The 70,454-nt window shown below is 53.6% G+C and overlaps 1 protein-coding gene across 3 annotated transcripts; it reads right to left on the bottom strand.

Moving 5' to 3' along the window:
- Positions 1-24,273: 24,273 nt before the first annotated feature.
- DCTD (dCMP deaminase) lies at positions 24,274-47,155 on the bottom strand. 3 transcript variants are annotated; one of them, XM_004614718.3, is made up of 6 exons: positions 47,028-47,155; positions 45,345-45,459; positions 43,846-43,981; positions 29,930-30,046; positions 26,940-27,036; positions 24,274-24,788 (listed from the first exon to the last, which is right to left on the bottom strand). In XM_004614718.3, exons 2-6 carry the CDS (start codon positions 45,450-45,452, stop codon positions 24,710-24,712), a joined length of 537 nt encoding a protein of 178 aa, XP_004614775.1. In that variant the 5' UTR covers positions 45,453-45,459; positions 47,028-47,155; the 3' UTR covers positions 24,274-24,709. The 3 variants fall into 3 exon arrangements, with proteins under 3 accessions (XP_004614775.1, XP_054998072.1, XP_054998065.1); XM_055142097.1 differs by having other exon boundaries at positions 47,064-47,086; XM_055142090.1 differs by having other exon boundaries at positions 46,960-47,077.
- Positions 47,156-70,454: the final 23,299 nt, after the last annotated feature.

Raw genomic sequence — 70,454 nt, 5'->3', positions numbered from 1 at the left:
ATTCCTGAGTGCAGAGCCAGGAGTAACCCCTGTGCATCGCCAGGTGTGACCCAAAAAGCAAAAAAAAAAAAAAAAAAGAATTTCCCAGGAGTGAGCCAGGGGCACCGGTGGAATTAACATGCAGGCAGAGAATGCCAACGCCTCTCATCACCCGGGGCTAACCCCTGCGTATAAGCACCCCAAATGGACCCCAGCCTCCCAAGGGCTGCGAGAGAATTCTGGGGCCAGGAAGGTGGTTCAGTGGTCAGGGCCACATGGCTTAACCCTGGGGAAACACATGCCACACTCCCCTCCCTGCTGCACCACCAGGGTGGCCCTGGAAGAAACCTCCGGCAGCGGCATCAGGTCGAGTGCTGCACTATCGGGTAAGCCAGGCTCACAGGAACTCCCCCGGATCTCTGCGCCTGGATCCCTAGCTTTCATGCCAGCTTTCATCTCTTCTTCCATCCTGACCTTCTCCCACACCAGCCTGTTCCTCCCGCCAGCTCCAGTCAGCTGGGGGAGGAGCTTGGGAAAGGGGGGGGCAGCTGTGTCTAAAAACCAGCTGGGTTCCCCCAGGTGGCATTACCTATGTCACACTGCGCATGCGCCCATCCCCACCCCCCCCCCACACACACACACTCTCCCCGCCCCTGCCTGAAGCCCCGCCCAGGCCCGGGATGCTGCAAGACCCAAGTTGCTAAGGAGAGGTGTCAGAGAAGCATGTCTTTCTAGTTCCATGCAAGTGACTCGAGAGGGCGCGCAGAGCCCTCCAGGACATAGCCCGGGCTCCTGCCTGTCCACCCAGGACTATTCTGGGGGTCACTACTTTAGCACCCCATGCCTAGAGGCTGGTCGTGGTCTTCACTCTCATGGGGGTTGTAAAGCCCCCAGCATGGCATGAGGCTTAGCTGCTCCCTCTGCCAGCTGCAAGCCCCCCACCCGCCCCCGCCCCTCCAGGCCTGGCGCCCAGTGGGGCATTTCTAGAGGACTAGCAGAGAGGCCACGGGTGGGCATCTCTGCACTGTGGCCACCGTGGTGTCCCCAAAGCTGCCCCTGCCCTGGGCAGATGGTCCAGCCCCCGAGGAAAGCAGTGGGGAACTGTCACAGAGACCCACGTCCCCCCTCCCCCCACCCCGAGTGAGCGAAGCCAGGGCCCCTGCGGAGGGTCCCACCTTCTACAGAACCTCCTTCAACCTGCCGCCCACCGGGGGCGGCTGGGCTGGGGTCTCTCCAAGGCACCTCGTGACTGATACCTTGGAGACTTTCTTAGCTGCCTTAAAACTCTGGGGGGGAAATGCTGTTTCTGGAGTCACGGACGTCAGAGAATCTGCAGGAATTTAGCAGACAAGTCCAGTGTCCACCTGGTAACCGGCCGCTGGGCTGTGAGCCCCAGAGCAGGGGGGGTGTGCCCCCCCGCCCCCACCTGCTGACATGCGGCTGCCAGCCCGCTAGGGACATAGCACAGGATAGTCCTAACCTTGCCCTGTAGGCAGCTGGCCCCCATCTCACATAGGAGTGACCCCTGAGCAAAGACCACGAATAGCTCCTGAGCACTGTAGGGTGTGTGAACAACCAACCCCCTCAACAAGAATAGCTCCTGAGCACTGTAGAGTGTGAACCAACCACCACCCCCCCAATAAGAACAGCTCCTGAGAACTCTAGGGTGTGAACCAACTGACCACCCCAACAAGAATACTCCTGAGCACTGTAAGATGTGAACCAACCAACTTCCCCAATAATAGCTCCTGAGCACTGTAGAGTGTGAACCAACAACCCTCCACAATAGCTCCTGAGCACTGTAGGGTGTGAACCAACCACCCCCCAAAAAGAATAGCTCCTGAGAACTCTAGGGTGTGAACTCCACCAAAATCCTCATTTCAGCTACAACATTCCTAAGCCTGAATTGCTCACACACACCAAAAACAGGAGGTGTGACCCAATCTCGGAGGAGGGGTCTCGCCTTCCTTATATGTGTATAATACACACACACACACACACACACACACACACACACACACAAGCACACATATATAAGCACACCAGGCTCAACCTGCAGCAGCACGTTAGCAATCTCTCATACAGGGGCTTAATGACTCCAAGGTGAGACACAACAACCTTCACACACTTTCCTCCAAGGAAAACTTTTCGAATCATTTCTAGCAGATTATTCACAACAAGCAATACAAAATAAATTATTTAAGATCTACCTTTGAGGCAGGCTTGGGTGGTGGTGGGAAAATTCAAGATAATGGCGGTGGGAAGGTGCCACGCTGGCGGGACTGGTGTTGGAATTCTGAATGGAAAACATCGTGGTATAAAAATAAAATTTTTAAAAATAAAATAAAACGGCCCCAAAAAGTTTACTATCTTCTCATCTTACCACCTCCTGAATAAATCTTTTCCCCCCCTCAAAAAAAAAAAAACCAAGAAAGAATAGCTCCTGCACACGTGGAGTGTGAACCAACAACCCCCTCCAAAAAAAAAAAAAAGTACTCATTTCAGCTACAACATTCCTAAGCTTGAATTGTGCACACATACACACGCCCCCCAAAAAGGAGGTGTGAGGGACCATAGCAACAGCACCATGTAAGATAAGACGCTTCTGCCTTGCACACGGCCCACTCGGGTTCAATCCCCATCATCATCACATGCCCCCCCCCCAGCCCTACAAGCAATAAGCCATGAGCACCACAGGGTGTGAGCCCAAAAAATAGAAAAAGAGGGGTGAAGGGTGAGGCAGGTAGTGGGCTCATTCAGAACGACAGTTTCTCCCCAAATACAAAGACCAAGCGGGGAGCGAGTACCCGGGAGGGGGCAGCGGGCATCTCTCCCCGTAGTCCTATATCGGGCGGGGAGCTGCCCTCCTGCCTTGGCCTTGCTGCCATGTCCAAGACTCTGACTCCTGCGGGAATAAACCAGCCCCCCACAACGCCAGGAGGCCCGGTGGGCAGGGCCTGGCCGCTCCTGCAGCTGTGGGGAAGCGGCCGGGTCCCATCGGGACGGACTTTGGCGCCCCCTGCTGGTGCGCACTGCCGCCGCCCGGCCCGCGCTAGAGGTCCCGGAGCGCCTTCTAATTGGGCTCTCGAAAGTGGGCGCATCTTTGCCCAGTTGCGGGTGCCACTCACCATCCCACCGCCCCGAATTGCTCCCCCCCCCTAGAATTCCCTGTTCCTCTCGAGCCTGGCAGATCAAATAAGTCCTTCCTCCCAGGAATTATTGGCCGCTATTAATTGCTATCGCTCCAGCCCGTAGGGCAATTTGCCTTGCACGCAGTCGACCCGGGGTTCGATTCCCAGCATCCCATATGGTCCCCTGAGCACCGCCAGGGGTAATTCCTGAGTGCAGAGCCAGGAGTAACCCCTGTGCATCGCCGGGTGTGACCCAAAAAGAAGAAAAAAAATCCCGGAGATAGTATTAATTTTTCCTCCCTTCCCTTCTCCCTGTCTGAACAGCTCGAGAATTCCTCAGGAGGGCAGGCATTTCTGATTCGCAGCGGCATGTGACTGTCCAGAGCAACAGGATGAAATGGGGGCCCTGAGTCCTGGGGGTGCCCTATTCCACCCCCCTTGCTGGGGCTCCCACTACAGGGACAGTGTAGAGATGGAGGGGCACTTCTTTTTTTTATTTTATTTTGTTATTGAATGACTGTGGGCTGGAGTGAGAGCACACCGGGTAGGGCATTTGCCTCGCACGCGGCCGACCCGGGTTCGATTCCTCCATCCCTCTCAGAGAGCCCAGCAAGCTACTGAGAGTATCTCACTTGCACGGCAGAGCCTGGAAAGCTACCTGTGGCGTATTTGATATGCCAAAAACAGTAACAAGTTTCACAATGGAGACGTTACTGGTGCCCGCTTGAGCAAATCAATGAGCAACAGGATGACAGTGACAGTGATTGAATGACTGTGAGATGCAGTTACAAAGTTGTTCAGGACTGGGTTTCAGGCATACAGTGTTCCAACACCTGTCCCTTCACACGTGTGCATTTCCCACCACCAATGTCCCCCGTTTCCCTCTCGCTATCCCCCACCACCACCTGCCTCTAGGGCAGGCACTTTTCTTCCGCTCTCCCTCTCCTTGGGGACTATGGTTTGCAATACAGCTACTGAAAGGGTATCACGCATATCCCTTTACCTCCTTTCAGCACTCAGCTCTTGTCCAGAGTGATCGCTTCCAACCATCATCGTCATCGCAGTCCCTTTATCCTCACTGTCCTCTCCTTGCCACCACTTCTGGCAGGCCTCCAACCATGAGCCACGCCTCCGGGCCCTTGTTCCTACTGTCCTTGGGTATCAGTCTCATACTGTTGGTTTTATCCCACAAACGAGTGCAGTCATTCTGTCCGTCCCTCTCCACGGGGCTCTTCCTAAGAGCAAGCAGCCTCGCCGACAGTCATTGAGCCTGAGCCCAGCCCAGACATTTTTTTTTCCCCACAGAAATGAGAAAGGACCAAAGGGTTCCCGGGACATATCACCTTCCATGGCGGAAATGTCCCGGTGGAAGATGCACACGGTGGAAAGGGGGGTCACGTGCAGGATGCAGGGGGCTCTGGGGGCATGGAGGGCCAGGGAGCAGCGACACCTGTCAAGTCTGCTCTGCTCTGTGCCCACTTTGATCTTTAGGGCCGGAGAGATAGAATACTGGGGAGGGCGCTCGCCTTGCACAAGGCCGAACCGGGTTCAATCCCTGGCACCCCATATGGTTCCCTGAGCACTGCTGGAAATGATCCCTGAGCACAGAGCCAGGGCCTGCCAGGCGTGGCCCCAAAACACAAAACTCTCCAATCACTCTGGCAGAGCTTACCATAGAGGGAATGAGGACAGACCCTCTCCCTCTCCCCTCTCCCCTCCCTCTCTCCTCTCTCCCTCCTCTCTCTGATCTCCTCTCTTCTCTCTCTCTCTCTCCTCTCTCCCTCTCTCTCTCTCCCCTCCCACCCCACACCAATTGTGCCCTTGGCCTAGCCTCAAGGGTGAGCACCCCTGGCCTGGCTGAGACCAAGCAACATGGTTTTGCGGTTCCCCTTTAAAGCAGGGGAAGCGGGCAACTCTGAAACGGGTCATGAGACTCTGGAAGACTCTGGGGCTCCCCAGGTCAGTGTTATGCCCTCGACTTTGTGGCAGCGTGGGCTGAGAGCAATGCTGGGGTCCCGCCACACACAACAGAGCAGAAACCACCCCGACCCGCCCTCGCATCAAAGCCCACGCGGGAGAGAGAGGAGCGGCGGCGGCGGCCGGCACCTGCACCCACCACCCACCCACCTACCTGCGGGCCAGTCAGGGGCACAGGTGGGCTCCACTGGGCGGGCAGAGCGGGCAGGAGGGCAGGCAAGGTCGCGGCAGCTCCCCGGGAGCCAAGGGGTCCGACCCATCCCATCCTCCAAAGGCGCCGCCTGTTCCGTGAGGGCTCGGCGCTGAGTCCGCATGTGCGCCCAGAGCGTATAGACGCGCGCGCGAACGCACGCGGGACACGCACGTTGACACACAGAGCACCTGTGTACAGGGAGCGGGAGGCAGCGCCCCTGCAGGCCAATGACTGATGCTCTCAATGAGCCCGCGCAGGTCACCCCACCCGACATCTCCGCGTTGACCACGCAGTGCGCACCTGGCGGCCCTCATCCCCTCCGAACAGACGGCCTGAAGGCGCGTGCCAAGGCCGCCTCGGGGGCACCCACCCATTCCCTCCGTCCCCTCCAGAACCCGCACCCCACCCTGTGCTGGGACGCCGCAGGCTGGGCCCCGAGGCCTGGGGCCCTCGTTAGGAGCCGGGTTCAGCTCGGTCTTGTAAACCAAAGGCGAGCAGGCCCGGCCTCTGCACGCGCAGGGCCCCGGCGCTGCTGCTGCCAATTAGTGGGAGTTAATCAACTCTGCCAGTTCCCTGGAGACGCGGGGAGCTGGACGCAGCTCTGGGGAAAGCGCTGCTGGAGGCACGCACCCGCCTGGCTGGGGGAGAGACCCCCCCCCATCTTGCTCTCTGTACCCCAGTCTCCATCTTCCAGCAGGAAACTGCCCAGGACTGCCTCCCGCCCCCAGCCCTAAATCCTGGGTCACAGGGAGTGCGTACATGCCTGTGGATGCATGCCTGCGTGTGTGCATGCCTGTGTGTACATGCCTGCATGTGTGAGTGCATGCCTGAATGCCTGTGTATGCATGCCTGTGTACACATGCCTGCATGCCTGTGTCCATATATGAGTCCCTGCATGCGTGTGTGCACATGTTCATGCCTGCATGCATGTTTGTGTGCGTGCCTGCCTACGGGTGTGCACGCCTGTGTGCATGTCTGCATGTTTGTGTGCGTGTGCTTGCATGCATGTGTTGTGCCTGCATGTGTGTGTGCACGTGCATGCATGTGTGCATGCAGATATGTATGAGACCAGAGACATGGTACAGGGGTGAAGGTGCTCCCCTTGCATGGGGCCAACCGGGGTTCAACCCCAGCACTGCATCCAGTTCCCAGAGCACACCCAGGCGTGCACCCTGACAGGCATGACTAGCCCCTCCGCACTGCCAGGTGTGGCCCCAAACCCCACCCGAAGTGAAAGTTACAAAGAAAAGGGCTAAATACACAGGACGGGGGGCGGGCACTTGCCTTGCTGGTGGCTGCCACAGCATGAGCCTAGTTCAAATCCCGCCACCACATGTGGCCCCCTGAACACTGCCAGGGGGCCCAACACCCTCCCAAGAACAGGTTTATAATAAAAATGTAGAAGTGGGTCTGGAGCAATAGTGCAGGGAGTCTGGGGGTTGCCTTCCATGTGTCTGGCCCAGGTCCAATCCCCGACGCCCCATAGGGTCCCCAAATCCCGCCACAAATGTCCCTGAGTGCAGAGCCAGGATAGCCCTGAGCACTGACAGATGTGGCCCCCAAAAACAAAACATCAAAAGTAGAAGCACCCAGAGGCAGGGGGGTCGTCTGGGGGTCGGGGTCACCCGGGGGTCGGGACACAGACCTTGTTTGTGCAGGGATCTGAGTTCGAGCCCTGGCACCTCCTGCCTCCTCCCGGGGAAAGCCCTGGAGGCCCCAAGAGCAAGGCCCCACCAGGATTGGCCCCTGGGCCCCCTGAACACTGCTCAGGAGAACTCCCCCCCACCAAAAAAAAAGCAGGGGCTGGAGAGATACCAAAGCAAGCAGGGAGGTGCTTGCCTTGCACACAGCTGACCTAGGTTCGATGCCTGACATTCTTACATGGTCCCCCGAGCCCGGCAGGAGTGAACCCTGAGCATCACCGGATGTGGCCCCAAAACTGAAAAAGGAAAAAAGCAAAATGAAGCCTAGATGGGTCCTCCAAGAACCCTGGGAATGGCTAGGAGCATCGAGAGCAGCTCCATCAGGAACGGCGACCCAGAACAGGCTTGGTGCTCCCGTGGCCCCCCCAACCACCCCCCTCGGTGTGGAGGCGTCTCCCTGGGTGTTCCCTAGTGCCAGCAGCTAACGTAGCACCTCTGCTTCAGCAACAGGCTCGAGCAGCCCCTGGGGGAGGGGGTGCGCCCCCCACACACTGCTTATCCCAAGAGGAAGGGGGGCGCCCATAGCTTCACTCCAGGAGGCCGGGACACGGCAGGAATCAGCCACAGTCTTTAGGTGCAGCATCCACGGGGGGCCCTGGCATCTCTGCAAGTGTCCCCTCCACGGGCTGTCCTAGCATGGCACAGACAAGCCTTTCCTGGGGCCACGAGACTCACAATGGAATCTCCCAGGGGTCCTTCTCCCCAACATATCCATCAGTGCCAGGCGAGCGCTTATTATTAACCATAATAATAATTTAGCACTCCTGTGACTGCCTTTGCGAGGCACTGGCTACCTGGATTCTCATGATCTATCTTATTTTAATATTTATGGAACTAACCAAACTTGGTCACTGGGGTGCTGGAGCGATAGCACAGCGGGTAGGGCGTTTGCCTTGCACGCGGCCGACCTGGGTTCAATTCCCAGCATCCCATATGGTCCCCTGAGAACCGCCAGGGGTAATTCCTGAGTGTAGAGCCAGAAGTAACCCCTGTGCTACCCCGGGTGTGACCCAAAAAGGAAAAAAAAAAAAACTGGTCATGGTAAGGCCCTTGCTGCAATGACCGGGCGCATGCTTCCGTAAGATGCGCATGCGTGCGGCTTCACTAGCGTCGCCCGCAACAGGCTTGGGGCTGGACCCGGGACGCTGGACCCACAGCTCCCAGGGCACACCCCCTGTGTCGGCCCCCCGGAAACAGGGCCCCATCACCCGCTGCGTTCAAAGCATGAGCCACCTGGCCCAGCTCTTCACCCCCAAGAAAGTCAGCGGGCAGGGGACCACGAAGGTCAAGTTCACAGAGGGCCCATGCAGCATGCCGGGAACTAGCCCGGGTGGTCAGCTGGGGGCCCTGGTGGGCAAAACAGGGCCAGGGAAACAGCACAGCAGGAAGAGCGCTTGCTTTACACATGCTCAGGGTCAACCCCCAGCATCCCAGAGGGTCCCCCAATTCCCACCAGGTGTGATCCCTGAGCACGCTCCCCACCTAAAAAAAAAAAATGTGATCATGAGCAGGGAGTGAGCCCAGGGTGGGGGAGACACATGTGGACCCAGGTCAATCCCGCACCTGGAACACTGCCCTTTCCTCCCATTTTCTTTTCCTTCGTTTTGTTCTGTGCTTTGGATTGTCTCTGCCTGGCTCCTGGCTCCGTGCTCAAGGATCACTCCTGGCCTCGCTGGGGGACGGGGTAGCTGGGGTGGAAGCCCGGTCAGCCATGTGCAAGGAGAGCGCCCTGGCCCCAGTGCTCCAGCTCCAGCTCCACCAGCCCCAGGGCGTAACGTGGCAGGAAGGAGCTCCCCTCCAGATGTGCGCGAGCGGAAGGGGAGCAAACACCTTCCCGCCAACGCTGCTCCTCCCAGCCTGCAAAGCAGTGCACAGAGATCTAGGAAGACACGGCCGCTGGCCTCAACCGGCCATGGCGGAGAAAACCCACCTTTCCCAACAGAGGGTCCGAGCCCTGCACTGCCCACGCCCATCTCAGCATCCAGGGCAGGCTGTGGGCAGCCCCTCACCCCTAAAGGTCACAGTCCCTGGCCTTGAAAAACAGGTGTGTCTCCAAGTTCCTCTGCCCTCCCCAGTTTCTCTCTCTCCCCTAATCACTCTGGAATCCGGGTTAGAGAACCGATTAAGCCGGAAAGAGGCCGCTTTCCAAGTGAGAAGGGCCTGTCAGGCGCCAGGAGACCCGTAGCCCCGCCTTCCCTAGAGAGCCCGTTCCTTTTGAAGGGGTAGAGAAGTTCCACTGAAGGAACCACATTGATAGGGAACTGAGAGCACAGTGGGGAGGGCGCTTGCCTTGCATGTGGCCACCCCGGGTTCGAGGGGCCCCCTGGAGTCTGCCAGGCATGAGCCCTGAGTCCAGGGCCACGCATAAGCCCTGAGCATCACTGAGTGTGGCCCAAAATCCAAATAACCTATAAATGTTTTTAAAACTATACCACAGCACTTGGGCGATAGCCAAGCAGGTAGGGGTTTCCCTTGCTCTCGACTGGCCCGAGTTCGATTCCTCCGTCCCTCTCAGAGAGCCCAGCAAGCTACCAAGAGTATCTTACCCACACGGCAGAGCCTGGCAAGCGCCCCATGGGGTATTCGATATGCAAGTCTCACAATGAGAGACGTTACTGGTGCCCACTCGAACAAATCAATGAGCAACGGGATGACAGTGACAGTGACAGTGACCACAGGACTGGAGCCATAGCACAGCAGGCCGGGGTTTGACTTGCACACGGCTGACCCGGGTCCGATTCCTCCGTCCCTCTCGAAGAGCCCAGAAAGCTACCGAGAGTATCCCACCCACACAGCAGAGCCTGTTAAGCTCCCCGTGGCATATTCAATATGCCAAAAACAGTCACAGCAAGTCTCACAGTGGAGACGTTACTGGTGCCCGCTCGAGCAAATCGATGAGCAATGGGATGACAGTGACAGTGACAGTGACCACTAAAGAAGATGAGAGGCTCTTTTTTTTTTTCATTTAGAAAAGAAAGAATAACCCCCCACCCCCAAGCGTGCACACACACACACACACACACACAGACACACACACACACACACACACACACACACACACTTCTCTAGGGACACAGATAAGGCTGCCTCGGGCTGAGGCTGTTCTGGGAATCTTAGGCAACGAGAAGAATCTGGTCCCGCTGAGCCTCGAAAACCCAACTTGGCAGGTCTGCAACTTCCTAACAAGGACGTGTTGCTCGTCCTTCTGATGATGAGCGAACATGCTGTTATGCAGAATGTTCTGGAATTACCTTGACCGGACCTGTAAATTACTCTGACACCCTTCTCCTCTCCTCCTCAGCGGGAATCTAGTTTTAATTAATTTCCAGTAACAAGTCAATTGGCCTCTGTTTGTTTCCCCTCCGAAATGTGTTCGTCACCAGAGTCACATTCGTCAGAAGTGACAGTTCAAAAAGAAAATCAATATCCGCGCAACCAAGAGACAGTGAACTTCGAGAAGACCACTCGGGTCAGGCAGCGTGTGACACCACCAGGACCCTGCTCCCTTCCCGTCTCTTCCCCACCAACCCTCTCCTGCAAGCTCGAACCTAGTCAGGGCCAATGACCCACAGGATCCAGTTATTTCCAGGGCTCAAAGGGAAAAAAACAAAGAAGAAAGGGAGGGAGGGAGGAGGGAGTGAACAGTCAGCAGGGAAAACACAAGCAACGAGCAAGGGAGCAAATGGGCATGTGAGGCTCAGCAGTTAGGAACCTTCGAAAGTTTCTTTGTTTTTGTTTTTGGTTTTTTGTGGGGTTTTTTTGGCTTTTTGGGTCACACCTGGCGATACTCAGGGCTGATTCCTGGCTTCAGGAATCACTCCTGGCGGTGCTCGGGGGACCATATGGGATGCTGGGAATCGAACCTGGGTCGGCCGCGTACAAGGTGAATGCCCTACCTGCTGTACTATCACTCCAACCCCCATCTTTGTTCTTGCCAAGGATGAAGGGTCCTGGAAAACTAAGAATCAAAGAAGCCAGGTGGGTCAACAAAATGTGGCAGATTTGTCCCACGCAATTGTATTGAGCCATTAAAAACATTTTAAAAGGATACCTGGGGCTGGAGCGATAGGACAAAAGGTTGGGTGTTTGCCTTGCACACGGCCAACCTAGGTTTGATTCCCATCATCCCATGGGGTCCCCCAAGCACTGCCAGGAGTAATTTCCGAGTGCAGAGCCAGGAGTAACCCCTGAGCATCGCTGGGTGTGACCCAAAAAGAAAATAAATAAATAAATAAATAAATAAATAAATAAATAAATAAATAAATAAATAAAAAAGGATACCAAGCAGACAGACCTTGGAGAAGTTATGAGACTGGAGTCTGGTGGAGAAGGACTAAAGCATATGCACTCACGAGCATGTGGAAGCCAATCAAAGCCAACCTGGTTTTAAAGAGAGTAGAATAGTGGCACGGGGAGTGGAGGGAATTGGAGATATGACTTCAGGATATAAGTGTGTATGTGTCTGTGTGTGTGTGTGTGTGCACATGCGCGCGCGCGTGCGCATGTGTGCAAGAGCAGGGAGAGAGTGTTGGACCACACCTGGCAATGCTCAGGGGCTACTTCTGGCTCCGTGTTTGGAGTTCACCCCCTGTGATGCTCAGGGGAGCTTGTGGTGCTGGATATTGAACCCAGCTGCAAGGGAAGTGCCTGACCCCCTGAGCTCTCCTCTCTCCAGCCTGGGAATCAACACGGGCTGAATCCGAATCCTTTCCTCCCCTAGGAAGGCATGGTCATGGGTCAGGACAGCGACGGCAGCTGGCGAGGAATTCCTATCTCGAGATTTGCTGGCATCCAGTCAACAGGGTGGTAGGAGAGAGAGAGAGAGAGAGAGAGAGAGAGAGAGAGAGAGAGAGAGAGAGAGAGAGAGAGAGAGAGAGAAGCGCACTGCAGGTAGGGCACTTTGCACACGCCAGACCCAAGCTCCATCCCTTGCACCCCATACTGTCCCTCGAGCCCCGCTGGAAGTGATCCCTGAGCACAGATCCCGGAGTAAACCCTGAGCACCTGGAGAGTATGATGCTGAGTGGAATGAGTCAGAAGGAGAGGGACAGACATAGAACGACTGCACTCATTTGTGAGATATAAAATAACATAGTATGAGGCTAACACCCAAGGGCAGTAGACACAAGGGCCAGGAGGACTGGCTCCCAGTTGGCAACCTGCCTCAGGAGCTGGGGGAGAAGGCAGCTGGGATAGAGAAGGGACCATCATGACAGTGGTGGTGGGAGGGATCGCTTGGGGTGGGAGAGGTGTGCTGAAAGTAGACAAAGGACCAAACACGACGACCTCTCAGTACCCATATTGCAAACCCCAATGCCCAAAAGGAGAGAGAGAGAGAGAGAGTGAGAAGGAAGGTGTCTACCATAGAGGCAGGGGGTAGGGTGGGGTGGGGGTAGCGGGAGGGAAACTGGGGATATTGATGGTGGGTAATGTGCACTGGTGGAGGGATGGATGTTAACACTGTACGACAAACTCAACCATGAAAGCTTTGTAACTGTATCTCACAGTAATTCAATAAAAAAATTAAATTAAAAAAAAATAAAAGCCAGCCCCTCCGTGCACAGCACTGCACTCTCATTCAGCCCTGGCTCAAACGCTGGCCCCTGCACACCAGGAGGACAAAGAGGGGTCCCCGCATCCCTCCCCGCCTGCTGCCCCACACTCTGGGCCCTTCCTCTCTGACAGCACCAACCCCCCGCTTTCACCGAGAAGGACCTTCTGCAGACCCCGTCACCGGGGCAAGCTTTCCGCTGCGGTGATGAGGGCAGGTTTTAAAGTCACTAGGATGCTGACGCCGTGCAGAGCCTTAGGACTTCTCCGGTGCCCTGGGGCCAGGTCCCTCGCCGGGCCCTCGGGAAGTGCCTGTCACGGCCCTGGCAGGCTGCAGTGACAAGGAAGCAGAGGGCCCAGGGTGGGGGACAGCAGGGAACACTGACCTCTCCTCAACGTCCTCCCTCCCGCAAGGAGACACAGCAAATCAGCATCCCGCACACATTTCACACCGGCAGAAACGACGGCGGCCCCCAAGTTCCCAAGGGAGGGAAGTGTTAGGGCCCTGGCACCCCACAGGTGTTGCTTTGGGGAGGACGCAGGACCGAGTCCTCTGTGGAGATGGGGTGAAGGGGAAGCTGCTCGGGGCTCAGCCCCCAGCTGCCTGATGCCACCTTCGTCACACATCTGGCCGCTGGGGAGACAAAGAGGAGGCTTTGTCGATACCTCCTTGTCTCAGGGGAAGTCCTGCATATGGGTTCGGGTATAATTTTGGGGGGGTGGCTAGGCCACACCCAGCGATGCTCAGGGGCTACTCCTGGCTCTGCACTCAGGAATCATTCCTGTTGGTGCTCAGGGGACCTTAGGGGATGCTGGGAATCGAACCCGGGTTGGCTGCATGCAAGGAAGAGCCCTGCCCGCTTGGCCATCTCTCCGAGCCTCAGATCTAATTGAGAACTCTTAGTGGGAGGCGGGAAAAGCCCAGGGATGAAGGTGCTTGCCTCGCACGTGACTGACCCTGGTTCAGGCCCCAGCATGCCCGGGGTCACCTAAAGCATCCCAGGGTGCAGCCCGGGAGCCTCTGAGCACAGCTGGAAGAGTCCCCCGGTCCCTGAAAGCACCACTAGGGAGACCCCCAATTTAAATAAATTTTTCAACAAATCTGAGCAAGGGAGCCTTTGTGTGTGTCAATACAATACACCCACAATCTCAGGCAGGGCCTCCATGTGCACACAGAGAGACGCAGAGAGGCTGGGCACCAGCGCGGGCCGTGCCAGGAGAACACAGACCTCCCGCCTCAGCCACCAGCACTGCGGAGTGACTACGGAGTCAGAAGAGCCCCAAAAGAATAAGGGCATATACATGTGCATGTGTGCGTATGTGTGCATATGTGTGTGGATGCGTGTATGTGTATGTGTGCGTGTGTGTATATATGCATGTGTGTATGTATATGTGTGTAAGTGTGCATGTATGTGCATATGTATGTGTGTATGTGTGTGCATGTATATGTGTGTATGTGTTTATTTGTGTGTGCAAGTGTATGCGTTTGTGTGTGTGCATGTGTGTATATGTATGTATGTACGTGTGTATGTATGTATATGTATGCTTGTATGTGTGTATATATACATGTGTGTATGTATGTATATGTATGTGTGCGTATGTGTGCATTTGTGTATATGTGTGTGTATTTGTGTGCACATGTGTGTGCGTATGTGTGTATGTGTGTGTATTTGTGTGTGTGTTGGGGGAGATTGTCCTGGGAAAGAAAGACCTATCACCCAGCACACGGGAAGGGCGGGAAATGACAGATCAGAGCCTCAACACTCCGGCACCCTCAGGAGGCAGGACCATGAGGAAGAGCATCTGTGTGTAGGGGCACAGCATGGTGGCCGACCCAGGTACCCTCCCTGGCACCCCCCATGACCCCTCGAGCCCCCTAGGAGGGACCCCTGAGCACAGGGCCCAGAGTAAGCCCTGAGCGCTTCCAGGTGTGGAAGGAAGTTGTAACTGGAAGAGCCATTTTGGTAAGAGGTGGAGAAAGAAAGTTCTAGACTGGCCGCGTGAGCCCTGGCCCCAGTGTGGGAGAGGGCAGAGGCCAGCTGCTGCCCAGGAGTGTGTGCCTGAGCCTCAGATGCTGCTTTTACGGCCTCGGGGTTGGGCGGGCAGCTGACCTGGGCGTTGGCCTTCCTTGGAGCCGTGTCCGCCCGCATCAGTGGCGGTGCTCTAAACGCCTCCTGCCCCCGCTGGCACACACCGTCCGAAGCAGAGCAGGGCAGAGGCTCCTGGCAGGCGGGAGTCTCCTGCTCCCCGCGGGATGGGCCCCTTGCTGAGATCTGCAGATGGGCCAGCGTCCAGGGTCCTGAGCAGAAGCTGTGATGCTCCCAGTTTTCTGATGTCTATTTGGGGACTGGTGGGGGGGTCGGTATTTGGAGACCACCATCAGCAGTGTTCAGGGCTCACTCCTGGCTCAGTGCTCTGGAGTCACTGCTGGCGGTGCTGGGGATCAAATCCCAACTGGCCGTGTGCATGGCCAGCGCTGTCCCCAGCCCTTGTCCCCAGACACTGATGCTCGGAAGGAACGTTTACAACTTACAAGGTGCTCTTGGGGGCGGCCTGCAGCAGACACAGCCTGGGCGGGCTTTGGGCAGACCGTGGCAGCCCACAGTGGGGATGCTGGTGTGGGCAGGAGGGCAGGGGGTGACCCTGGGATGCAGGGGAGCCCCTGGGGGGGGCGTGCAAAGGCCGGTGACAGAACGCACGCTGTGCGCTGCTCTTTGAAGGTGAAGAGCAAGGCTGCGAAACTGCCACGAATCAAAGCAAAGGTGACTAAGGAGTTCAGGGGCTGCTGAACCTGGAAGAAAGGAAGGGAAGTGTCATAGAAATATGGAGTCTCTGTCCCCCGGCCGCGAGATTGACCCCCACACACGGAGGCACAGGAGTTTTGCAAAGTTCATTCACTATAGAGCTAAGGAGGTGGTCACGGGCCAAGGGATTTGAGCAGGGCGTGGCAGGGAGCATGATCCAGCTGTCCCGGTGTCATCATCAGTCAATGATCTCAGTCCAGGGGCTGGAGCGATAGCACAGCAGGTAGGGTGTTTGCCTTGCACACGGCCGACCCGGGTTCGATTCCCAGCATCCCATATGGTCTCCTGAGCACCGCCAGGAGTAATACCTGAGTGCATAAGCCAGGAGTAACCCCTGTGTATCGCCAGGTGTGACCCAAAACACAACAACAACCAAAAACAGATCTCGGTCCCGAAGGAGAAGCAAGATACAAAAACTGCCGTTGGCTCTTTATATGGGAGGGCTGGAGGAGGAAGCACAGGCCTCGCCCTCTCAGCTGCCTCGGGCTGGCCAGCGAAATATTCAGATTCCAAGGACTGAGTCTGACTTCCTCCTCAACACCACCGTCCCCAGCCCGCCCTCCCCCGTTGAAATCCAAGGACTCAAGTTCGATTTCTCCCCCACCCAACTCCAGCTCAAGTTCAAGGGCTCAGAGTGAAGGTCAGCTCCGGAAGTGGCGCCTCGGTCCGCCGCCGCTGGCTCACCATGGTCACGCATGCATGTGTGTCCGTCTCTCCCCTGGCCACGCTCCCGTCTGGGACGGTGGTGCTTCACTTACCAAGGAACTTCCCATGGAGGTTGGGGGTGGGTGGTGCCACAGAGGCTGGGGGTGGGTGGTGGGGTGTGGCAGGAGGGATACTGGGAACATTGGAGGTGGAGAACGAGCACTGGTGGAGGGATGGGTACTCGATGACTGTATGACTGAAACATAATCACGAAAGTTTGTAAATCTATAACTACCTCACGGTGATTCATGAAAGAAAGAAAGAAAGAAAGAAAGAAAGAAAGAAAGAAAGAAAGAAAGAAAGAAAGAAAGAAAAGAAAGAAAGAAAGAAAGAAGGAAGGAAGGAAGGAAGGAAGGAAGGAAGGAAGGAAGGAAGGAAGGAAGGAAGGAAGGAAGGAAGGAAGGAAGGAAGGAAGGAAGGAGAGAGGGAGGGAGGAAGGAGAGAGGGAGGAAAGAAGGAAGGGAGGGAGGGAGGAAGGAAGGAAGGGAGGAAGGAAGGAAGGAAGGAAGGAAGGAAGGAAGGAAGGAAGGAAGGAAGGAAGGAAGGAAGGAAGGAAGGAAGGAAGGAAGGAAGGAAGGAAGGAAGGAAGGAAGGAAATGCCTGCCATAGAGGTAGGCTGGGGGTCATTGATGGTGGAAAATGTGCACTGGGAAGAGATGGGTGTTGGAACGTTTTATGAATGAAACTCAATCATAAACAACTTTGTAACCGTGTATCTCATAGGGACTCAATAATAATAATAATAAGTGATGAGTGATGATGAGAGGGTGAGAGTGAGAGAGAGAGAGAGAGAGAGAGAGAGAGAGAGAGAGAGAGAGAGCACCCCCAGACCTGACCCTTGAGCACAGAGCCAGGAGTAAACCCTGAGCACACTGAATGTGACCCAAAACCAAACCAGAAAGAAAACTGGGGAAGTGTGACAGGCCACAGGGCTACAAGCTTCTGGCTGATTTCGACCTTTAAAATTGCTTCTCAGTCACAAAAAAAGGGCTCTCAAAGAACAGGGTGTACAGGCGAGTCCACAGGGGGCCCCATCCCTGCCCTGCTCTGGGGTCCCTGCTACACGCCCTCCCGGTCAGCTGCGTCCCAGAGAGCCCGCCTTCTATCGAGTCCTTCGCTGCTGTTTTTACACTTATTCTTGCTTCACTGACTTTATTATCGGCCGCATTTTTCTGCAGCTTTATTTTTCGGAAGTCCGCGCAGCCATAAATACTATTCAACTCCACAAATGCATACAAATGGCTTCCATTAGGATTCTAATCTGCTCTCCAAATGAAGGGAAAGCTTAATATAAATCTTTTTAAATTACCAGAACATAAATTCCGACAGGGCCTACTCCACCTCCACGGCTCGCGGGAGGTCACGCCGTGCTGTGCCGGCTCATAAATGAATTGAGGTCTCCCGGCCCCGTAAACGGACGGGCAGCCCAGAAAGATCCTATCTGTCAAGATTGCAGATTGGTTTCCCTCGGACTTGGTAAAAGTCACAGCTTCACAATACCTTCATTATGCAGGGGAGAATGGCTGCGTCCCCAACTGGAAAGAAAAAGGCGTTTTGTTCTGTAGGGTCCAGATTTACAGAAAGTAATTTTCTTCCATGCAGGAGATAGGCCAAACCTGCTGGAAAAAAAAAAAAAAAAGTCATTTCACGTGGGTTTTTTTTTTTTTTCATTATCACTTTGTTTTTTTTGCCTCTCACGGACGGAGATTCTCCCGTCTGCACGAGTGACAGTGACATTTAGTGGCTAAGCCAGGTCGTCACTGGTGGGTGGTGGCCCTTTCCAGGACAACTAGCGCTAACTCCAGCCTCTCCACCACCCACCGGTTTTCTAGAAACATCTCGGCACTGGCTGCATCTAGGGAGGAAGCAGGCAAGCCTCTCCATCTGCTGAGGAACCTGGGGAACTTCCTTGTCTTGCTTTGAGCGTTGTTTCTGGGCCACACCCACCAGTGCTCACAGGCTACTCCAGGCTCAGTGCTCGGCAGAGTTCCGGTGCTGAGCATGAAACCCCAGGATCCCCACATGCAAAACCTGCACTGTAGCCCTCGGAGCTGTCTCTCTGGCCCGAAACCTCTGTGTCGGGGCGCGATCTTGCATAACACTGGAGTCACCCCAGTTTCCTTCTTGGGCTGAGCTGAGAACTCCGGGCGGGGCCTCTGGCCTGGCTGTCTCTCTCTGGAGGACAAGTGAAGGGCGGAGTGTGGGCTGAGGTGGAGGTTTGGCGGTTTTTGGTTTTTTTTTTTCTTTCCTTTCCCTTTTCCTTGTGTCCTAACCTGCGGTAGGTGGAGCAAAACTCCTGCATATTAAATTGCCTTTTAGCAACCAGAACCGGGGAGGGGGCGCGATCTGCAGAGAAAAGGCCCCTCATGTAAATGCATGATGGTTGACATCCACCCCCTCCCTGAGGAAGGGCGAGATTAGCCCAGGGGCCTGGGGGGTGGTCACCTTCCCCTGTCCGTCCTCTTTCTGTCCTTGGGGGGGGAGCTGGGCTGTGGGCCCTCCCCTGGCCCTCCCAGGCGTGTCCACTTGGCCTCTGGCTCTGAAGGTGGGCGGGGGACACTGAGAGCTTCTCTTGAGGGGTCAGGCCAAGGGGAAGCAGAACCTCTCTCATCTCTAAGCCCACCCTGAGCTCCAGCCCACCCAGACTCGCGACCGGGAGCTGCGGACGTCTGCTGCTCGGCGCACTTGCTCTCCGCACGCTGAACCTGCACGCCAGCCTGCAAAGCGGCAAGGAGGCAGTGACCGACCAGAGGGAGGCTGCGGGGGCAGAGAGATGATGCCTCGGGCATCCGCTCCCCTCACACGGTGGGTCTGAGCCCCAGCAGCAACACAGGATTCCAGGAGCACTGCCAAGGACGAGTCGCCGAGCACAGAGCTGGGAGTCCCCCCTGAGTACTGCTGGTGTGGCTCAAAAGCAAGCCAAAATAAGGCAATGAAAGTTAAGGGGCGTGGGGGGTCCCCGGGGCGGAGGCTGGGTTCAGCCCATATCCAGGGCTTTCCTGCCACTGGAGGAAGCCCAGGGGGACCAGTGGGAGAAGGGGGTGGCGAGGGGCATGAGGAGACCCCCCTCCAGGTGAGCCCTGGGGTAGGATAACATTGGTTTGTCCTTTCTCCCTCACCGCAGGGAGCCTAGGTTACTGAGTTCCACCCATCACAGTGCTCCCGAGGCACTCCCATTCCTCTGTGTTTACCTGTAACCTCGCCTCTGTGCTCCGCTTCCCCTGTTAGTCACTATATCCCCAAATCAGACCCTGTGATTTGTAAGGTCAGATTCTTTTTTTTTTTTTTGCTTTTTGGGTCACACCTGGCAATGCACAGGGGTTACTATTGGCTCATGCACTCAGGAATTACTCCTGGTGGTGCTCGGGGGACCATATGGGATGCTGGGAATCGAACCGGGGTCAGCCACGTGCAAGGCAAACACCCTACCCGCTGTGCTATCACTCCAGCCCCTTTTAAGGTCAGATTCTTCAAGGACTCTGAATTTTGTATATGAAAGTGAAATATTGCTTTTCTCTTGACCTTATGTCCTTTGCATAGTTTACTTTAGAGCAATATCCTTTTTGTATAGACAGGAAGACAGTTAATGTAGCATTAATATATAGCTATATGTTATATATAGCTATATAATATATATAACATATAACATATAGCTATATATATACATACATAAGTATATATATGAAGCGATAGCACAGCGGGTAGGGCATTTGCCTTGCATGCGGCCAACCCAGGTTCGATTCCTCCAACCCTCCCAGAGAGCCCACCAAGCTACCGAGAGTATCCCGCTCAAGAGAATCCCACCCACACGGGAGAGCCTGGCAAGCTCCCCATGGCATATTCAATATGCCGAAAACAGTAACAAGTCTAACAATGGAGACGTTACTGGTGCCTGCTCAAACAAACTGATGAGCAACGGGATGACATACATACATACATCACTATCACTATCATCCCGTTGCTCATCGGTTTGTTCGAGCAGGCACCAGTAACGTCTCCATTGTGAGACTTGTTGTTAACTGCTTTTGGTATATCAAATACGCCACGGGTAGCTTGCCAGGCTCTGCCGTGTGGGTGGGATACACTCAGTAGCTTGTGGGCTCTGCAAGAGGGATGAAGGAATCGAACTCGGATCAGCCGTGTGCAAGGCAAACACCCTACCTGCTGTGCTATCGCTCCAGGCCATATTATGCATATATAGGTATATTGTATACATATTACATATTAATATAGCTTTTGTAACTTGGGAGTTAACTGACTCCGAATAATATTTACTCCTGGCCATCTGTTATATTTACTTGACTTAAACCTCAGTTGCCCTTAGTTCCTAGCACTCCACAAGGAGGGTCCCAATGAAGGGACTCGGATGGACCCAAGGCAAGCTGTGAGCTACCCTGGCATCGAAAAGGGACAGGCCGAACGCCATAAAACTCATAATAAGCTAAGAACACGGCCACGGACAAACTCTGTCATGACCCAAAAAGAAGTGACTGGATAAGGACCCTGCTGGGGTAAGGAAGGGCTGATTTGGCCTGAGCACCTGGGATACACATGCCCCAGGAGAGCCACCCTATATGTTTAGTACATCTCTTAGTGTGTCCATACAAAATGACTAGAAATATTGCACTGTAGCACTGTCATCCCGTTGTTCATCGATTTGCTCGACTGCTCATCTAACTAGTAACGTCTCCATTGTGAGACTTGTTGTTACTGGTTTTTTGGCATATCAAATCCACCACGGGGAGCTTGCCAGGCTCTGCCCAGTGGGATACTCTCAGTAGCTTGCCGGGCTTTCCAAGAGGGATGGAGGAATCGAATCCAGGTCGGCCACGTGCAAGGCAAATGTCCTACCCGCTGTGCTAAATCTATGCAGTGACTAGAAATATTAGTACGAAGTAACTTTAAGACGACTGTTTAAATGGATCTGGACTAAGGAAAGGAGACACACACCCCTGGATGGTATTCTGCCCTGGGCGGATCTCCTTGCAGCATGAGATTTCTCCCAGACGCAGCTTCCCCCAGGGAAGGCTGTCCAAGGCTGTCCATCCGCACCTGTGTGTACTGGCTACCCCGTGGTTGATGACTAAGGCTGTGAGCCGTGCATGAGGAGACGGGAATGAAGGGTAGGAGGAAACTGGAGTAGGTGCAGGGAGAATAAACGGTGGGATCAAGATTGGAATAAATGGGGGGCTGGAGCGATAGCATAGCGGGTAGGGCGTTTGCCTTGCACGCAGCCAACCCGGGTTCGAATCCCAGCATCCCATATGGTCCCCTGAGCACCGCCAGGAGTAATTCCTGAGTGCAGAGCCAGGAGTAACCCCTGTGCATCGCCAGGTGTGACCCAAAAAGCAAAAAAAAAAAAAAAAAAGGAATAAATGGCGACTGATCACCAAGGAGAGAGAGAGAGGAGGAGAGAGAGAGAGAGAGAGAGAGAGAGAGAGAGAGAGGTGCATGTCAGAGGCAGGTGGCAGGGAGGGAAACTGGGCCACAGGGGATAGGAAATGCACACTGGTGGAAGGATGGGGGTTGGGACACTATACGCCCGAAACCCAATCATGAACAACTCTGTAACTGTGCATCCCACTGTGATTCAATTTAAAAAATGAAAAATTAATCAACTACAAAAATAACCCTATCGAACAACGTAGCGGTGGGGGACTATTTCTGTTTCAGACAGGTTAAGTGTTTGCGTTCCACCTGGAGACCCGCCTGTGGAATTTCCACCTGCTAAGACACTTGGTACCACTGACCCCGAAACCCCGCCCCTGGGCCAACCATGTGCAAGGCAGGTGCTTAATCCCTGTGGTATCTCTCAGTTTGGGGCAAGAACCAGCACGAAAGGCAAATGCTCTCCCTGTTGTCCTAGAGTGGGGCAACTGTTTTAAAACAGGAAGGAAGAAAAACAATGGGAGCAGAGGGGAGGGGAGGAGAGAAAAAGGGGAGGAAGGGAGGGAGGAAGGAAGGAAGGGAGAAAGGAAGGGAGGGAGGGAGGGAGGGAGGGAAGGAAGGAAGGAAGGAAGGAAGGAAGGAAGGAAGGAAGGAAGGAAGGAAGGAAGGAAGGAAGGAAGGAAGGAAGGAAGGAAGGAAGGAAGGGAGGGAGGGAGGGAGGGAGGGAGGGAGGGAGGGAGGGAGGGAGGGGGGAGGGAGGGAGGGAGGGAGGGAGGGAGGGAGGGAGGGAGGGAGGGAGGGAGGGAGGGAGGGAGGGAGGGTGGTGGGGACAGCATGGCCCAGAGAGACGGTATAGCAGGCTTAGTTTGCAGTATCTGTGGGCCAGAAGGATGCCTCTGTCTGTGCCCTTTCCCCTTGCTCCAGCCCCACTCGCTGGGAGGTCAGGGCTGCCCTGGAAGGATCGTAACCAGCCCCCCTCCCCACCCCCTCACCCCACTTCCTGCTCCGGTACCTGGAAGGAATCAAGGTCGCAGAACGCGCAGAGAACAGCTCCCGGTGTGCACTTCCCAGTAATACTTTTTGTGACTCATTTTATGAAGAAATTAAAGAGTTGATCCGTCTGAACCCTCATTAGCAGATATTAAACGCTGCTCATTATAAGAAACGCTGATAAATCATCCAGTTTTTAAAAAATTAACCACCCGATGGCCAACAAATTAAATTTAAATAATTAAGTCTGATATTCCTAGAGAGGGAATGCCTGGGGTGGTCCATTAAAGAACTTGCTTTTTTTTTTTTTAATTCAGTTGGGTTTTTAAACCAAAGGGAACCAGACTGCTGGCCAGGCATCCATGGTGCCCTTCCATGATGCTTCGGAGGAAGCCAGCAACCCCTACTCCACCCCAGGCTGCAGGCTGACCCTGACCCTGATCTCCTGACCCTGACCATCTCTCCTCCGCCCAGACGCCCTCCTGGCGGCTCCATCCCACCCCAGGTAACTCAAGGCTACTGCAGAGATGGCCCACCAGCCCCCTCCAGACACGGAAAAAAAACCAACGTCCCGGGGGGCCAGAGCGACAGCACAGCGAGGAAAACATTTGCGTGCACACAGCCGACCAGGTTCGACCCCCAGCATCCCGTGGGCGGGATCCTGAGGATGCCAGGAGTAATCCCAGAACAACAGCGGTGCCATCAACAGAACGCCCCAAAACAAAACAAAAAACCAGAGTCCCCAACCAAAGGAAGGGAACCAAGACACAGCTAGACCCCGGATGCAGACAGGGTGGAGGGCGGGTTGGACCCCTCCTGCGGAGTCGCTCACCTGGGGGTCAGGCTTGGGGCCTGGACGGGCCCCATGTGGGTTACAGTTCTGCAGGTTTGAAGGCTCCTCCCCGTCCCGGTGTGGAGGATCAAACCGGGGGCCTCATGTGGGCCCAGCAGGAAGTTGGGGGCCTCATGCGGGCCCGGCAGGAAGTTCTGATGAGGGTGAGGGTCGGAGCGGAGAGCTGGGTGCTGGGTGAGGATCTCTGCTGGAACCTCCAGTTGGGGTCCTGCATTTCAGCTGGACAGGGAGAGGCCCCCGGGCCCTTCCCATGCCCAGACGCTCGCGGCCACCTTCAGCTGGACAGGGCTGCTCTCTACCCAGGCTGCCCCTTCTGTGGCCCTGTTCTGCCACAGTATCACCCACGGTGTTATTGTTATTCTTCCTCAGGATGGTGGAAAGAAAAATGGTGCCCGGGGACAGGCATGAGAGCACAGTGGGAAGGGCACATGCCTTGCACGTGGCCAACCAGGTTCGATCCCTGCCATCCCCTGTGGTTCCCCTGAGCACTGCCAGGAATAACTCCTGGGTGCACAGCCAGGAATAACCCCTGAGCATCGCCAGGTGTGGTCCTCCAAAAAAAAAAAATTTTTTTAAAAAGAAAGAAAAGTGGTGGACAGAGGCGGTCACACCTGGAGTATGGCCATAGAAGAACGGATCCACACGGTAGGTTTCTCCACACACAGGCCTGATGTGGGGCATCAAGGGCAGATCCTCCTGAGAAGCCAGGGGAGGTGATATCTGTGCTCCACGCACGCACCTTCAAAAAAACCAGGATGGAACTGGAGCGACAGCACAGTGGGTAGGGCATTTGCCTTGCACGTGGCCGACCCGGGTTCAATCCCCGGCATCCCATAGGGTCCCCTGAGCACCAGCAGGAGTAATTCCTGAGTAGAGAGCCAGGAGTAACCCCTGTGCATCACTGGGTGTGACCCAAAAAGCACAAACAAAACAAAAAAACACAATAAATCAGGATGACCAGGTGTGTGAGGGGGAGGAGAGAGGGTATGAGAGTGGGTGGGGGGGCTTTAGTAGTGTCTGGGCCAGCGGCCCTGAGTAAACACCTTTATTCCATTTTATTTTACTTGGCTTTGGGGCCACGTACAGCAGCGATTTGGACTCCCTCCCAGCTCTGCCTCTGGGGAGCACCCCTGGCAGTGCTCAGGGGACCGTATGTCGTGCCAGGGATAGAACCTGGGCCAGCCGCAAGCAAGGTGAGTGCCTTCGCCCCTGCACTACGGCTCCGTCCCTGGGCGCTGTGATTTGCAGTCCTAAGTCAACAGTTTGATCAGAGGCGGATTCCAGGCAGAGGGGGGATGAGCTGGAAGACTGGGGGTTCCCGTCCAGGTCGCTGTCCCGCTCGGGAACCCGGATGGGCAGCTGGGAGGTGGAGGAAGGGGCCAGCGGCTCAGTGGGAAGGCACGTCCAGGTCTCGGGCAGCTCTCCAGAGCTGAGGCTCACAGCCCATTCTGATTCGGTCGGCTGTTGATGGACTCAAAGTCGATGACGATCTTGCTACACTTGGGTGTGAACTTCCTATACGGTGACAGAGACACGAGAAGGTCACGATCCAGTGAGCAGGGACAGCGGGCTGTAAGCCACATTTCCTTTTTTTGTTTGTTTTTTATTTTTGTCTTTTGGGTCACACCCAGCGATGCTCAGGGGTTACACCTGGCTCTCTACTCAGGAACCACTCCTGACAGTGCTCGGGGGACCCTCTGGGATGCCGGGGATTGAACCTGGGTCGGCTGCGTTCAAGGCAAGAGCCCTCCCCCACTGTGGGGGCTGAAGTGATAGCACAGCGGGTACGGTGTTTGCCTTGCACACGGCCAACCCGGGTTCGATTCCCAACATCCCATAGGGTCCTCCGAGCACCACCAGGAGAAATTCATGAGTGTAGAGCCAGGAGTATCCCTATGCAATGCCGGGTGTGACCCAAAAAGCAAAAAAAAAAAAAAGCAAAAAAAAGAGCCTTCCCCCACTGTACTATCAGGCCCAGTAACCCACATTATCGCTGGGAGAAGCCCGGGGTCAGCTGTCTGCACGAGCCAGTTAGAGACCACAAAGGCGGCTGAAGCTGTAAGACGCAGACAGAGGTGTGAGGGGGGGCTGGTTCTGCGCCTACCTGAGCCCAGGAACGACCAGGGAGGCCCAAGTTTCTGTCTAGTTAACCGCACGACATGACATTCAATCACCATTTCCACCATCAGATTTATCTGCTTTCCTAGGAAATTTCTGTAACCATCCCCAAAATCACTCGAAGATCAATTAAAAAAAATAATACATTGTAAGTGAATTTTCCTAGAGCCAAAGCGACCGCACAGCGGGTAGGGTGTTTGCCTTGCACCCAGCCAACCCAGGTTCGATCCCGGGCATCCCATAGGGTCCACCTGAGCACCGCCAGGGGTAATTCCTGAGTGCAGAGTCAGCAGGAACTCCTAAGCATCGCCAGGTGTGAGTCCAAAAGCCAAAAACAGATAAATAAATAAAGCTCTTTGGATTCTTTTTTTTAAAAAAAAAAAGTCGGGATGGGGCGGGGGCACCAGTCAGCAAGGAAGCAGGCCTCCGACCCTTGCCGAGAGAGATCTCCCACAAATCTAAAGGTCTCCAGTCTCAGGAGCTGCTTTACCAAGAAAGCCCATGGCCTCCCTCCTAGCGGGCCCCTCTCATTCTAAGTTTCCTATGCCCGACTTGTTGCATTGGCAAAAAGGCACAAAGGCTGGATGTGAACAGTGTACAACCGGAGGATACTTAAATTCCTCGTCCAGGCCCTGGAAGGTGACTGATGATTCAACACGATGTTTTCGTGCCAGCATCACACAGGCTGTCTCCAGAGACTTCTCTCCTGGCTCCTCATTAAGCCTCCCCCTAGAGGGTCGGCGCAATCGGACAGCAGGGAGGGTGTTTGCCGTGCCTGCGGCTGACCTGGGTTCGATCTCTGGCATCCCATAGGATCTCCCGAGCACTCTCCCGAGCCAGGAGTAATTTCTGAGCACAGCCGGGTGTGACCCCAAAACAAACAAACAAACAGTCTCCCTCTGCAGAGGGCAAAAGAGGGTATAGGGGGGACTGGAGCGATAGCACAGCGGGTAGGGCGTTTGCCTTGCATGTGGGCTGACCCGGGTTCAATTCCCAGCATCCCATATGGTCCCCTGAGCACGCCAGGGGTGATTCCTGAGTGCAGAGCCAGGAGTAACCCCTGTGCATTGCCAGGTGTGACCCAAAAAGAAAAAAAAAAAAGAGGCTATAGCGGGTGGGGCGCTTGCCTTGCACAGGGCCAACCCTGGCCGTATCCCCAGCATCCCATGGGTTCCCCAAGCCCCACCGGAGTGATCTCAGAATGCAAAAGCCCTGAGCACTACTGCTGGGTGCACCCGCCAGCCCTCAAAAGAAAATTATTCCCTCGGGGCCAGAGAGATGCCTGCTCAGGCTTTCTACACAGAAAGCCAGGGTTCACCTCCAGGACAGAGCCAGGGTCCCACCACAAGTGCCCCCTCCCAAACCAAAACAGAAACAGATCAAAAGAAACCTAACAGGGGCTTTAGACCCTTAGCCCATCACATCAGAATAGACGGAATTCCAAATGCGGAAGTCAAGGATCAGAAACTAAAGGCAGATCTGACCTTCCTCAGACAAGGTCAAACGTGCCTTTATCCCCGGCCCTTCATGGCGCCTGCCCCCACTTACCTGAAGGCGACACCCGCCATATCGAACATGAGCCTCGCCGCTGTCGTCTCCTCACTGTCATGGTACTTATCAGACATGAAAATGACTTCCTTTATCCCTGAAAAGGTCAGTGCGAGGCCCCATCATTAGCACATGCACTCTCGCGCACGCGCACACACACACACACACACACACACACACGCACATACATGCACACACATGCACACACATACACACACACACACACCACGAGCGCGCAAGTCGGGCCAGTCCTGGGGCTGGAAGCATCGCTTTCCCTGCACACAACACACACACACACACACACACACACACACCACTCGCAAGTCTCACACACACACACACCACACACACACACCACCACCACCACCACCCCCACCCCCCGCACGCGCAAGTTGGGCCAGTCCTGGGACTGGAAGCATCACTTCCCCTGAAATGCCCACAGCTCCACCGCCCCCCAGGGATCAGCCCTCTGGTCTGGATGAAGGTCTGTAACAGTACCAAGAAGTCCAGCTGAGTGACAGTCCAGCAGGGAAGGCACTGGCCTTGCACACTGTCAACCTGGGTTCAATCCCTGACACCCCACATGGTCACCCGAGTATGTCAGGAGGGATTCCTGAGTGCAGAGACAAGAGTAATCCCTGAAGATACCCAGGCATCACATTCACCACGCACCCACCCCCTCCTGCCCCCCCCTGCCGAAAAAAAAAAAAAGGTCCAGCTTTGATCTAATTAACAAATTATCCCATGGGAGTATTTACACTCCAGCAATCAACAGATGCTACAAATCAGGGCTTTAAAAAAATAAATAAAAATAAAACGGCTGGTTGTAAACATTTACGAGCACAGCCAACAGGATCCCAGTGCTGAGCCGCCACTGCTCTGCCAGGGCACCCCCAGGCCCAGGCTGGCATGGCCCTGGTGTGGGTCACTGGGCACTCAGGCCGCCTGGAAGCAGGGGTGAGCTGCAGAGGGAGCGGGTGGGGGAGCGTAGGGCAGGGCGTGGAATCCTCCCCTGCCGCTGATTTCATTCCTTTGGCTTTTAAGCCACAATCTGGGGGCGCTCGGGGCTCTGGCCCCAGAAGATGGCTCCAAAAGGACCCCGCACCCGAGCAGTGACTCAAGACCCTGTTTATCTGCTGGGGGCCCCCTGCGGATGCTGGTGATAAACAGCCCCCAGTCCCCTTCAGTCACACATCTGGCTAAACACTCGGTCTTTTGTTTGTTTTTGTTTTTTGGGTCACACCCAGCGATGCTCAGGGGTTACTCCTGGCTCTGCACTCAGGAATTACTCCTGGCGGTGCTCAGGGGACCGGTGCTCTGGGTCTGCTGTGTGCAAAGCAAATGCTCTGTCCACTGCACTATCGCTCCAGCCCCTAAACATGTGGTCTTTACGCTTTAAGATATGAGTTTTATGGAGATGGAGGGTGGCTGGGTGGCCGTGGGGACGGCCTGGCCAGGGTGAAGGACTTCGAATCCCCTGGTGCAGATTTACGGCAAGCAGGACGCCCAGGGCTGCCACTTCAAAGGCTCTCTGACATCCGGCCAACTGGCGATGCTGGGGAATTCCTCCTCTCTCGAGAAACTGCCTCAACCAAGGGTTGGATCGATTTTAGGAACAGAAGTAGTGGCAACACCCAGTGGGGGGCCTCCTGTTAAAAGGGTTCACCTGTGTGCTGCCAATCACGGGAGCTATTTTTTTTTGTTCCCTTTCCAGTTTTTGGCTCACACCTGGAGATGCTCAGGGCTCACTCCTGGCTCTGCACATGGCCGGCAAAGATGTTTGGGCCCCCAGCTCTGGGCCACGTCTTAGCAAGAAATGACGACCATACACACACCTGGTGTGTGTGTGTGTGTGTGTGTGTGTGTGTGTGTGTGTGTGTGTGTGTGTGTGTGTGTGTGTGTGAGAGAGAGAGAGAGAGACATGCGGCTGCGTGTGTGTGTGTGTGTGTGTGTATGAGAGAGAGAGAGAGAGAGACATGTGGCTGCCAGCCAATCTCAGTCCACATCTTAGCGAGAAATGACGACCATAAGAAATGAGGATCGTGTGTGTGTGTGTGTGTGTGTGTCTGTGTCTGTGTGTATGTGTGTCTGTCTGTGTGTGTGACGTGAGGCTGCCAGCCAATCTCAGTCCTGAGACCTCTCGAGTGAGTCCTCACCTCATCCATGCAGTGATGAGATGCGGTCTGCCCATGGGGTTTGTTTTGGGGGTGGGTTTGATTTTTTGGGAGGCATTTTGGGGGAAGCTTGCAGTTTAAGAAGTTGTGAGCTAAACTGAAAACCTGCTAAGAACCCTAAAAGGAGAAAGAGAGAGAGAGAGAGACAGACAGAGAGAGGCAGAGACAGAGACACAGAGAGAGACAGAGACAGAGACAGAAGGAAAGTTCCTGCCACAGAGACAAGCTAGGGAAGGAAACTGGGGACACTGGTGGTGGGAAATGATAACTGCTCGAGGGATGGATGTTGGATCATTGTATGACTAAAACCCCATCATGAAAGCTTTGTAACTCTGTAGCTCACAGTGACTCAATGAAAATAAGATAAAATGTGGATAATAAGTCAACTCTAAAAAAATGGGGGGGCTGGAGCAAGGAGGGTGTTTTCCTTGCATATGGCCAACCTGAGTTCGATCCCCAGCATCACATAGGGTCCCCTGAGCACCGCCAGGAGTAATTCCTGAGTGCAGAGCCAGGAGTAACCCCTATGCATTGCTGGATGGGACTCAAAAAAGCCAAAATAATAATAATAATAAATAAAATTTAAAAATAATAGTAATAAAACAAAAAACCAATAAAACCTGCTAAGAATCACCGAGGGCACAATGAAGCCTCAGACAGACCCGGAGCACCCTGACGATGGTAACTCGGGCCGACGGAACCAAGCTCAGGGCGGAAATAACCAAGATCTGAACAACAGCAACCTCAGAGCCAGCACGTCGGAGGGCAGGAGGGGGCGGTGATGGGGACAAGGGACCCCCACCCCTCGGTGCCTACCTGCCTGGATGATGAGCTTTGCACACTCGTTACACGGGAACAAGGCCACGTAGATGGTGCAGCCCTTGACGTCGGCCGAGTTCTTGTTCATGATGGCGTTCAGCTCAGCGTGGCATACTGCGGGGAGACAAAAGGGAGCATCGCAGCGCGCCCGAGGTCAGACCCCTTCCCACGGCGCTCGGGGAAGTCACAATCAAGACAGTTTGTTGGGGCTGGAGCGATAGCACAGCGGGTAGGGCGTCTGCCTTGCACGCAGCCGACCCGGGTTCGATTCCCAACATCCCATATGGTCCCCTGAGCACCGCCAGGGGTGATTCATGAGTGCAGAGCCAGGAGTGACCCCTGTGTATCGCCGAGTGTGACCCAAAAAGCCAAAAAAAAAAAAAAAGACAGTTTGTTAATCAGATCAAAGCTGGACCTTTTTTTTGAGGGGGAGGACTTGGGGGCCACAGCTGGCAATGCTCAGGGGTTACTCCTGTCTCCGGAATCTTCCATGCTCTACACCACTGATGCACCAGGGGTGGCACACCACAGTGGATGGGGCGTAAAGCAGAAGGCAACTGATCTCAATCCAATACGATAAAAAAATATATATATATTACCACACACGGCTCAACCTGTACCAACATGTTAGTAAATAAGTGTCTTACACACGGGCTTCAGGGCTCTGGGGTGAGATACAACAATCTACACACACTTTCTTCTCAGGAAACTATTTTTGACCATTTGTAGCAGATTATTCAGAACAAAACTAATTAATAGGGCCTTATTGGGGCAGGCTTGGATGAGGGCTAGGAAAATTCTAAAGAACAGTGATGAGAAAGTGTAACGGTGGAGGGACTGGCATTGAAATATTGAATTAAAAATTATTGTGAAGAACTTTATAAAAATTAAATTAAAAAAAAAACAAAACTGCTCAACCTTCAAGGGCTGCATCAATTTTAGAAGCAGAAGTGGGGGGAATGCCCTGTGGGAGGCGCGTGTTAAGAGGGTTTATCTGAGTCCAAAGCAATAGCACAGCGGGCAGGGCATTTGCCTTGCACTCCGTCAACCTGGGTTCAATCCCCAGCAGCATCCCATGTGGTTCCCCCAAGCACCACCAGTGGTAATTTCTGAGTGAAGAGCCAGGAGTAACCCTTGAGCATCGCCAGGTGTGACCTCAAAAGCAAAAAGAAAGAAGGCGGGGGGGGGGGGGGGGGGAGTTTCATCCGAGTGCTGACAACCAAGGGAACTTTTTTTCCTTTCTAGTTTTTGGGCCACACCCAGCGATGCTCAGGGCTCACTCCTGGTGGGTTCAGGGGACCCTACAGGGTGCCGGGGATCGAACCTGCGTCGACCGCGTGCCAAGCAAACACCCTGCCCCGCAGTACTTACTACCACTCCAGCCCCTCGAGGGAGTGATTTTGAGAGCAAGAGAATCCAGAAGCCAAAGCATCTCCCGCCTCGGCCACCGGGGCATTCACCATGGCATTCACCGCACGGCCTCTGAGCAGACACCCAGGAAACCCCAGACGGCCCAGGGGTCTGTCTCGGACAAGACAAACATCTGGGGCTGAGGAAACAGCACCACCAGGAGAGAGGCCTGAATGCAGAACCAGGAGTCAGCCCTGAGCACTGCCATCACGGCCGAAAAGCCGAAGAGATGAAATAAGCAGAAGGGGAGGGGTGCCCCGCGCTCTCCCACCTGCCCACCCTCCTCGGCTCACCCCTGCTTCCAGGCGGCCTAAGTGCCCAGTGACCCACACCAGGGCCGTGCCAGGGTCATTGGTGGGGGAACCTGGGCTGGGAACTTCTTAGACACTGGCCACTCACCACCACCCCCCTGCTTCAGGGATGCGCAAGTAGAAGTCTCTATGCTTGAGGCTGGGGAAGGGTGCCCCCAGGGGACACAGGAGGGGGCCCAGGTGGGGGGGGGACAGTGGGCCCCAGAGGGCGGGGGCCACCAGGCCCTCGGGGTGCCCTGGCAGAGCGGCTGCAGCTCGGCACGGGAAACTGTTGGGCGCGTCAGTAAATGTTTACAACCAGCCGTTTTTTTTTAAAATCCCTAATTTGTAGCATCTGCTGATTTCTGGGGTGTAAATACTCCCACCGGGATCATTTGCAGCAACTAACATATGACTCGGCGCTGGGAAGACACACGGGCAATCTGTCGGGCGCCGACGCACCCCAGAGCTGTGCGGGAAACCCGGTGTCTCTGCCTCCGGGCCTGGTTCGGGGTTGCAGCGAGTCGTATCCGCCACCTGAGCCCCGGGACTCACCTGCTCCCCCCCCACCATGCTCAGCCGCCCACCGTCCCTCCCCTGCCGCCTGGCTGAGTACCCCCCAGAATCCAGTCCTGCCCTTGATTCGGGGCCACGCCGGGCGGTGCTCAGGGGCCCACGTGGGGGGCCAGGGATGAAACCAGGGCCAGACACGTTCAACGTGAGCCCCTTATTCTTCTACGAAAGCCCCCCCATCCTGCCCTTTTAATCCTGCAGTCACACAAGCAAGACCCCCAGTTCCTGCTGGGATTCTGCACCCCGGAAATGTAGCTCCACCCCAAATCTCCCAAGTTCTCCCCGCTGCCGAATCTCTCTGGGTGGCCTGGGGCCTCCCTCTGACTGTCCTCACAAGAAACACGCCCCAGGGCACCAGTAATCAAGAATTCAAGGTTGGTTTGGCTCTACTAGCGCCAGTGGGGCATGGGTTCCTAAGAGCATCGAATATCTCGGGCTGGAGCGATAGTCCAGCAGGGAGGGCGTTTGTCCTGCACGGGGTTGACCCAGGTTCGATTCCCAGCATCCCATATCATCCCCGGAGCACCGCCAGGAGTAATTCCTGAGTGCAGAGCCAGGAGCAGCCCATGAGCATCGCCGGTTGTGACCCAAAAAGAAAAAAAACAAAAACAAAAAGTGTCATATACCTGAATGCCAACCCCAGCCAAGGAAGGAGGTGGCACAGTGGGCCTGAGCAGGACTGTTTTCATATTCACAGTAAAGAGAAGGAGCAAGTTTTCCAAAGACACACAAAATCCAGGAGGTAATCATTAAACAGGAAAGAAAAAAAAGGTTAAAGATCAATTTTTCCCATGTGTACCCGGACTCACTCGCGCCTGGCCAAGCGGCACCAGGAGAGAAATCTGCAAATGCTAAACGGCCACCAGGAGGGAACCAAACCCTTCGGAGATTCGAAAAGAGAAACCACCGCTGCCCATCTCCAACCAAGTCCTCACAGAGAGAGAGCCGGGCTGTCGGGAGTGTGCTGGATGCAGATCATTAGGAGACAATTCACGCCCCGCCCCCCCACCCCGTCCTTCCTATCACTCTCAGAATCCGGAACTGCATTAACCTCGAGCTGGGGAGAAAAGCCAGGATAATTAGAAAACTGTAGTTCTCGAATTCTGGCTAAGCAGGCTGGCTGATCCGTCCCGTCTCCCAGAGGCCGAAAAGCAGGACGTGTCCCGAGAGGGCGTGCGGACCCCGCTGGGTGTGGGGCGGCCGGGAGCCGGCAGCAATGGGGTTGGTGTGGTCTTGGGGCCACACCCCGGGGTGCTCCGGGATCACTCCTGGCGGTGCTCGGGGGAGCCACAAAGGATGGGGGGGGTCAAACCTGGGTCAGCAAGCGCCCTCCCCACGGTGCCACCGTTCCCGCCGAGGCCAAGGTTCAAACCCGCAACACCCAGGCACCCCAAACAGGCGCTCCCCACGGCACAGAGGATGTGGCACGCGTCCACTGGCGGGCCTGGTGGGCTGGACAGACAGGGCCGAGCAAGCAAGGGGTCAGGAAAAGCCCATCTCAGTACGGGAGCTCGAGGGATGGCTGGAAACACTTCCCCTTCTCCAGCATGAGGTCATTTGTTTTTGGTTTTGCTTTTGGGGGGCTTGGGGGAGGCAGGGACAGACTCCCAAACAGTGCTCAGGTGAGTCTAATCCAACAGGGTCAGCTCCGGGATGGAGCCCACGGCTGGATGTACCGTCACCCCCCCGCCCCCCGACACTCCCCCATGCCAAAGGCTTGCTGCAGGCCTGAGAAGGGGCCCCTGGGCGCAGAGGGGCGCCCTGAGGAGCTGGCCACACCCCGAAGGGCATATGAGCTACTCCTGCAGGGCCTGGAGTCTGGCGGGTGCCAGGTGCAAATGCATCTGGGCCCCCTCTGGAGGTCCTGCACTCGGCCCTCCAGCTGCATTCTCAGCCATGGAAGGTTCTAGAGCTGCAGCCACAGCTGCCCTGCTGCTCCGAGAGACCGAGGGGCAGCCCCGCTGTGTCTGGGCGGGGACAGGCTGGCGGGGGGCAGGCGTCCGCCTCTGTCCCTCCTCTGGCCCCTCGGCCTGCCCTGAGGACTGGACACGGGCGCTCACACTCAAGGCTGACCTATCCCTGCGCGCCCTCTGCGCACGGGGGCCCAGAAAGCCCCTCAGTCAGGCTGGCAGCAAGGACAAGGACGCGAGCAGAGGCCAGACCTGGCCCGGGATGGGGTCCGAGAAGGGAAGGCTGATCTGAGGAGAGGGAGAGGGAGAGAGAGAAGGAGAAAGGGAGAGGGAGAGGGAGAGAGGGGGAGGGAGAGAGAGGAGAAAGGCAGAGGGAGAGAGGGAGACTGAGGAGGGAGAAAGAGAGAAGGAGAGAGGGAACGAGGGAGAGGAGGGAAGAGAGAAAAGGAGAGGAAGGAGAGAGGGTGGGAGAGGGAGGGAGAGAGGGAGACCGAGAGGAGGGAGAGAAAGAAAAGGAGAGAGAGAGAGAGAGAGAGAGAGAGAGAGAGGGAGAAGGAGAGAAGGAGAGGGAGGGAGAGAAAAGGAGAGGAAGAGGGAGGGAGATAAAGGGAGAGAGAGAGAGAGAGAGAGAGAGAGAGACTAACAGAGAGATAGAGATACAGATAGAGGGAGACAAACAGAGACCCCCAATTTCTGGCTCCAGGGCACCGCTGCCAGGACCCCCCAACCCGCACGCTGGAACCCCCACTCCAAGACCCTGTCTCCATGAGTGTCTGAGGCCCCGGCACCTGCTCTCTGCCCCCCAGTTCCCCCTGTGCCCCCCTCACCCCCTGCCCCGTGCCCCACCTCCCACAGGTCTAAGGATAGGGGACAGGCACGGCCCCCTCCCTCCCAGGGGCTGGCAGCCAACACAGCCCCTGGAGGAACCTCTTAGCACCAACAGAAGCTGAGCGGGGGTGGGGCCCCCTAAGGAGGAGGGTATGCGGCAGGGTTTCTGGGGTCCGCCACAAGGGCCCCCCAGAACGCTCCTCACGGGGCTCCCCAACATGCACACCACCATGTGAGGAGGAGAGAAGCAGCAATAACCCATCTCCCAAACCAGACAGCTCTACCCTCACCCCTGCGCCCCCTCTCCCCTCCAGCACCAATGCCCTGGGGTAGGCCCAAACCCAGAAGATGAGATGAGAGAGAGACAGAGAGTCCTCAGGGTGGGCTGGCAGGCAGCAGGGCCCAGGTCAACCCCCAAGCAATGCATATGCATCCCCAGGCACCAGCAGGGATGACCCCTCCCCCACCCCCAACAGAGCCAGGAGCAAGCTCTAAGCTCCATCCCCTCCCCCTCCAAAAAAAATCAAAGATACTTCTCAGCACAGTTTATGTCAATTCCAACAAGTTAGGGCTCCTTGGTGGAAGAGGGGAAAAAAAATAAGTCATTGAGGAATCTTGCTTCCCTTTTTCACCTAAACTCAAAATTAATGGTATTCTGAAACAAGTCTTTTAATTGCAGAATTGAAAAATTCATGCTCTGTTATCCTACGCGGTATTTCACATCCACGGTAGCATCCATCACGGGAGGGAAGCGGCGGGAACCTTCCCACAGAACCAGCTGGCCAGCGCCCCCAGAGGGAGCAGGGGGCCCCTGCCCTCATCCCATCTCCCTGCTCCAATACACATTGCCCCACGGATCCATTCACCAAAAAGGGTTCCTCCTCGGCAACTGGTCTGAAAATTACTTCCAGAGAGTTCCAGAGCCTTCTCTGTCCATCAATGCACTGGGACACAGACGGTCTTGGCATAAGCCGGTGCCCTCCTCCCTCAGGCTTGAGTAGAGCCACACCCAGCGATGCTCAGAGCTGTCTCCTGGCTCTGCACTCGGGGATCACTCAGGGCAGTGCTCAGGGGACCTTATGGGGTGCCGGGGTATTGAACCTGGGTCTGGCGGCAGCAAGTGCCCTACCCACTGTACTATCTCTCTGGCCCTCGGTTCTAGAATTCTAAGGATAAACAAATAGAGCCTTGGCCGCCAAGTCTCTTCTAACAGCCCCGTCCTGCTGGTGTGTGAATCCATCTCTGTTCTCTTAAACATGGAGCAGACTGAAGCCACAGGGAGTGAGGGGCAAAGCCTGCTTCTTCCGGTACCTTCAGACACCCCATCGCCCGACTCCCCCATCCCTGGCAATTCCGACTTGGTCTAGCTCTGCAGTGCGGTCCTGGAAGACTGTGGAACTCCCGAGGCAGAGACCCAGAGCGCCCTGAGCTAATGCAGACAAGGTCCTATTCATTTATCCTTAGAATTCTAGAACGGGGGCCAGAGAGACAGTACAGTGGGTAGGGCACTTGCCTTGCCGCCAGACCCAGGTTCAATGCCCAGCACCCCAAAATGGTCCCCTGAGCACCACCCTGAGTGATCCCGGAGTGCAGAGCCAGGAGTCAGCCCTGAGCACCGCCAAGGGTGGCCCCTACCCCCCAAAATATTTTTTCAAACTGGACTCCAGTCCTCCTTAAAGATATAGGGAAATGTAATAACTCTGTATATTAGAACTATCCCCTTAAACACCACTGAAACCACATTACCTGAAAATCAAAGAGAGACCTTAGGCCACTCAGCGTCTCTGCCTGGGAGCCAATCGCCTTAACTTATTTTAAGTTTTCGCGCCAGAGAAAGAGCACAGCGGGGAGGGCGTTTGCCTGGCATAGGACCAACCCAGGTTCCATCCCCGGCATCCCACAGGGTCCCCCAAGCACCGCCAGGAGTCATTCCTCAGTACAGAGCCACGAGTGAGTGCTGAGCCTTGTTCCATAAAGCACGCTCACCCAGAGATAAGTACCTGGATTTCCTGCTTAGTTTTGATCCCCACAGAAGAATCATTTATTTATTTTGGTTTGGGGGCCACAGCCCGCAAGGCTCAGGGCTTACTCCTGGTTCTGTGCTCCGGTCAGGGATGGCTCTGGCAGTGCTAGGAGATCACATGATTCCGGGGATTGACCCGGGGCAGCTGTGTGAAGGCAAGCGCCTTCCCCGCCCTACTGTCTCTGCCCCCCACGGAGGGGCAACTTAACTTCTCTTTGTATGGTTTTCAGAATAGTGGGTTCTCGTGGTGGTGGTGGTGTTTTCTTGTTTGGGAACCCAACGATGCTCAGGAACTTCTCCAGCGAGTTGCTGGGGATCGAATCCAGAGCTCCTGCATGCCAAGCAGCCACCTGCCCTACCCGCAACAGCGACTTCTGGGTGACTGGACATCCCGTGCTCACGTTCACAGGAAGGAACAACTCTTTAGTTCTTCAAAAATTACACACAATCTGAGGCCGGAAGGATAGTACAGATGGGGAAGGCGTTTGCCTCACACGTGGCTGACCCAGGATCAATCCTCAGCATCCCCTATGGTCCTGCGAGCATGCCAAGAATGATTCCTGACTGTTTCACTTGAGGTGCCCCGGAGGAGGGAACATGAGGCCCCTCCCCACCTCAGGGGGCCCAGCCCTGGCAGCTGAAAACCTCCAGAACTCAACCCCTATCATGCTCACGGCCACTCTCCACAAGCTCAGGCAGAGCCTCGCCCACAAGTGAACCTTATTCCTGGACATCTCATACCTCACACCACTCATGCTCCAAGAGTAGCACACCACAGTTGGTGGGGTTTAAAGTAGAAGGCAACAGGGGCTGGAGTGATAGCACAGCAGGTAGGGCGTTTGTACACAGACGACCCAGGTTCGATTCCCAGCATCCCATATGGTCCCCTGAGCACCGCCAGGTGTAATTCTTGAGTGCATGAGCCAGGAGTAACCCCTGTACATCGTCGGATGTGACCCAAAAAGCAAAAAAAAAGAAATAAGAAGTAGAAGGCAACCAATCTTAAGAGGGAAATATATTTTTACATAAATATACTTTTACTATGTATATATATATATGTATATATATATATATATACATAGTAAAAGCACACAAGACACAACCCTTAACAACATATTAGTAATCTCCTATACAAGGGCTTGATGTCCCCTGGGTGAAATACAACAATCTTCACACACTCTTCTCTAAGGAAAGTGTTTTGGAGTATGTTCAGCAGTTTATTCATAACAATCAATACAAAATAAACTATTTCAGTTCCGCTTTGGGGGCAGGGTTTGAGCTTCAGGATGGAAACATCCAGACTATGGTGGTGGTGGTGGGAAGGTGTAATGGTGGTGGGATGGATGTTTAAATATTAAATGTACTCAATATTGCGAACTACTTTATAAAAATAAACTTAAATTTAAAAAATATAAAGAGTGATTCCTGAGTGCAGAACCAGGAATCATGCCTGAGCTTTGCCAGGTGTGGTCCAAAAACCAAACACTGTTTTGATTTAAAAAATAATAGTAAATAAGTAACCCTGAATCTGTATCTTAAAATACAAAAGAAAATAAGATCAACGAATTATAAAACAATAACTTCTGAAGAATGTCTATAAGGAACTAGATACTGCAATAAGCAATGTTTCTCGCCAATACAAATGGAAGTAAAACACGATTCTATCGAGCTGGATAAGTCTCAGAGCAGACCCGTGTGGCCCTGTTTATCTGCAACACCATCCAACCAGACTCAGGCCTGCTCCCTGACTCCTACAAAGAATCATCTTCATTTCATTCCTATAAACTCGCTCGCAGGTTTCCTCTGGATTAGGTTCATTCTATTATACAAAAGTCCCTAATGAGACCCACTGTCGGGCCTCAGCACTGAGCCGGCCAGGCCGGCAGGCAAGGGTGTGAATTTCTAAATGAAATTAGAATTCTGCAGGAAAAGAAACAGCCAGTCATCAGATGCACCGATCTGCCTCACAAAACCAGGGGGCATTCTACCCCTACTGGCTGGGGGGAACGAATTTGATCTTAATTACTAAAGAAGCTCTTACAAGTTGTGAGGAAGTCACAGCTTAAGAAGGATCAGCCTCCGAATTTCTTGATAAATGAGTTTCTTAGGACTAACCTTTTGGATGCCAAAGAAATATATCACATGCGTGGCAGTCAAGAAAATGTCAGTGTTGGAGGGGGTAAGGTAAATGGCTAAGTAATCACTAAAATGACATCTCTGCATACTTAACAATATGCTAAGTCTGAAAAATAAAGATTAAATTTAAATATGAAATGGAAAGGCGCACTGCCACACACTGGCAAGACTGTTTCAAGTTGCCACGCTGAACTCTCGTCTTAATTAATTCCAGCATTTATGACATCCTTGTTTAAAGTATTCATGAAGTGACTCGTCTCTGCCAGATGCAGAGGGGGGGAGGAGAGGGGATGGGGCGTGTTAACACCCAAACCGAGCCATCAGCACTGCAGTCCCATCCAGGAGGAAGTATTGGGCAATCCTGGCTTGGAGCAATCCAGAAGACGAAGCCACAGGCAACGGGAAGACCGGGGCAAGAAACATGCCGACTGGTTGAGTCCCATTGGGCACATTCCCACTGGTCAAGCACAATTACTTGAATGTCCAATGGTCCAGTCCCACTGCTCAAGCCTGTCATCACATGCCCATCGGCTGAGCCCCCTGCAAGCGTGCCCACTGGCTGAGCTCCCTGCATGCCCATTGGCTGAGCCTCCTGCATGCGTGCCCATTGGTTGAGCCCTCTGCATGCGTGCCCATTGGCTAAGCTCCCTGCATGCCCACTGGCTGAGCTCCCTGCATGCCCATTGGCTGAGTCTCCTACATGCGTGCCCATTGGCTGAGCCCCCTGTATGTGTGCCCATTGGCTAAGCTCCCTGCATGCGTGCCCATTGGTTGAGCCCCCTGCATGCATGCCCATTGGCTGAGCCCCCTGCATGCGTGCCCATTGGCTGAGCCTCCTGGATGCGTGCCCATTGGTTGAGCCCCCTGCATGCTTGCCCATTGGCTGAGCCCACCACATACCTGCACGTGGGCTGGAAGGCGGGGTGAACCATGAACCACATCAATTTCAACTTGCTCTCACCCCAATCTCTGTTCTCCTCGTGCTCCATCCAGCACCGTCAAAGTTAAGTTGCAGGACCCCAACCGGGCACGATGTCTGAATTACCATAGAGAACTTTTCCTCCATTTTATAAAAATTGGTATTTTGCTTTAAGGCACTCCGTGCTAATTAATTTCACAAAGAACAACGAACTAAAAATGTCAGCTGAATACTTGATCCCAGGTTTAGCGACCCGCCCTCTCATAAAAAATTAAAATCTTCCCCAGTTTTCTTTTATTTAATACGGTAAATTAGATCAATCTGCTCCTTCCCAGCTTTTGAACTGTCATTCACGTGAAAAGTTGTCACCGTAAAACATCGACTTCTTCCTGCCACCTCATATTACTGACATCCTACTTACTATCTTTTGGATGTTTCAGGAAAGGGGTGAGATAAAAAGCAGTTTCTTTGGCAGGGGGAATTTTCATTCTCCTTATTAGTATGTTATAATCAAATAGTTTCATGAAGTTGTGATCCTACAGTGGGAAGAACAGAAACACCCTTTGGAGGGGCCTCTCCAGAGACCCAGCCCCGAGAAAGCGTCACCTTCCTATTATGTCACAAGCAGCTACCTTTCCCTCCTTCCCACCAAGTGTCAGTCAAGACCCACGACTTCCCAAAGGGCAAGGAGAAGAAATCCCAACTGTTTGAGCAACTGCATACTCAGCACTTCCGTTTCCAGCCACCACGCTGCCCCATCACTGCACAAAGGCACATTTACAAAGGAGAAAGGAAGGTGTCCCCTGCCCTACCATCTCATCACTCCTCACAGCCGAGTTCCTGTGTTCGCACAGGGAGAGAGATGGCAAAGAATACCAGCCATGGCATGAGTACCTTACTCCGTGCGTGTGGCATCACAGATGTCACTTACTACACGGGGTCTTCGTTTCCCCCACCCATGAAGGGAGAGGCAGGCTTAGACATAGGGCCACACAGCCCTGAGGTACTCTGGGGTTAATGTGAGGGTCCACGCATGGAGCAGAGACTGGATCGGTACCACGCCGAACGCATATACCAACTTCTCCCAAATACACGGACGTGATGTTTCATAAAGCACAGCTGAATGCAAAGTGTCCCAGACAGCAAGCAGCTTGGCTGTCACAGTGGATTGTTCACTACAAAGAGAGTGACGAGAGCACTAACAAGGGTCAGCGTGGCCGGGAAGGAAAAACCCCCACGTGCACCATTGGTGAGTGTGAACTGATGCATCTGTTTTGGGAAAAAAATATGCAGTAGCCTCAGGAAGTGCAAGACAGGGGGCTAAAGAGACAACACAGGGGCTCAAGTATTCGCCTCACGTGTGGCCAACACCAGTTCAATTCCCGGTGGCCCCGGAGTACTGCAGATCTGGCTAAAGCACAGCACCGACACCCCCAAAGCAGCTAGACAGGACCAGAGAGAGAGCTCTACGGGCTGAGCACATACATGAATATGAGAAATCCAGGTTCCATCCAGGCACCACGTAGCTCCCAAACAGAACACTCCCAGGAGCAAACAGCGGGGCCAGGATTGCCTTGGGTTCAATCGCCAGCACTCCATAGGTTCCCCAGGAGGGACCCCTCAACACAGCTGGGTGTGGCCCCAAAACAACAACAGCAAAAAAGAGGGTCCCCGTATGTTCAAAGGAACTATGAATCCCCGGTCTGGGATTCCAGGTGAATCCTAAGACTTCTTCACAGGGATTCCTCTACACATGACCTTCCCAGCCACTCTCACACCCTTGTGCCGATCAGGGAAGGGGGGAGAGGGGCCCTAAGTGGTCCCATTGCAGGCAGCCCACTTATTTCCATGAATTTTTTTCAGCCTTGGCTCAGAAGCGGGAACGCTGCCCTTTGAGCCAATTATCAGAACATTTCTCTTCCATTCAAGCACCCCCCGCCCCCCTCGAGCTCCTTATTTCTCTGTTTCGCAAAGTGCCCCCTCCCAGCCCCCCCTCAGGCGGGAGAGAGGGTCCAGTTAGAGCCGGGACAGTTACTGGATTATGGATCCATCTGCACGTGGCTCACGACAGCAATACTACTAAGTGCCTTTTAAAAACCATTTAATACCTCCTACGACTTTTATGGTACATCGAATTACAAGCCGACTCTCATGAAAGAAAATTGTCTACATTCTAACACAGCTACATGTAAAATGAATAATTGATAAGGAAGGGCAAAGAGCTCTGAAAACCTAGAGATAGCGCACGGATGGTAAAAAATAACGCAGGCAGACAACCAGCATCCAGAAAAAAAAAAAATCAGCAAGAATTTTTTTTTTTTTTTAAAGCTACTCTGGGGCTGGAGACCAGAGTACAGCAGGGAGGGTGTCTGCCTTGAACGCAACTGACCCAGGTTCAATCCCCATCATCCCATACGTCCCCTGAGCACCACCAGGAGTGATCTCTGAACACAGAGCCCGGAGTAAGCCCTGAGCATGGCCCCCCACTCCAAATTCAAACGAACAAAATAAGCAGTTCTGGGGCTGGAGAGATAGTACAGTGGGTAAGGTGCTTGCTTTGCGTGCAGCCGACTGAAGTTCGATTCCCTAATACCCTATATGGTCCCCCAGTCGGCCAGGAGTAAGCCCTGAACAGAGTCAGATATAGCCCAAATACCAAAATAACAGACAAACCAAAACAGCATCTGTGACTTGGCCAAATGCTTAGGTGACTTTTCAAAAACTCCTCCTGGAAGGTCAGAAATAGCAATAGCAACAGGGGTAGGGCACTGGCCCTACACATCGTCAACCAAAATTCCGCCTTCAGTACCAAGTAGGATAGGCCAGAGCACTTTCAGGAGCGATCCCTGAGCACAGAGCCAGGAGTCAGCCCTGAGCACTGCCAGGTGTGGTCCCCCAACAAAAATAGACAATGGGAACACCATAAAAATTCAATGACAATTGGGACTGGAGCAATAGCACAGCGGGTATGGCGTTTGCCTTGCACGCAACTGACCCGGGTTCGATTCCCAGCATCCCATATGGTCCCCTGAGCACCATCAGGAGTAACTGAGTGCATGAGCCAGGATGTGACCCCCTGTGCATTGCCGGGTGTGACCCAAAAAGCCAAAAAAAAAAAAAAAAGCATTAAAAAAAAATTCAATGACAATAAATTATGGGTCCAATTTTATTTTTTTTTAATTATTATTATTATTATTATTATTTTTTGGCAGCTTCTGTCCAAGGTCCGACTCCCCCGGCCTATGGAAGAGCTAGAACCCAACTTTTTTTTTTTTTTTTTTGGTCTTTGGGCCACACCCAGGGGTACTTGGGGGCACTGCATGGGAGGCCTCTGCCTGCCATGCACACGCCCAGTCTCCTGCACCCCTTCTGCCCAGCAGCCCCAGGAGTGACGGCCCAGCGGAGTGGGGGATGCAGGCGAGCCCCCTGGGATTTAGAAACTGCCCCGTCCTGACTTGTTTAAGAACTGGACCCATCAGTTATTGTTGAATTTCCATGGCGCTCCCGTTGTCTGTTTTTGTTGGGGGACCATGCCTGGCCAGGGTAAGCTCAGGGCTTACTCCTGGCACTTTCCCTGTCCCTCGCCACCCATGCCAGGATGCCCCAGGCCAGCCGAGCCCTGGATCTCAGGCTAGGCTATGACCAGCCTGGCGCTCCTCTCACTGGCTCTCAAATCAAGAGCTGGAGACAAGCCCCAAGGCGACAATCCTTTGACTTGGCTTCCCGCCCCCACCCCGCCCCCCTCCTCTTTCCACCCTTGAGAGACAGACCAAGAAGACAGCCCTGGATAACGGGCAGGGGGGAAGAGGCGGAGCGTCCCCTACCATACGGGTACTTGGTGTCCAGCCTGCTGGCCGCGGTCCTCCTCCATGGCAGAAGGTCGTCGCTGCAGCCATTGGGCATGCCGTTGTACCCAATGCCCACGATCTTGTTCTCAGCATTCACGATGCAGGCTCCCACCTGCAGGGAAGCAGACGGGGTGTGGTGAATCCACCTGGGCCGTGCCAGACGGGGCACGCTGCCCCAGAGACCCAGGCTGGGCTGGAGTCACAGCCAAAAAAAAAAAAAAAAAGGTCTGATAACAGCCAGTGTTGGCGGGGTTGTGGGGAGAAAGAAACCCTCCCCCCCTGTAGGTAGGAACAGTATCTGCTCATCCCCTAGGAAGGGGTATGGAGATGGATCCAAACAGCAGCTGAGGATGAGGCTAGAGTGACAGCAGAGCGGAGAGGGTGCTTGCCCCACCATCCCATATGGCACCCCAAGCTCTGTCAGGAGTGATTCCTGAGCACAGAGTCAGGGGAAACCCCTGAGCATCACCAGGTGTGTCCCAAAAAACAAAAATAAATAAATATATAAAATTAAAAGTAGCAGTGGAACTACCATTAAGAGCCCGCGATGGCATTTCTTGACATCTAGTCACCCAAACACAAAAACACTGATTTGACAGATGCACAGCTACGCTCACAGCAGCTGGGAGTTCAACAGCCAAGATACAGAAACAATCTAAATACAGGAGGATGGAACAAGAAGCTGTGTACAGTTACAGGGTGGAATACTATGCAGCTCTGAGAAGGAACAGAAGCAAGCCACTGGCAGCGCCTCGGAGAGAAGCAGCAGAGAGTGACGTCAGTCGGAAGGAAATTAGATCCAAGAAATGAGAGACACACAAGAAATGAGAGACACACAACAAGGAGCAACAAAGGGCCAAAGGCCACACAGTGGGAACAATGATCCACACAACCGAGCTGGTGAAGGGGAGGCATTTCAAGGGAGGAGCACTGGGGTCCTTGAATGAGGAAGGGGGTACCCAGGTGATGGGCAGGCTGGAATTATGCATATGGGAAACCACTGCTAACAGCACTGTAAATTGCAGATTCTATTTAAAAAAAAAAAACAGGGGCCAGAGCAATAGCACAGCGGGGAGGGCTCTTGCCTTCTTGCCTTGCATACGGCTGACCCAGGTCCGATCCCAGCATCCCATATGGTCCCCTGCACACTGCCAGGAGTGACTCCTGAGTACAAAGCCAGGAGTCAGCCAGGAGCACAAAGCTAGGAGTCAGCCCAGAGCACTGCCACAAACACCCCCCACCACTAAATTAAAAACACAAAAGTCAGTTGTCTCATGGTAGCGAGTTGTTCAGAAGTAGCTAAGTTTGCAAAAATGAATTGATTACACCTTGAATGAAGAAATGAATTTACTGCATCTCCAGCGAAGGAATGAATTGACTGCACCTCGAATCACGACCTCTATCTCTAGGTCCCCCACTTCTGTGACTCAGCCGTGCACTGTGTGAGCCCCCGCCATGCGCCTCTCAGAACTCACCTGAGAATTGGGGTCCTTGCTCCTCTGGGCCGACAAGAAGGCCACAGCCATGAAGTACTCGGGCCATTCCAGGTAGTCATCACGTTTTTTACAGGGAATGTCGCTCATTTTGGGCCTAGAGGAAGAAAAATGCCAACGCGGTTGAGAAGGACACACTGGCGGCCGGAGACATTGGCCCAGGGGTTACGGCTCTTGGTGGCCGAGCCTCGTTCCATCCCCAGCACTGAGAGTCACTCCTGAGCCAAGAGGGGGGACCCCAGAGCACAGAGCCCGAGCAAGTCCTGAGCCCTGCTGTGGGGCCCAACACCAGCCCCCCAAAAACAAGGTTTCACACCACTTTCTATTTCAGAAGTTGGGGAGGGGATAACTGCACATCCACAAATAATATACCTATTCCCTGACCCGTCACAGGAAGCTGGACGCTCCCTCCCGCTCCTGCACAAATTGTTCTCATCCTACACGGCTGTCCCTTCCCTAAGGAGCCGCACCAAAGGGAAGGGACATACTGGTTTTCTCGTAAAGACGCCTCAGAGACCGTCCAAGGGTCTAGACAGTCAGGCCCCCGCCTTGAGGGGACAGGGGGATCCCATCTTAGAGGCATAGAATTTAGGGGCACATCCCTGATCACCAGGATTGACACCCTCGCTGGTGGGGGCCGACTCTGCTCTTAACCAGATGCCCAAGCCCCTCCCCCTAGTTGCCCCAAACGAGCAGGGGTGAGGGATGCTGTTCGTTCTGGTACTTTTGGTTTGGGGGCCACAGCCAGCGGTGCTCAGGGGTCACTCCTGCCGGGGCTCAGGGGACCCTATGGGTTGCCCGATTGAACCAGGTCAGCTGCAGGCAAGGCCAGGGACCTCCCCACTGTGCTCCAGCCAGAAGTTAAGAGATTCTGAATCCAACCAGGGAGAGCGGGCGGGGGAGTGCAGGGGGCCAGGCAGTGGGGACACGAAGGCACCAGATCTGTGGGGAAGGGAAGAGTCGCCCCAACCTCACACCAAGACTCCAGGTAACTTCATGCCCGGGAAAAGAGCCCCGGTGGGCCTCGGGGCGCGGACGGCACGTGGGTGCCCCTGGGTCCCATCACTCACGGCTCTCCTGGTCCAGTGCCAAGCCGGTGCGGGCCCCCATAACCTGGGCGATGCTGGGCCACGCTGGACCACAGCAGCCTTCAGGCTGGGCGTGCAAGGTGGCCCGAGGGTGCCAGCTAAGGCCTTTCCCAAGGCGGGTACCAGGAGGGAGAAGCGGGTGGGGGGCCCCGGGCTGCAGAAACAGGAGGAAGCCAAGGGGCCCAGACAACTCAGCAAAGTGGACAGCGGGGAGGGCCGACCAGCGATCGATCCCCGGCACCGCACAGGGTCCCCCGAGCCCCGCCAAGAGTGATCCCTAAGCACAGGGCCAGGAATGAGCCCAGAACATCTCCGGGGTGGCCCAAAAACCCAAAAGGAAAAAAAAAAAGCAAACTCAGATGGGGCGGGGAGGGGCAGGGAGGAGGGAGAGGGATGAAGCTGCCCACCCCCGCCCCGCCCCAGCCTGGCGCTGACCCCTGCCGCCCCCGCACCCCAACCCCCAATTCCGACCGGGGGACGACGGAGCCCCTCCCCCTCCCCGCCCGCACCCTTGGCGGCGTCTCCACCCGAACCCTCCCGGCCCCGCGCAACTCGTCCGCCCGGAAAAGCGCTTAACCCGGAGCCGAGCCTGCAGGGAGACCCCACGCCGAACCCGGGAGCGAGCGGGCGCCCCGCGCAGCCACGTGGCTCCGTCCGTCCCCGCCGCGTCCCCGCCCCGCGCTGCAGGCCCGGCCCGGCCCCGCCCGCCCCGCGCCGGGGAGGAAGTTGGGGAGGAGGCGGAGCCGCGCGCGGGCCGGAAGGGAGATCGGACCCGGGACGCGCGCTGGGACCGGTGGACGCTCGCTGGGGAGCAGGGGACGCGCGCTCGGGTGTGGGACACGCGCTGGGGCTGGGGGACTTTCGCTGGGGAGAAGGGGGCGCGCGCTCGGGTGAGAAACGCGCGCTAGGACGGAGGGAGTCGGGAGTGTGATGGGAACAGGCACTCGGACCAGGGGCCGCGCTTTGGGCCCGGGGAACCTGCCCCGGACTTGGGGGGACGCACGCTCCGGGCCAGGGCACCCACGCTCCATCCGAAGGGACGCGCGTCCCTGCCGGGTAGAAGGCCGGCTGCGGTTCCCCGCCCTCGGGGCGCAGACCCCTCCTTGCCGGGAGTTCGGGGTATGGGGGGGTCACGTCCCTAGGCGGGTAGGCGGCGCGCCCGCAGGGGTGGGACTTTGCCCCGGGACCCCCTCCCTGGGCCGGGCTTTGCAAACCTCCGGCGTTTTCCGGCTTGGGGGTGTGCCAGGCTGCCTAGTATTTTTGCCGTCGATGGTGAGATTCTGGCCCGCGCGCACCTGGATCTCCCAACACGGAAAGTTTTTCCACTCTTAAGGAGAGGCCACGCGGGAGTCAAAGACGCCCCAAAAGGTGGCGGGCGTAGACACCGCCGGGAATAGGAAACATGGAGACGCGTTCTCGGAGTCTCTGGGCTCGACCGGCTGTGTCACTTTGTCCTGGGTGATGATGTGGTCCAGGACTGCCTGCAGATGGGGCAGCTGCGGGGAGGGGAACAGCAGGTGGGTCGGTTGGGGCGCTCTGCCTCCCCCAGGGCTCGTGCCTGGAAGCCACATTTGCATCTGCGGTTTGCAAGGCTGCCCGGCTCTGCTTTCCAGCACGGGGAAGGTTGGGGACCTGGCGAAACTGGGTGAAACCGTCTTTGCTGCAAGCTGCTGCCCGTTTTTGGTTTGTTACAGTTAAAAGGAGAAAAACAAAAAACTCAGAGGGGCCAGAAAAATCGCGCGCAACGTGAGCTAAGCTCAGAGACCCCGTGGCCCCCTGCACGACACTTGGCGTAACCGTTGAACCCGGGAATGTCTCCTATCGGACACCTAACCTCCTCCTACCTCAAGGGGGAAAAAAAACCTCAAGAACAACAGCGCCAAGGAAGTCAATTTCTTGGCCTCAACTCTGTGGGTGCCCGCACAAGACAAAGGAACCGCCTTCCTGTTCTATAGCTGGGGTTTGATATTAACGTTGGCACTCCATAAATAAAGGCCACTGGCCCATTCTGATGGGTCCAGTCCGAAGTGCTAATCCAAACAAAAGCTTGTTCACTCCGTTAGTTTAGCAGAGAAGGACGAGCAGGAGAAGAAGCACTTGGCTCTGTCTCATTTCTCACTGGCCCAGACACATCATTCTTCATCTCCGTGGTCCAGCCCCTAGATTCAATAATTAAATTATGGGCTGCATTCGGTGCATGCTGGGAAAGCAAAATGGGGGAATATTTCATCCTTAACTATGGGATTTTCTTTTTTTTCTCTTGATAAGACTGAGTCTTGGAAAGAGCTCCACCATATATTAAGGTGATGATTTTTGATGCCAAGTACACTTCTGGCTGCCTAGCTATCACTGAAACGTTTTTCTGTGCTGAGTCTCTGATCTTCTCTTCGCCCCCCCAAAAAACACTGTTTGGTGTGTAGACTTGGAGCCTTCTTCCACACGTTTCTCTTCCTGCCGGCCTCCAGCCCATACATCACCCAAGGCTGCTGTTGCTTCACCCCCGGTACCATTAAGTTGTTCTTCTCTCCTCTGCAGAGGGAAGACTGTCATGCATAATTTAGCCCCTCCTCATCATTCTCCATTCTGGTCAGGGCACACTCTCCCCTCTGCCATAAATCCAGGCCCCCACTTGCCACGAACACGTCCCCCTGCGCGTCCCTGCGTTTCTCTGCCCACCCCTCATCTTCCAAGATGGCATCGTTCACAATTTAGGCTCCCGCCTGGAGGTTCTCGATTATTCTACAGCAGTAGTGAGGCCCAGCACCTCAGGCAGGGTGGGGGTGTAGGGGGGTAGTCCTTGATGTATCTTGCTCATGGACGCCTTGTAACTCCCCCTCTGAGGGGAGGTGTTCAATCTCTGGGTGTTCCTCCCTTCCAGAGAGGTCTCTGAGCTTTCCCACCCACCTCCTCTGACGCACAAACAGCCCAGCTCTGCACCGCATCTCAAAAAAAAAAAAAAAAAATACATCAAGCCTCCCTGTCGCCCTAGGTAGATCAACCTCAGGGCTGAAAACTTGAGAACTTCTTGAATCGGGTGAGCAGATTTGCCCTTCCTTTCTAGAAAGTTCCAGCCATCACCCCACCCGGCCACCTCTGACATAGGAACGGTCCACAGCTCTTGGAGCACATGGCACATACAAGGCCACATGACATATTTCACTCCTCCACGTCTCACCGTACTGACAACCCAGTAGGAGCACAGCAAATCTGATGGCAAAGTTACACGAAAGCCCATCAAGCTCAATGAGTGGAAACGATAAGACAGGAAGCTCGGCCCAGCACCAAACAGCTTAGTCAATCCTCAGCTAATGGCTTTTAGTAATACCGTTGTGGGGCTGGAGTGATACACAGTGGGTAGGGCGTTTGCCTTGCACACAGCCAATCCTGGTTTGATTCCCAGCATCCCATATGGTCCCCTGAGCACCGCCAGGAGTAATCCCTGTGCATCGCCAGGTGTGACCCAAAAAGCAAAAAATAAAAACAAAAAAAAAATACACTGATCACAAATGGATTTATTCATCTATTTTCTGACTGTCCCAGTGGTCCTTTTGTGGTAACAAGCAATATGAAGTAAAATTGTGCCTGTTAAGGAGGCAAACTAGGGGGGGAGGGTGTCAGTGGGAAACTGGGGGGACTAGTGGGAGGTGAAGTCTCACTGTTGGTGGCATTGGTGCTGGAACATTCCATCCCTGAAACAACTGTATGGTCAAGCACCTTTGTAAATCATGATGTTGGCTTTTTTCAGGTCTCTCTTGTTGATACCCGTGTCAGGGAATAACTGTGGATCTTTCTCCACCTGCCACAGGCCCAGCTGTTCTCTCCCTCTCCCTTGTCATCCCTATCAAGGCTATGTGGGTCCTTGAGCCAGAAGCAGGAACTATGGTCATTTTGTCCAAGGGCTTGGCTCGTGCAGGTGTGGGTGCTCCCGCCCCGCTCGGAGAAGGCTGATCTCTGGGCTCGAGCAGCCCCTGGAGTATATTTCCATGTCAGGAAGGTGACCGTCCAGATTACAAAGACACAAGTTCAGATTCTTCCAGAACTGACTCGGAGCAGCTTTCCAGACACCAACTCTGCCAGGTCACAGCTTAACCCCAGAGGCCTGTCCGGCTGGGAACGGGAGTGACATACAGCCAGAATGCAGAGGCAGGGGCCCCAGGAAGTCTGGCTGTGGCATTTGTCCTGCGGGAAAGAGCTCATCATGGCCTAAAGTCACACCTAAAGACCTCGGACTGTTGGGAGCTCTGTCCCCTCCCTGTCACTCTCCCAGACCCCTGCACCTTTGTCTCTGTGAAATCAACAAACCTAAGCAATGTTTTGGGGTGTGGGTTTTTTGTTGTCAGGGTGGGGGAACGTCCTGAGCAGGGCTCAGGGCTGCCACTAAAGCTTTCACTGAATCCCACCACATCAGGTTGGTGCTTGCGGAGTCTCCAGGACCCGCCTCTCTGGGAAGACAAAAACAAAACAGGGCCAGTTTCTGTCTAAGTTAAAGCCCTGTCGTGACCTTTATCGTTCCATGTCCTTGAATGACAGTGAAGATGGATGAGGAGACTGAGTTGGGGTGAGCTGATGGGTGCAGCGAGAGGTGCCCCGTGTGGGTCAGAGCAGTGCATGGGGGCGGCTGCATTCGTGAAGGGGGAGAAGAGGAAGAGGAATTCCTGCGCGCCTGTCGTTTTCCTTTACAGCATGCAGGGAAATCATCTACAACCACTACCTCCACCTGTTTCCTTCCTTCCTTGTCTTCCTCATTCCTGTTTTCCTTCTTGTCTTCCTTCCTTCTAATCTTCCTTCCTGTCTTTCTTCCTCCTTCCTTCCTTCCTTCCTTCCTTCCTTCCTGTCTTCCTGCCTTCCTTCCTCCTTCCTTCCTTCCTGTCTTCCTTCCATCCTTCCTTCCTTCCTGTCTTCTTTCCTTCCCATATTCCCTCCTGCCTTCCTTCCTGTCTTCTTTCTCATCTTTCTTTCTTTCCTTCTTCTTCCCCATCTTCCTTCCTTTCTGTCTTCCTTCTTATCTTCCTTCCTGTCTTCCCTCCTTGCTATCTTTCTTCCTTCCTACCTTCTATCTTCCTTCTTCATCCCTTCCTATATTCCTTCCTGTCTTCCTTCTTTCCCTCCTCTCTTCCTTCCCACCTTCCTTCTCTCCTCTCTTCTTTTCTTTCTTCCCTCCTTCCTTCCATTGTTATGCCCCCTGGCAGTGTTCAGCTGTGACTCCCAGCTCTGTTCTCAGGGATCACTCCTGGTGGTGCTTGAGAGAAAGTCCGTGGTGCTGGAAATACACCAACGTCACCACCTGCAAGTCAAGCCCCTGAACCCTGTATTATCTCCAGCCTCCTCTTTCCTGTTCAAGGAACCTGTACAGCGACTTGGTGGGTGAGACCCGGTTGTGGCGTCAGGGTCCAGGGCGAGCTGAGCTCTCTCGAGACATATGGGACACGGGCCTCAAGGCTAGACTCCTCCCCGGCACGTGACCAGCTCTCATCCAAAAGCACAAAGGCAATGGGCCGTGACCCAGCACAGCAGGAAGACTCTTACCATACAGGCAACTGACTTGGGTTCAGTTCCCAGCACCCCACAGCGTCTCCCAGTCCGCACCAGGAGTGATCCCTGAGCACAGATCCTGGAGTAAGTGCTGAGCACCACCAGATGCAGTCCTCCTCCACCCTTCCCCCACCCGCCCCCAAACGTGTGGCTGCTTTTCTGGGGCCCTGACTTGCTTCTCTGCTCCCAGAGCTGAACTGTAGCCTCTTTCTTAACTAACTGGTTGAAGTTGATGGAAATTACATGTTGTTATCACTTCTTAAGGGGAGGGAAGAAAAAAAAAAAGAAATGTAAATCGAAAAAGAAATGGGCAATTTTCTTGTACCACTTTATATTTCTGTGTAAGTTACAAAGTGCCAATCATTCTCCCTTTTTAAAATTCACACTTGTCAGACGGCACATAAGCATTCGGCGTTGGACAGGAGCAGAGAGTGCTTTGCGGGGAATGTTTCTCTCTGCTGGTTTTGTAAGAGCGCCTCCGCCCTAGAGTGTGGCTCTGATGATGGGCTTTGGAGAAATATTAATCATCACCTTAAATTATCCCCTTCGTCCCTGAGGCGACCCGGGCATCCACTGAAGGGCAGGCAACGCCATGTGAGGGTTTGGGGGTCTAGAATCTGCCGTGAGTGTGGGATTGTTCTCTCTAGATGATGGAGCACGTGTTGAACGCATGGGATAAGGTGAAGGCCAAGAATCCTGGCCCTAAATAGCAGTGCTCCTACATTATTAAAAAAAAAAAAAAAGAAAAAGAAAAAAAAATCCTGGCCCTACAAAGCCCCCATCGGAAAGACAAAGGCTCTTGGGTCCACTTAGCGGACTCTGCCTTCCATAACTAAAGCAGGTTCATGTCCGATGAGAAGTGTTTTGGGTTTTGTGCTGTGCTCGGGGCTTCCTCCTGGCTCTGCACTCAGGGATAATTCCTGGCCGGCTCAGAGAGCCCTTTGGATGCCGGGGATCGAACTTAGGTCAGCAGCGTGCAAGGCAAAGGCCCTCTCCGCTGTCCTACTGCTCCAGCCCTTAAAGGAAAAACTGTAAGTCGAACCAGCACTTGAGCTTTGTGGTCCTGTTGGGACCATTTATTTTGGGGGGCAGCACATGCCCATGGTGCTCAGGACTTACTCCTGGCTCTGGCTTACTCGGGAATCACGCTGGTGAGCTCAGGGGGGCTTAGGGGATGCCGGGGATCGAGCCTTGGTTGGACGAGTGCAAGGCAAGTGCCTTTCCCGCTGTGCTGTCTCTCCAGCCCTGCCTAGGCACCCTGAGCTGGCCTGACAGGCAGGGACAGCTGCCCTCCTGGCCACCAGGGACGTGCCCTCCCCTCCTCTGAGTGAGAACCCCTCTGTGACTCTAATGGCCACGGAGCACCCTCATAGCACCAAGTGGAACTCTGGACATGGGAAGTGGCCGGGCATAGCAGGCAGTGACAAAACCAGGCCCTGCTGAGGCCCCTAGTCCCCTCGGATTTCCTACCCCCCCCCCCCCACTCTCCTGCCTCCCCTCTCCGGCTCCCATCTCTTTGTTTAGTTCTGTGGCCACACCCAACGTGCTCCAGGGCTGATTCCTGGCGCTGGGCTTCAGGATCCCTCCTGGCAGTGCCTGGGGGGCCATATGCAGTGCTGGGGGTCAAACTAGGGTCATCAGGGCGAGTGACTTCACCCTGTTCTATCCCCCTGATTTTTATTTGCTTTGTTTTCACTCCCTCCTGGGGAGCCTCAGTCCTGTGTTGATGTCTAAGATCCGTCTCCAGTGGGCATACGCTGGTCCCTGGGTCTATTTCTTTACACCCATCTAGGTCAAAGGTCACCTGGTCTTTCTCCTTCTGATTTATTCCCCTTCACCTGACCCTCTGCAGTTCCTCCCACATTGTCACCCAAGATAAGACTCCTTCTTTTCTCATAGCTGTATAATATTCCACAGGAAAGGGGTACCATCCCATCTTCATCCACATAGAGTCCTGGGGCCCTTGGCAGGGCTCCTGACCATGGCTATGGTAAATATTCCTGTGATTTAAGTGTGCCCATGCCTTTTCAGATTAATATTTTGATGTTCCTGGGATAGATGCCTAGGAGGACTGGCAGGCACCTAGGGTCGCTCTAAGTTTCAATTTCTTCAGAACTTTCCCCCACAGTTTTTCCACAGAGGCTTCGTGTTGACCGTCCTACCAACATTTTGTTCTGATCTCAGCCTGGGCTGCGGCGTTTGAGCGGCAGGCGGCACCCCCAGAAGCGAGGGGAGGCAGAGCGCTCTGCCCTGAGGCCCGTGAAGTTGCTCGAGGGAGTGATTCTCTCCACCAGAGCCCTCGATGGCGTTTTTTGTCTACCACACAAGGAGGACAGAGACGACGGTGAAGCCATCTTTAGGTGAAGGGGAGCCCTCATGGGGGGCAGGGCAGTTACCCCAGGCCTGTGAGAGAAATTGACTGTGTAAAAAGGCTGGAGCCCGCACTCACCACGTGCCACTTTTTTCAATGAAAAATCAATGCAGGTTGATAAGAAAAGAAATCCCGTGGGGAGTAGGGGGTCTGCTGGGAAACCCAAGAAGCTGTCTTTCTGTCAGGATCTGAGGGACCTGAGGGGGGAAATTGTTGATGGGGAGTGGTGGGGTAGTGCAATATGTAGGGCACTTGTCTTGCACATGACTGACGGGGGTTTGATTCCACCACTTCTTGCAGTCCTCCAAGCACCACCGGGAGTGATCCCCGAGCTCAGAGCCAGAGTCAGCCCTGAGCACCACCAGCTGTGGCCCCCAAACAAAAGTGTTGCACTTCCCGGGCTGACAGTGGCTGGGGCCATCTGTCCAGCCACACCTTTACACAGAGAAGGAAAGAGTGATCCGGAAAAATTCCCAGACGAGCTGGGCCAGGAGAGAGCCCTCCACCATGGGGCTTACTGGCTGTTTGCTCTCAGCCTTTGGACAAAGCCCTGGGCCAAGCCTTTGAGGGACAGAGAAAAGGCTGAGTCGGCTTCTTTGATCCTCCGCAGAAAGAAGATAAATCTCTGTCACAGGTTCAGCTACATCCAGTGCTTAAGTGGGAGTGTAAGACACTAATCAAAGAGCCCTCTCAGCGTTGATTGTGTTTTTCTTCTACTTAAAAAAAAAAAAATCAGGGCCCAAGGGTTAGTACTGGGGGTAGGGAGCTTGCTTCATATGCAGCTTCAATAAGGTCCCTCAAGCACTGCCAGGCATGATCCCTGAGCACAGAGCCAGGAGTAAGCTCTGAGCACTGCTGGATGTGGTTCCCCTATTTAAAAAAAAAAAATCATCAGTCAGAGTTTGAGCCAGGAGTCAGCTCTAAATACTCCCAGGATGGCAGTGCTCAAAGGACAGGACAAATCAGCCATGGGTGCAAGGCAAGCGCCTGCCCCCCTGTACTATCTCTCCAGTCCTACTTATTTGTCTATTTATTTATTTATTTATTTATTTATTTTTGCTTTTGGGGTCATACCCGGCGATGCACAGGGGTTACTCCTGGCTTTGCACTCAGGAATTACTCCTGGCAGTGCTTGGGGGACAATATGGGATGCTGGGAATCAAACCTGGGTCAGCCGCGTGCAAAGCAAATGCCCTACCCGCTGTACTATTGCTCCAGCCCATATTTTTTTTGTTCTCTGAATAGCCTATTCTCTGGTTCTTCTTCTGTGACATTACAAAGGGTAATGTCAGTCTTTGCCCTGGAGAACACCATTTCATTAGGACGCCAGGGTTTACGTGTGCCCTCAAGGACTGCTGTTTGAACTAGCCGGTCTGATTCAAACAGCCCAAAGAAAGTACTTCATTGCCAAAAACATAAAAAATAAAAAAATAAAATAAAATAAAAGGGGCAAATTCTATTAGAGATTTTAATGGAACACAAAGCGGGTTATTATTAGAACTGACATTTCACAGGCAGAAATCTTCCCCTGAAAGGCATGTGTCATTCAAAAAGAGAGGGGAAAATTATTACTGGTGTTTTTTTTTTTTAACCTAGAAGAAATTCCCTGCCAGCCTATCCTTACAAATGCCTCCATCCCACTAAGAAATCGGGGTTCAGCTAGCTTGCGTTGCTTAGACGTGAGACAAAGGACGGGATGGGAAGAGCTGGAGGTGGCAGAGTGGGCTTTAGGGACGCACAGCCCGGCGGGACGTGGAGGGTCCGCGTTCTGCACCTTCCCTTGCAGCAGAGAGGGAGAGAGCCCGGCCTTAACGGCTCGCCTGGCTTGGCGAGATTCACATCCTGTTCAGCTGGAGCTGCACATTTTTTAAGAGCCTCGTCAGAAATAGGCCAGAAAGACATCAAAGCTTTATTGCTTTTTTAGGAAACTCGATGGTCGTGCCGCTACAACTCCCTGCGACACAGTTCAGTTGTAATAACAATGAAACAGCGGCGCGCGGGAGCCAAGGGTCTTTTAAACACATTCAAGGACGGGCCTTTGGAGCTGTGCCGCTTGGCCAGCCCCCTTCAAGATTCTAAACAGGGGCTTGGGATGAAGGGCCGCGGCGAGGCCCTGAAATGATCTCCCGGCGCCGGGATCAATATCCTGCAATATTTTCTGCTGGCAAGAAATTCAATCTGACAGGCAAGAGAAGGAGCCACAAGGAACCGGGGGAAAACGCGCTGTGGCGGGCGGCGAGAGGCGCTGCAAGGCAGAACCAATTAGGTGATGTCACCGCGGGCGGGAAACCAGGGTGACAGCGTCCGTCCGAGGGGTGCTGGAGCAGGGGGACTTCGTTCTCACTGTCGCAGGTCACTGAGCTTCACCAGCGCCCTCCATCACCCGGGGTGGCGCTTTACCCGCCGCCGGCCGCCAGGTGGCGATGTGACCAACACCGCCTGGTCCCCTGGGGAACAGGGTTCACATGGAGGTCTGGGTGCCTGGGGTTTGTTGGTCTCAAAATGCTCCCTCGTGGCCAGAAGAACAGGGGGAAAAAAAAGGGTAAGAGGCAAGGGAAGCACTTTGGATGAGGAGTCATAAGGCAAATTCGTGGGGGACTTTTTTAAAAATTCACGATCACGATCATGAAATCCCGTTAATCGTCAATTTCTCGAGCGGACTCAGTATTCGTCCTTTCCCTGAGATCTTAGAAGTCTATCTCGACTCGGCCCTCCCAAGGATGTAGCACTGGAGGCTCTTTCAGGGTCAGGGGAATGGGATCCAGCTTGTTACTGGATTTAGCATATGAATACACTATGGGAAGCTTCAAGGCTGTCCCATGTGGGCAGGAAACTCTCAGAAGCTTGCCAGTTTCTCCCAGAGGGAGAAGTAGGCTACAAGTAGGCTTCTGGGAGCTTGCTTTTCAGTCTCTGGATGTTGGCCGTTGATGGGATTACACACACCTGGGTTCCTCTGCCGGTACCTTCATGCGTGAGGCCTGTCCAGACGTGTGGAGAGGGGTCTTGAGCATGGCTGTAGCTAGGTTCCAGTGGTCTTCGGCCGCCGGGAGCTCTGCTCAGGGTAGGGAGGGAAGCTGGAGCCCATCCCCTCCGAGGGGCCCGGGGGAAGACAGTCAGGCGTGCGGGCCAGAGACTCTCTGCCTTAAAAGATTCATTTATTTTATTTATGGGGGGCAGGCATACCCAGCAGTGCTCAGGGGTTGCTCCTGGCTCTGGGTGAGAAAAAAGAAAATAAGGAAGAACCCAAACTATTTGGATAGGAAACACGCGTTTGTCCTCATTCATTCTTTCTTCGGTTCAGTCATTCAACCATGCCTTTACTTCCCAGCCTGCTCATTTTGACTTAGGTTATGGGACCAGAACCTTTCTTAGCAGGTCAGGGTCCAGGCAGAACCATGTCCTGGGCAGGAGAGGAGCGCGCGCGCACACACACACACACACACACACACACACACACACACACACACAGTGCCCTGCAGCTGTCACCAGGGCAAGTGGAATAGGCCGGGAGCTTTCTGTGTATATGTTTGGGATGTGGGGAGAAGTCAGCCCCCCCCAGGTGTCCCATACAGACACATGGGAGCACGCACATACCACAGAGACCGTGGTTCCTCCTGGTAGTTTTTCTCTCCATGCAGAGAAACATCCCTGCCTCCCAGAGCCTCCGTCCAAGGCGCCCTCCTGGTCCTCTCATGGGCTAACACCGACTCCTTCCTTTGCTGTCCCCATCCTAGAGGTAGAAATCGCATGCTCTGAACTTCTGTTGCCCTCCCCCAACCCAGTTCTTCAATAACCAGTGAGCAATTCATCCGACAAAGTGATCTCTGTTCAAATAACTTTCGTGTTTGTAATCCCCGGAGGCTTCAGCCTCAAAATAGCAGTGCGGTGGGGCTGGAGCAATAGCACAGTGGGTAGGACATTTGCCTTGCATGCGGCCAACCCGGGTTCGATTCCCAGCATCCCATATGGTCCCCTGAGCACCGCCAGGGGTAATTCCTGAGTGCGGAGCCAGGAGTAACCCCTGTGCATCGCCGGGTATGATCCAAAAAGAAAAAAAAAATAGCAGTGCGGTGTCCCTGACTGTGTAAGTCCCACACGCATGCACAAGACAGGTGGCCCCGGTAGGCAGGGGTCCACAAGGGTAGCAGGGAACTGAGTGTTTCCTGGGAAACCCACAAAGCTTCCCCTAGCTGACCTGGAGGAGGCTCCGAGGGACAGTCTCCACTGACACGTGGACACACTAGTCACTGAGGAGTGCGCATGGCTGCGTGCCGTCTTTCCTCCGATCACTGTTTTTCATGAAACCCCTTTCTGTGAGGTTTTGGACCACAGGTGGTGGTGCTCAGGGTTTCTGTGGATAGAGAAAGCCCTGGAGAGGCTGCTGGTAGGCGTCAGGATTGCCCCAATGTGCTCATTTCCACTGCAGCTAACAAGAGAAGTCTGAATTACACTGGGGGATCCAGGCCTGTATTACCAACTGAGATCCAGCCATAAGAATCCACCAGAATTTTCCTCTGACAACAGCTTTTGATTGAATTTAGTAGTCCTTGTCATCAAGCAGAAGATTTTTGGCCTGGAGAAAAATAATGAGTTTAGTGAGCACAGAAAGACCAGCACAACACACGCTGGGTCATGGTTTTAGAATCAAGGCTTGGAGTCAATGGGAATATTCATATCTGTGCTTGGATTTCCTTCATAAGCCGACAGCCACTAACATAATCATTTGGCTCAGTTGACCTTCCTGTTACTGGGAAATACTGAAGGGTGAGTCGGAAAAGAGTAAGGCAATTTCAATTCAATCAGCTTAATCAGTGGCTGAATAAATAGCAGTACCTCTACATTAAAAAAAAAACAGTAAGGCGATTTGGTGAGGCATCTCTTCCTTAGTTATCAAATCGCTTCTTAAAATGAGGTGACTTTTTCCTGGATTCAACATTTTATAAAACAGCAACAACTTTGTTGCTATAACAAAGTTCCACTTTATTTTATTTCGGCTGGGTGGGAAACTACACCCTAATCTTGACTCTGTGATCACACGTGCCCACTCGTGATGGTTGGGGAACCGTATACTGTGCCAAGAATCGAACCAGGTCACCACCACGGGGACTGTATGCAAAGTAAATGCAGTATCACCTATTTTATCTCTCCATCCCGAAATGTGCTGTGGACTTCCATGTTTCTGACTAATGACGTGTGTATCAGGACAAAACCCCACTGCAAGAGGCGGTGTATTTCTCCTTACCATATCCTTTCCCTTTGATGACACACAGTTCCTGTATGAGGCTCATCCTTTGACTTATTTATTCCTGGGTTCTAAACAAAGCGTCCTCCCTGTACAACCCCTTCAATAGCGAGGCTAACTGCAAAAATAAAACCAACAACATAGCTCCTGAGGCTCTGAACCTCTTCAAGAATTTTACTGCTGGGGGCTGCAGGGATAGTAGAATGAGTAGGGCACTTGCTTTGCACTCAGCGAACCCAGGTTCGATCCCCAACACCCCAGATGCCCCCTGAAGTCCACACAGAGTGATCCCTGAGTGCAGAACCAAGAGTAACCCCCGAGTGCCACCCGGTGTGGTTCAAAAATGAAAAACAAAGCCCCCAAACCAAAATTAAATCTATAACTGAAAGAATTCCACTGCTGGGGTCTCTGCTTTCATGCTGTCCATCAGAGATGGGGACACGCCCAACCCTGGCAGAGTCCTGCAGCCCCAGCTCACACACTGCCCATCCGGTTGAATGATGAAGGACGAAGGAAAGGCAGAATCCGAGAAAAGGGAGCGATTGTGTAACCGCCTCTGTCAGGCGCTGTGTCTCAGTAAAGAAGCACTGGCAGGAGTGCAAGAAGCTGAGTCCTTAGGAAACTCTGGGTCTCCCCAAGAATCTCCCGGTTATGATTCTCCATGCCTTGACCTTGCAGGGAGCCCAGAGAGATCAATACTTGGGAAAGACAGAGAAAGAAGGAAAGGAGATTATCTGGGGAGAAATCCTTCCTGCTACCAAGCTTAGCCAACTGGGAATGAGTTGCCAGGTACTGATAAGAAAGGAAGGAGGGGGGCTGGAGCAATAGCACAGCGGGTAGTGTGTTTGCCTTGCATGAGGCCGACCCGGGTTCGATTCCCAGCATCCCATATGGTCCCCTGAGCACCGCCAGGGGTAATTCCTGAGTGCAGAGCCAGGAGTAAGCCCTGTGCAGCGCCAGGTGTGACCCAAAAAGCAAAAAAACAAAAACAGAAAGGAAGGAGGGGTGTGGGGGGGATAGGATGGGGGGTGGGAGGGATGCTGGGGTCATTGGTGGAGGAGAATGGGCACTGGTAGAGGGATGGGTACTCAAGCATTGTATGACTGAAACACAAGCACGAAAATATGTAAATCTGTAACTGTACCCTCATGGTGATTCATTAATAAAAAAAAAATAATAAAAATTTTAATAAAAATTAAAAAATTAAAAGTTCTTAAAAAAAGGGATGGAGAAATACGCCAAAGTGTCTCAAATCTCTCATCTTTGGACCATTTGTTGACTGGATGTGATCAGTGCAATCACGGCCATGGAGAATCTTGAAAGCAACTGGACAGGTCATCTACTATCTGGCTAAACACAGGACTTGGATTTTGTATGTCTGTATTGTTCCTACTTTGCTGCATGGGCCGCTGGAGTGATAGCACTGCGGGTAGGGTATTTGCCTTGCACGCGGCCAACCCGGGTTCGATTCCTCCATCCCTCTCAGAGAGCCCGGCAAGCTACCGAAAGTATCCTGCCCACATGGCAGAGCCTGGCAAGCTCCCCATGGCGTATTCGATATGTCAAAAAACAGTAACAAGTCTCACAATGGAGACGTTACTGATGCCCGCTCGAGGAAATTGATGAACAAGGGGAGGACAGTGCTACAGTGCTGCAGTGCATTGTTTTTACAAATTCATGTTCTTTCTCTTTTAGAGAAACGCAGAGCCAGGAAACGTCGGGTGCCAAACCTCACTCTCCATCTCACACATAATTTGAGAAGCTGCTTTTCACACCACGTATGCGACATGCCCCCTGTGAGAACAGTCCGTTCTGCTGATACACACAGCATCCTGTGGACCCCCAGCATGGCAGATTTTTCGGGGGGCTCCATGTGGACCCCAAGTCACGAAGGAGCAGGGTCGCTGGAGAGGATGAAATGGAAAAGGAAGAGAAGAGAAAGTCCCTTGAGAGCTAGGATTTCAAGCCTGGCTTGAAAGCAAGCGTTATAGACACTGACCAATTATTCCTCACACGTGAAATTTTTGGTCAATTCTCAGCCGGCATTGTGGAAACGTTCTGTATTTGCAAGTTCTCAGTGTATTTTCAGTTCTCTGAGAAAAGTAACCATTTTTTTTTCTCCGTCTAGCTTACACCTTCTCATTTGCATTCAGTTCCACGGTAGCTCGCTAGAGATTTTGAGAGGAAATATTTTTTTTCATCATTTATATAACAAGTGTGCTGGTTCGATCATCTTTATGAGCTTCATATGAATCGGTGATTTGTGACAACATCAGCTGGCATTTTATAGATCATCAGAATCTTCCTCAAGGCAAAAATGTGCTGTCTTATTTCTAAATAGCCAACACAAGTTCTCGAGTACTGCCAACACCTTCATGTCTGAGCCTTCCTGTACACTGTGTCTCTGCCGCACAATCCTCGACAGCAATTCTCCTTCCTGTTTTCCATCATTCTTGGTTAAAAAGCTATAAAAGTATGAAGACATGATGATTAGAATCTTGGGAGGGGGGGATTCGATTCCCTCCTAGTGGTGGTAATCAGGAGTCACCGCAGTGATCTGGGGTGGGGAGCGCTCTGAGTGGTGTTGGATTAAACCCGGGTCAGCCACATGCAAGACGAATGTCTTAACCCCTGTACTTTCTCTTCAGCCCCAAGGATTAAAATCTTTAACGGTTATTCTTTGAGTGTGGTTTCCTCACACACAAAAAATTAAATCATTCAGTGCAGTATGGAGATACCCCCTTCCATTTGTTTTCATTGTGTGATGCTCTCTCTCCTCCCTCTCTCTCCTCCCCCCTCCCTCCCTTCCTCCCCTCCTCCCTCTCTCTCTCTCTCCCTCCCTCTCTCCCTCTGCACACACACACACACACACACACACACACACACACACACTTTCAAGAAGAGATAAGCGATAAAGGGTTGAGAGAGAGGAGAGAAAGAGAAGATTAACATTCCACATGTGGCCAACCCCAGTTCAGACCCTGGCACCACATATGGTTCCCCAAGTCTGCCAGAAGTAGTTCCCGAGCACGAAGCCAGGAGTGAGCCCTGAACACCGGCGGGGGGGGGGGGTGCTCTAGGGCCCTAAAAAAGGGGAAGAGTTATATTTGGGTCCATCAGCTTGAAGGACAGAGAATTCAAGCTTCAGTCCTATAGAATTCTATCATTTTATCTTATAAATCAGATTCCTGGGGCTGGAGCAATAGTACAGCAAGTAGAGCGTTTGCCTCGCACTCGGCCAACCCGGGTTCGATTCCCAGCATCCCACATGGTCCTCTGAGCGCTGCCAGGGGTGATTCCTGAGTGCAGAGCCAGGAGTAACCCCTGTGCATTGACAGGTGTGACCCAAAAAGCAAAAAAATAAATAAATAAATCAGATTCCTGTTGAGATGAGAGAGATAGAGAGATAGGGAAAGAAAGAAAGAAAGAAAGAAAGAAAGAAAGAAAGAAAGAAAGAAAGAAAGAAAGAAAGAAAGAAAGAAAGAAAGAAAGAAAGAAAGAAAGAAAGAAAGAAAGAAAGAAAGAAAGAAAGAAAGGTGCATGTCTTATTCATGCTGGCCTGGGTTTGATCCCCAGCATTCCATAGGGTCCCCCTGAGCACAGAGCCAAAAGTAAGCTCTGAGAATTGCCGGGTGTGGCTCAAAAACAACAAAAAATCAGACGCTATTCCAAGACCACAAATGTCAATACCATTGTAAACACATTGCCGTAACTATAATAATTTTTTTTCATGAACAAGGGTCAGAGAGAGGGAAAAGGGGCTAAGGCACCAGTTAGATCCCCAGCACCCCGCAAAACTCTAGCAGTGATCCCTGAGAGATAGGAGGGAGCCCTGAGTGTATCCAGGTGTGACCCAAACACAAAATTGACAAAATAAAGAATATTTTAATTATATACACTCCACTGGATTTTTAAATATTTGGGGAGAGTAATAAAACAGATAAGTACTCCTAATTTGTCTCCTTGGGGCTGGGTAGGGGGGAGTCACATCCAGTGATGCTCACACATGGTTCTGTGCTCAGGGATCACTCCTGGTGGGGCTCAGTGAGCCATAAGGGAAGACGGGAATCGAACTTGAGTCAGCTGCGTGCAAGGCAAATGCCTTACCCGCTCTATTATCATCCCATGTCATTCTAGCGCTTTTTCACATTCATATTACTCTAGCTTCAGGATAAGAGACACAGACAAGTACTGTGTACACACAGACACACAGACACACAGACACAGATACACTCATACTCCCCTCTCACACATACACACACGCAGTCCTGCTTTTGATGTGGAAAATTGTCCTCTCTGACAAAGGAGTTTATTTCTCTGAGATAGAAAAGGGTTAGACATACAACCACATGTTCGTCTGGAGTAAATCAAAACCCTTTCTTGCAGCATCAGAGATGGAACCCAGGTGTCATGCATGGACATGTGGACCTTGGACCTGAGCAGCGTGCAGCTGGCCAGAATACACCGGACCCCACACTGGCTTCGTCCCTTAAGAGCATGGTGGCCAGTGGCTCGTGACTCAGTAGAAAGCCCCAGGACTCCCACCGTCCTGGGTGCCCTGAGTGATGGTCGCCAACTGTCATTTTCACACCCAGAGCCAAATACTTTCCTTGGTCCCTATGTCTTTACTGACCACTACCCCCGCCACCGCCAGCCCCCATAACTGGGTTCCCTCGGGAGTAAAAGGGACCAGCTACAGTTTGTCCTTTCATCCCAAGGGTTAGTTCCGAAAGGGCATCCTAATACAACTGTAGGCTCGGGAGCAGACAGAATTTATCAGATAGGCACAAACCAAACGGTCCCTCATGAAAAATGTTGGCTGCTGCTGGGAAAACCGAAAACCCCATATGTTCTAGATAAGAGCCCAGGGTTTCTGGTCGTTGCCACATTTGTTGCAAAGAATGTTAATGTATTACTGCTAGTCTGGGCTAAGCACACATTTGCAAATGTCAAAGGGAAGCTAGAGTTTGAAAAAAAAAAAAAGTCAGGAAGACAAGAGTTTCATTTCTCAGTCAGCATAGTGTTGAAATGTTAGAGAGAAAAATGAGGGCCTGTGACATTTGTCATCAGTTCATTGCTTTAGACATGCAGGTTCATGCCATTAAAAAAATAAATAAATAAATTGGGGCTGGGGCTATAGCACATCGGGTAGGGCGTTTGCCTTGCAGATGGCCGAACCGGGTTCGATTCCCAGCATCCCATAGGGTCCCCTGAGCACCGCCAGGAGTAATTCCTGAGTGCATGAGCCAGGAGTAACCCCTGAGCATTGCCGGGTGTGACCCAAAAAGAAAAAAAAAAGAGTAGACTGGGGAGTCACTGCGGGTATAATGTTTCGTTCCAGCCTTCTCCCATCCGAGAGGTCATTCAAGGTGATCAACCCTTTTCCTGAGGGTCCGGCTCCCAATGTTCATCCAGCAGCAGGGTAAGTCCCCCAGTAGTCCAGAGGATTTCCAGTAACTACTCGACAAGAAAAAGGACGCACAGATAGAGCAGGAGCAATCGCACAGCTTGTGAGGCCTTGCACCTGGCCAAACTCCCCAGCGTGCCAGATGGTCCCCTGAGCTGGCCAGCAGTGATTCCTGAGTGCAGAGCCAGGAGCATCCTTGGGTGTGGCCCAAAAAACAAAACAAAAGAAGGGACCCTCGTGTGTGCGCCATCTCTCCACATCACACATGCCCATTTCATGTCAGAGCTCCCCCTCACCCACCCCCCGCCGTTCTTTCCCTCTGTGGCACTCTCAGCCATTAGCCCTCGGCTGGGGGCTATCACACTCAAGTGAGAGAAAAGCTAAAGCTTAGTGTCCTCAATAAAAATCTACTTAGGGGTTGGAGAGAGAGTAGTTGGTGGGGGGGCGGTTTAAGACGTTTGCCTTGCATACGATTCACCCAGGTTTGATCTCCTGCACTGCGTAGGCCTCCAGCCCGGCCCTGCCAGGAGTGGCCCCTGAGCGCAAAGCCAGGACTAAGCCTTGAGCAATGCTAGGTGTGCAGGTGTGGCCGCCAAACCAAGCAAAGCGACAGACCCATAATACCTGGCTCAGGAACTATTGATCTGCGCTCTCCGTGTTCCTCTGGGGAGTTCCCTTCACTCCCTGTGACCGTGGGCAGAGATGGCCGTGCACAGAGAGCAGACAGAGCCTATTCCTCCAGCGCTGGACGCTTGGCAAGTTTCCCTTGGCCAGAAGTCCGAGAGATCCTCTCGTTGGCACCAAAAAGGGGCTTCTTTGGAGGCACCCAGAGGCATTTTTAAAGAGCACAGGACAGCTTTCTCCAGCGGCCGTGGTGGGCCAGCACCTGGCCTGTATCCCGAGCAAGCCACCAAGGCAGAGACCGGTGATTTCCACCCTCCTGGCCTGCAGACGCACACCGGCCATGCGCCGATGGCAGAAGACCACCGCTCCAAGATTCTCATGGAGTGCTACTTCAAAAGTCCCCGGGCAGGGGGGAGACAAGAATATTTAGCCACTTGGGGGCTGAAACGATAGCACAGTGGGTAGGGCGTTTGCCTTGCACACGGCCAACCTGGGTTCAAATCCCAGCATCCCATATGGTCCCCTGAGCACTACCAGGAGTAATTCCCGAGTGCATGAACCAGGAGTAACCCCTGAGCATCGCCAGGTGTGACCCAAAACAAACAAACAAAAAAATATTTAGCCACTAGGCAGGAGAGATAGTTCCTGCCTGGTTCATTTTGGCGTCTCTAGGGATCATTCCTGAGCACAGAGCCAGGACTAGCACCTGAGCACCCCTCCGTGTGGCCCAATCAATCAGGAAATCAATCAATAACAACAACAACAAAATAGTAGGGGGCTGGAGCAATAGTACCATGGGCAAGGTGTTTGCTTTACATGTAACTGACCCAGGTTCGATCCCCGGCATCCCATATGGTCCCCCCAAGCCTACCAGGAATAATTCCTGAGTGCAGAATCAGGAGTGATCCCTGAGCACTGTCAAGGCGTAGCCCCAAAACAAAACAAAGCAAAACAAAAAGTGTGGGGGGTGGGGGGACAAGAAGGGCAGAAGCCGGGGCTGGAGCAATAGCACAGCGGGTAGGGCGTTTGCCTTGCATGCGGCCGACCCGGGTTCGATTCCCAGCATTCCATATGGTCCCCTGAGCACCACCAGGAGTAATTCCTGAGTGCAAAGCCAGGAGTAACCCCTGTGCATTGCCGGGTGTGACACTGTCACTGTTGCTGTCATCCCGTTGCTCATCAATTTGCTCGAGCGGGCACCAGTAACATCTCTCATTGTGAGACTTATTGTTACTATTTTTTGACATATCCAATACACCATGGGTACAAAAAGAAAAAAAATAAAAAAGAAGGGCAGAAGCTTCCGAATATGTATTCTTGTTCCTAAGAAGTTTCCTGGATTGCTAAAATCCTTTTACTCTGTGAAACATTTCACAGAGAAGGAGGCTTCGGCATAATTCAATTAAAAGCCACGGCCACCATACTCTCCACAGTTAATATTTTGCAGGGGTCACAGTGATGTGAGCAAGCGATTACAGGCTGCTGGATACGTGGAGTTGATCAAACGGTTTCTCCCAGGGGCTTTGTGGCCACAAATCCAACCCAGAGCTGAGTCTCACCTGCTTCTCTTCCGGTGTGGACTAAGCAGATGGGAACTTTGAGCCGTGATTCATGAGCACACACAGTGTCAGCACCATCAATCACAGCACTGACGGGTCACGTGACTCAGGGACACCCAAATTCTCAGTTCACCTGTTTCCGCCAAGCCTATGCATACACACGTCCTCCATCCCCCAAATCAGATGTTTTAAAGCACCCGATAAATATTCCATACTTCAGAGATTTCTCTAACGCTCAGTTGAGAAGATGGCTCATTTTACTTCTCTGAGACAGAAACCCCGTAAATATTGGGCAGTCAGTGAAGCCCAAAACATCATCTTTTCTTTCCTCTAAACAAACAGGAAAAGAAAAAAAAAAAAAACCAAGAATGAGCCTCAGAAGGAAAATTTTACAAGACACGTGGAGAGCCCCCGAAATATATTTCTTTGCATCCCTATAAATATAGTGAAATCTCTCTCCTGCTATTGCATAAGCTGCACATTATATCACACCAGAGACGTTTAAGAGGTGATTTTTCACATGCATATAAGTTTAAAACAAGACATTTTCTGTATTCAATAAGTTACTAGCCTCTGAGACCCATAAGAGAAATTCTGAATTGACAATTTTCCTCCAAAAAAGGGATGAAAGAAGAACCCTGGCAAGCAATAATTTAATCATTTTCTCTTCCGCGTCACACTCCATAAACCTAGTTATTTTCTCTAACCGAGATCTATCAGGAGCGCGAAGGTAAATGATAGTGTCTCCAAAGGGCTTATTCTACAGGAATGCTGGCGAAAACCCAAGTGCAATCTAATTTGCACAATAAATGAAATATAGCGGGCAAAGGCATGCATCTGAAAGCAGGGAGCTGGGGGAGGAGAGGGGGTCTCTTCCCTCAACCACCCCCCTGACCAGCCTGGCCCAGGCTCGGCCCATCTGAAGACGTCCTTTAAGACCCGTATGGGTTTTCCTGCAAATCAAGGGCCAGGGAAATGGATCAAAGAGCTGAACGCACTCTGTTTGCAGACGTGCTGGGCTGGGTCCCCACTCCCACCTGGGTCCCCAAACACCACAGGGAGCAACAACCTCAGCACTGGGCCGGGAGCAGCCTCCGGACACCCTGGGATACAGCAGAACTACGTGAAGCATCATTAACAGTTTTTCCCGATGGTTCCCAGAAACTCTGACCCATCTGCCAGCTCTGCTGTAATAAGAACAACTGTACAAACCTGGCACTCAAAGCAACACGTCTGCACATGCAAATCTGCACATGCAAATCTGGGCCGAATATCCGATTCAGTTCATCACCCTCCTGAAAAAAAAAATCTTCTTTTTCAGAGTAGAGCAATAATAGAGCAGGCACCAGCTTGCACGCAGGTGACCTGGCTTGGATCCCTGGCACCGAGTGTGGTTCTCTGAGCCCACCGGGAGTGAGCCCCGAGCACAGAGCCAGGAGTGAGCCCTGAGCACAGAGCCAGGAGTCAACCCCAAGCACAGAGCCAGGAGTGATCCCTGAGCATAGAGCCAGGAGTCAACCCCAAGCATAGAGCCAGGAGTTGACCCCGAGCACAGAGCCAGGAGTCAACCCCGAGCACAGAGCCAGGAGTGAGCCCCGAGCATAGAGCCAGAGTCAACCCTGAGCACAGAGCCAGGAATTAGCCCTGAGCACAGAGCCAGGAGTCAGCCCTGAGCACAGAGCCAGGAATTAGCCCTGAGCACAGAGCCAGGAGTCAGTCCTGAGCACAGGGTCAGGAATGATCCCTGAGCACAGAGTCAGGAGTCAACCCCAAGCACAGAGCCGGGAGTGAGCACAGAGCTGGGATTGAGCCCCAAGCACAGAGCCGGGAGTGAGCACAGAGCCGGGAGTGAGGCCCGAGCACCCCTGAATGTGGCCCCCAAAATCAAACTAACAGAATCTTGTTGTAGCCTTGGAGGGGAAGCAACTTGTCACTCAGTGCTGGTGTGCAAATCTCATTTCCTGCACTGGATCTCACTGGAACTTCGGGGGTGGGCGGTAAGGGAGACCTTCACTGCACCCCCAGCTCAGAATCATGGCTCCATCGCACCTTTGGGAGTCCCCAGGGCCTCTAGTGACCCGAGAGAACGTCCAGTTCAGGGCTTAATGCCACTGTCACCACCGGTTTCATCTCAGCACCCACATGGGCTCCCCCGAAAACAATCAGGGCTCACTTCTGAGCACAGAGCCAGGAATCACTCCTGAGCACTGCAGAGAGAGCTCTCAGTCAAGAGAAGATTTCACGACTCTAGCACTCCCTCCTACCTGAGAGCTGGAAAATCTCAGGGTAACTCGACCTCTCCAATCATCAGGAACCTAGAGCGAGGAACTGTCACAGGCTGGCAGGACCTTTGGAACGTTATGTATGCCAGTGAAATTACAGAGAGAGAGAGAGAGAGAGGGCAAATATTGCACAGTTCCCTTGTATGAGTTCTGATTCCTTCCTTTTTCCCTCCTTCATTCCTCCCTCCCTCCCTTCCTCCCTTTCTGCCTTCCTCCTTTTCTTCCTTACTTCCTTCTTCCTTCCTCTCTTCCCTTCTTCCTTCCTTCCTTCCTTCCTTCCTTCCTTCCTTCCTTCCTTCCTTCCTTCCTTCCTTCCTTCCTTCCTTCCTTCCTTCCTCCTTCCTCTTTTCGCCTTCCTTCAAACGCCCTCCACATGCAAAGCAAACTCACTCCTTCCTTCCTTCCTTCCTTCCTTCCTTCCTTCCTTCCTTCCTTCCTTCCTTCCTTCCTTCCTTCCTTCCTTCCTTCCTTCCTTCCTTCCTTTTCTCTCTGTTCTCTTTCACTTTTTCTCTCTCTCCAGACTTCCTCCTGGCTCTGTGCTCAGGGCTCACTCCTGACGGTGATCAGGGAACCCTGCAGTGCCACGGATGGAACCCGGGCCCACCGCTGGCCAGACAAGCACTTTCCCAGCGGGACTACCTCTCTGGCCCCACCTTCCTCCTTTCTGGGGGGAAAAACGTTGCCTCTCGCCCAGTGGGGGGTTTCAGCCATATTTTTGTGTGCCCAGTTCAGGGCTATTAAGTGCTGTCCAGCGAGAGTGTAACCAGCACTGGGATCTGATGTGAGAGCACCCTCCCCCACCCTGCCCCGGGCAGTGCTCTGCCTCCCAGCACACCCGTCCCTCCTGGGGGAGCCTGGGGCCCTGGTGCGGGACTCAGCCTCCAACCGGGGGCCAGATGTAAAGTCAGTGCCCTAACTCCTGCACTCTCCAGCCCTACTCTACTTCTGTCTGACACAGACTTAAAGACAAAGAAAGAGGGGCTGGAG

The sequence above is a fragment of the Sorex araneus genome, chromosome 1 (assembly GCF_027595985.1).
Source record: "Sorex araneus isolate mSorAra2 chromosome 1, mSorAra2.pri, whole genome shotgun sequence".
Lineage (NCBI taxonomy): Eukaryota > Metazoa > Chordata > Mammalia > Eulipotyphla > Soricidae > Sorex > Sorex araneus.
This window is presented reverse-complemented; position numbering and strand designations above follow the sequence as displayed.

Coding starts and splice junctions, on each gene's coding strand:
- DCTD (XM_004614718.3), bottom strand. CDS start 45,452: ATGAGCGACATTCCCTGTAAAAAACGTGATGACTACCTGGAATGGCCC. Junction 30,047..43,845: donor GGACACCAAGTACCCGTATG/GTAGGGGACGCT, acceptor GTCTCCCCGCAG/TATGCCACGCTGAGCTGAAC. Junction 27,037..29,929: donor AAAGCTCATCATCCAGGCAG/GTAGGCACCGAG, acceptor TGACCTTTTCAG/GGATAAAGGAAGTCATTTTC.